We start from the raw sequence: 72,089 nt of genomic DNA, 5'->3' as shown, positions 1-72,089 counted from the left end.
GCCTTGATTCTCGGAAGACATTAAAAGATAAAGATCCGTTGAGGATGATGTCATAACAGTTTTTTGTGTTTTCAGAAGATGATGTCATGGTGGGTTACAGAAATTTTACAAAGATAGGAAGATGGATTACATATAAGTATTGAAGATTGACAAGGAACAAAGTTCAAAGTTAACCTGGGGCCTAATGTTGGGAATATAGCTACCAGGTAAGACCCACCCAGGAGGGGCCGGGTCAGCCCCAATGGCGGGTTACAAAAGAAGCCCAGTAACATTCAAGGCGATAGTTTATTAAGACTTATAGAAGGCCTAAAGCCTAGAGGCAGCTTAAGGCCCAATATTGTAAACCACCATTGTAAGGAAAGACTTGTAAAGAAAGGCATACAAAGAAGTCACCGAGCCGGACACGTTTTATGAACCGGCCGGGACTCTGTAGGCCGCCAGGTGTCAACCCGTGTATATAAGGGGACGACCCGGTAGCGGCTTAGGGCAAGAAACAAGAGATCGATAACCAAGCCGACAGATTAGCCTCTTGGTGATCGAAACCCCAGCAATTCCAACACAACTAGACGTAGGCTTTTACTTTCATCGTAAGGGGCTGAACCAGTATAAAACCTCTCATGTCCTTTGTCCCAATTAACCCCTTTAAGCTTCCTAGTTGCGATGGCCCTACGACTAAGTCCTTTTGCTAGGACATCCGCCGTGACAATTCCACGACAGGGACTATGACGGCGCAGGCCGTGGGTCTTCCGCCGAGTGAATTGCAAAAAACCATCACATTCTAACTTTAGTTCCGGAATTGCCGTCACATTTCTTACCCGGCCCAAAAATCTATCGGTTTTCTTACGAATTTTCTCAATAAGCACTTGTGATATATTTGGGCCATTTTAATCTGATTTTTGAGATGTCGGGTCCAACTTGTAATCGCTGACGTGGCCACAAAACCGAACTTTCAATACAAACGGCATTGACCATTAAGTTGGACATGTGACCCACCCGTCAGGGTTTGCCACCATATTTCTATTTGTGGCATTCCGTCAAACATCTTGCGAGTGGATGGCTGGAGGCTCTCGTCGGTGAACGGCGAGGACTGTGTTGTGGCCTAGGGATGGAGGCGAGGTGCTTTGTGTCGGCAACCAACGAGAGTGGCGATACGAGCTGCGAAGCCCAGTGCCGGACATGTTGCGACATGCGACGAACGGTGCTTTCACAATTAATGACAACAAGGATCAAGTGGCAACGGTAGGCAGCAGACGCTACGTCTACGTGATGGGCGGCGCTGCGACGCCCTGGTACACAGGCTATGGATGGTGACAAGCGGCAACCCGTGAGCAGCAACCGACGGTGGCGTGTGTTTGCCCGGGGAAGATGGCACGGACGAACGCAGGATGCTTGGGCGAACGGCGACACGCGGGGGTGCCGCCGCACCTCGCCAGGAACGGACACGGCACGCGGTGACTTATCGGCATGGATTTAATTTTTTCTCACGATGTTGACCGAGAGCGAGCCAAGAGATGATTCGGGGCGTGTTTGGTTGCCGTCGGCTATAGTACTTGTGTTGCATACCCTTCTCCACTCAGACTGACTCTGAAAAGCAGCCTTATATGCGACATATGTAAGTTGTTTGGTTGCCTGCATATGGACTTCCTGCATTAGTTGTTGGGGATCTTACTATCAGTTATGACCCGCCCAGGAGGGGCCAGGTCAGCCCCAATGGCGGGTTACACAAGAAGCCCAGTAAAAATTCTAGATTATAGTTTATTAAATCTTATAGAAGGCCCAAAGGCCTGAAGGCGGTTTAAGGCCTGATATTGTGAACCGCCGTATGTAAGGAAAGACTTGTAAAGAAAGGCATGTAAAGGAAGTCACCGAGCCGGACACGATTATGAGCCGGCCGGGACTCTGTAGGCCACCAGGCGTCAACCCATGTATATAACGGGACAACCCGGTGGCGGCTTAGGGCAAGAAACAACAAGTCGATAACCAAGCCGACGAGTTGAGCCTCTTGGTGATCGAAACCCCGGCAATACCAATCCCAACTAGACATAGGCTTTTACCTTCGTCGTAAGGGGCCGAACTAGTATAAAACCCTCTCGTGTTCTTTGTCCCGATTAACCCCTTTAAGCTTCCTAGTGCGATGGCCCTATGACTAAGTCCTTGCACTAGGACATCTGCCGTGACAATTCCATGACAGTTGGCACCCACTGTGGGGCCAGCACACGGTGGATTTGAGTTCTTGAAGGGTAACTTCGAAGGGCTCAAGGGATGCACTGTTGGCCGGATGACCAAGAGTTGTCGCGGCAAGCTCTACATCAACGACGAAGGCTGGGGACCGGAGGCCGGCTCAATTGAGTACGGATACCGGGTCCCCTTCGGCGGAATTCACATCTCATAGGCCGGATCGGTGAGTCAGGTCCTGAGCCGGACGTCCACACCGACCTCATCGAAACGGCTCCGCGCACGAGGACCGCCCGTGTTCAATCTGCCGTGAAGCGTGCCTTTGTAGGCTGCGTCCACGTCGGTGAATACTTTGAAGGATCGGTGGAGGGCGGTGAGACGGTCGTCTATTCTGATACTGCTTCATTAACGGGCAAGACGGACTCTTTGTACCAGCTGCAGGACGACATGCTTGGGGGTTGTTCCAATGGCAGCAGTATTCCGGACCCTCTTGAGCTGCCGAATTGGGCCGGAGTCTTCATGGCAGGGAAACAGCCCGGGCAGAACTCTACAGCAGCGGCGGCGACAGCTACCAGGTCGGCTGCGGCCAGGTCAGAAGACCCTGCGCACCCCCCGGCTCAGATCTTGATGGACCTCATGGATAAGCTGACGACTATGTTGACTGTCGTGGTAGAGCTGGCGGGTAAAGCCCAGCATGACACAGAGGTGGCACGCGTATGTGAAGAGATGGTGCAAGCTAAGGAAAATCTAGCCGCAGAGGAAGTCAGGATGGCAGCAGAGCGGGCAGCTTTGGACGTTCGTGCTCAACAGCTTCAAGTGGAGACCTTCCGGTTCTCGGTGGATCTGAACATGTCGAACGAGGTCATGAGGAGGAGGCATCAGAAAACCCAATCACGTCTACCTCTGACGCTCGATCCTAGGAATCTTTTTCACACACCCGGAGCCGGGGGAAGTAACCCGGCGGAGGCACCCTGGATTACAACACCCGGCGCACCGATCCAGCCGCGCGCCATGGACCCACCTCGTATAATTACCGCTCCGCCTCATTACGTCCCAACGCCGCCGGGTCACTTCTCCAACCCTTTGGAAAACCTCATCGCAGCATCAGCTCGTCTGGCGGCTCTTCCGATGGAAGGTGACTCACCGGCGGCAATTGAAACACGGAGGGTAAGAGAACTTCTTCAAACGGCTCTGGCGCAGCAGGATGCATACTCCTACAGTCGAGACATGATCCATTCAACTTCTCGCCCAAGCCGGAGCCCGAGTTACAGTAGGCATATGGAATCCGCAGATATGTCAAGCAATGCTCAACGCCGCAACCGGCCATACAGGTATGAGGCGGTGCGGGCTAGGGCCCTCAACTTGACGGATCAGGAAAGGATTCATCAAGAGGTGGAACGAGCAGCTCAAATGGCAGCGGATCAAGCGGCTCATCAAACTTTTCCGGCTTATCCAGCAACCTCGGTCGAGGCAGGAGTGGCCACAAGAACCGGAGGCGTTCCTTGCTTGGTGTCGGCCATACGTAATGAGCATTTGCCAAAGGACTTTAAGGGGCCTCGTAAGGTGCCTAATTACACAGCTGACTTACAGCCCGGGGCTTGGATTGAGAGTTATGAGATGGCTATCGAATTATTAGAGGTCAGCGATGCAGCAATGGCCAAGTATTTCACTATGATGTTAGATGGAACAGCTCATACTTGGTTGAAGGGATTGCCACCCAATTCTATCGGCTCATGGGCGAAGTTGAAGGCCCGGTTCATCCAGAACTTTAAAGACACATGTAAGTAGCCTATGTCGATTGTGGACCTGACCAATTGCAAGCAAGAGGATGGTGAATCCACAACCCATTGGGTGCGCCAGGTCAAGTAGATAATACATTCATCTGATAAGATGGATGCCAGCTAAGCAGTCTTGATGTTGGAGAAAAATTTCCGGTTTGAACCTCTGAAGCTGAAGCTGGGGCGGCTCAAGCGTGACTGTAATGACATGGGAACATTGATGGCGGCTCTTGTCAAGTATGCTAATTCTGACACTACCAAGGACCCGGTGTCTGACGAAGAAAAGGCAATGAAGGGAAAGAAGAATGGCAACGACAAGGGTCACTAGCATAACCCGACGAATCAAGGAGGTAATAAACGTAAGGCTGATGAGTTTGTTGCTAACACCAATACACAAGGCGGAAATCAACGGCACAAGGGCCAACAGCCCCCTCGGACGGGCGGGTCAGGTCCCACCCTTGAGCAATTATTGAATGAGCCTTGTCCAAAACACGATACCCAGGAGAAGCCAGCCACCCACCTGTGGAAAGATTGTACGATCATGAAGGCGTTTAAAAATTCAAACGCGTTTGATGGAGGTCACGGCCCAGGCGGCGGCTCAGGTGGAGGCGGTTTCCAAGGCCCGGGCGCCGGCTTAGGTGGAGGAGGACTCCACGGTCAGGGCCATCCTGGTAACCAAGGAGGGTATAATCCGCAACCCAGCCAAGGTAATCAGCAGCAGCAGTCTGGATATCAGAGCAATCTGAAGCAACTGAATAGTGGGCAATACCATGTATTCACCACTAGCTTATGTAAGAGAGACCAGAAACTTCACAAGAGGGCCGTCAATGCCGTTGAGCCAGCGGTTCCATGTTACTTACGTTGGTCAGAGCAGCCTATTATGTGGAGCAGAGAGGATCACCCACCCCGGGTTGATAATACGGGTCACTTGGCTTTGGTGGTGGCACCTCAGGTTGGAGGATACAAATTCACTAAAGTACTCGTGGATGGAGGCAGCAGCATCAACATCCTCTATTATGAGGCGTTCCGCCGGATGGGATTGACTGATAAGAGTCTTAAACAATCCAATACTATTTTTCACGATGTGGTTCCTGGCAAGTTGGCATACACAGTGAGTAAGATTGAACTGGAAGTAGCCTTTGGGGATGAGTATGACTCCAGAGTAGAAAAATTAACCTTTGAGGTGGTTAAGATCAAAAGCCCATATCATGATCTGTTTGGACGGCCGGCTTATGCCAAATTCATGGCTCGGCCGTGTTATGTGTATTTGCAGCTTAAGATGCTGGGTTATAAGGGCACCATCACAGTACATGGGAGCCGGGAATAGCCTTGGAGTGTGAAGAAGGTGATGCTGCCTATGCTGAATCTGTCTGTGCAACAGAGGAGTTAAAATTTTACAAAGATCATGTTGACCAGGAAGCCATGACATCATTAAAGAAACCAACAACATAACATGAGCCGGTGTTGAAGTTCAAATCAGCTGATGACACCAAGATGGTTGACTTTGTGCCTGGCGACTCAACCAAGCAGTTCATCATCAGTACTAACTTGGATCCAAAATAGGAAAGCGCGCTCATCGAGTTCATCCGTGAGAACCGAGACATCTTCGCATGGAAACCTTCAGACATGCCAGGTGTCCCGAGGGAACTCGCTGAGCACACTCTCAATATTGATCCAAAGTTTAAACCCGTCAGACAATTTCTCCGACGGTTCAATGAAGAAAGGCGGAAGGCCATTGGAGAAGAGGTGGCCCGGCTTTTGGCAGCTGGGTTCATTATAGAAGTCTTTCACCCAGAGTGGTTAGCCAACCCGGTGCTTGTACTAAAAAAGAATGGCACCTGGCGTATGTGTGTGGATTACACCGATCTAAACAAGGCTTGTCTGGCTGATCCTTTTGTCATCCCCCGTATTGATCAGATCATTGATGCTACGACGGGTTGCGCACGTTTGAGTTTCTTGGATGCTTATTTCGGTTATCATCAGATCAAGATGGCAGTCAAGGATCAGGAGAAGACAGCTTTTATCACTCTGTTTGGAGCTTTCTGCTATGTGTCTATGCCTTTTGGGCATAAGAGTGCCTAGGTGACTTACCAACGGTGTGTGCAGAATTGTCTTCATGATCAAATTGGGCGTAATGTTCATGCTTATGTGGATGATATAGTGGTAAAATCCAGGAAGGAAGAAACCTTGGTCACAGATCTGAAAGAGACTTTCGATAATCTCCGGGTCTACAAAATGATGCTTAACCCAGCCAAGTGTGTTTTTGGAGTCCCAGTCGGCAAGCTCTTGGGTTTTTTGGTGTCTAACCGAGGTATTGAGGCTAACTCGGAGAAAATCAAGGCAATTATCCCTGGTCAAACCAACATGCATCAATGACGTTCAACGACCGGCGGGCCGTGTTGCTGCTTTGAGTCGGTTCATAAGCCGGTTAGGGGAGAAGGCAATGCCTCTGTATCAGATGATGAAGAAAACAGATGATTTTGTTTGGAGTGATGCTGCAGACTCTGCTTTTGAAGATCTGAAGACACAGCTTGCTGAGCCGCCGGTCCTGGCTGCTCCAGTCGAGAAAGGGCCGATGCTGTTATACGTGGCCGCCAACTCACAAGCTGTTAGTGTGGCTATTGTGGTGGAGCGCAAGGCGGCTGGCAAGGAGCGTCCGATTCAACGACCGGTTTACTACATCAGTGAGGTGCTAATTGAATCCAAGCAACGATATCCACATTGGCAGAAGCTCGTATATGGGGTGTTCATGGCAAGCCAGAAGCTTAAGCATTATTTTCAAGGACATCCAATCACCGTGGTTAGCTCTGCTCCTTTGGGAGACATCATTCAAAACAGAGAAGCCACTGGGCGAATCGCCAAATGGGCAATTGAGCTTGGGTCTCATGGGTTGAAGTATGTGCCACGTACTACGATCAAATCTCAAGCACTGGTTGACTTCATTAATGACTGGACAGAGATGTAGATGTCAGAAGAGAAACCAAACAACACGTATTGGACTATTCATTTTGATGGGTCCAGACAGTTGGAAGACTCGGGGCTGGAGTTGTGTTAACCTCTCTGCGAGGTGACAAATTTTGTTATGTGTTAAGGTTGATGTTTCCTTGCACTAACAACGCAGCAGAGTATGAAGCCTTGCTCCATGGTCTTCGAGTGGCAAAAGAGATGAGTTTGCGCCGGGTCAGATGTCTTGGCGACTCAGATTTAATGGCTCAACAGGTATCAGGCAAGTGGGATTCCAAGGACCCTCTCATGGCGGCTTATCGCCGGGAGGTTGACACTGTTGCAGGGCATTTTAAGGGTTATCAGGTGGAGCACATTGACCGTCTAAAGAATGAAGCGGCTGATGCTTTAAGCCGGTTGGGGTCTCATCGTAAGCCGGTACCTCCTAACACCTTTTTGGATGTTTTGCATAACCCGTCTGTCAAGTTGCCCACAGAAGAAGATTTAGTTGTTCCTGACCCGGAGGCGTGGTTGGTGGCGGCTCTTCATGTCATCCCAGTTTGGACAGTGCCGTTCTTGGCTTTCATGACCCGGGGAGAGTTGCCAGCGGATGAGACCCTGGCTCGACAGATAACCCGGCGGTCTAAGTCAATGACGATTTCGGATGGAGAATTATACCAACGCAGTGTCTCCGGAGCGTTTCAGCGGTGTGTTTCCCCGAAGAAGGTCAAGAAATACTTCGTGAGATCCATGAAGGTGATTGTGGTCATCACGCCGGGTCAAAATCTCTGGTGGCCAAAGCTTTTCGTCACGGTTTTTAATGGTTGACGGCTCACGCTGATGCAGAGGATTTGGTCAGCAGATGTGATGGATGTCAAAAGTTTGCACGACGAGCGCATGTACCGGCTCAAGAGCTCCGGATGATTCCAATCACTTGGCCGTTTGCGGTCTGGGGGCTTGAAATGGTGGGACCTTTCAAAAGATCTAAGGATAAAAAGACACATCTCTTGGTGGCAGTTGATAAATTCACTAAGTGGGTTGAGGCGGAACCAATGAGTAAGTGTGACGCGGCCACGGCGGTTCAGTTCATGAAAAAGATGATCTTCCATTTTGGTTTCCCACACAGCATTATCACTGACAATGGCACTAATCAGGCCTCAATCTAACGGGCAGGCTGAGAGAGCAAATCAGGAAATCTTAAAAGGTCTCAAACCCCAGCTTATGGTTCCCTTACAGCGAACGCTGGGTTGTTGGGTAGAGGAATTACCCTCGGTGTTGTGGAGTATCAACACCACGCCTAACAGGTCTACAGGTTACACACCTTTCTTCATGGTTTATGGAGCAGAAGCAGTGTTGCCTAGTGACATCCGTCATGACTCGCCCTGTGTGGCGGTTTATGTTGAAGCTAATAATGAACAAGCCAGACAGGATGCACTTGACTTGTTAGATGAAGAAAGAGATTTAGCAGCGGCCCGATCAACAATTTATCGACAGGACCTGCACCGTTATCATAGCCGCCGGGTCAAATCCAGGACTTTTCAGGAAGGCGACTTAGTGCTCCGGCTCATCCAGGATCTGTCAGATGCACACAAGCTATCCCCACCTTGGGAAGGACCCTTTGTGGTCAGCAAGAACTTAAACAATGGGTCATATTACCTCATTGACGTTCGAGAACACAAAGATTCACGTAAGTCGGAGGAGGAGACCCGCCGGCCGTGGAACATTGCTCAACTTCGGCCATACTACACCTAAGCTACCGGCTCTCATCATGTACATACTTTAACATTGTATATATCATGATAAGTAATAAAGCAAGACCATCGGTCTCTTTTCTTTTCAGAGACTATGCATCTTTGTTATTTCTTATTCTCAAATAACTATTAAGGAGCTGATCATATCTGAATCAAGTCTAACCTTTTTTGGTCTGGCTTATGATCGTATTCGAATCTAGCTGCAATTATCATGGTCACTTGGGAGCTTCCTGTTCAAACATAGGTCGTATTCGAACCAAAGAGAACATAGCTGTCGTAACCCTCTTGATCGGCTCAAGGCCAAACTCACTAGGGGGCTTCTTGATCGTATCCGAATCATAGCTTAACCCCTTTTGGGTCCGACTTGGATCGTATTCGAATCAGGGTCGTTAAAAACCTCTCAACATCATTTGGGGGCTTCCTGTTCAAACATAGGTTGTATTCGAACCAAAGAGAACATAGCTATCGGTACCCTCTTGATCGGCGCAATGCCACAGCCACTGGGGGCTATATGGTCATATTCGAACCTTAGCTTAACCCCTTTGGTCCAGTTTACTGATCGTATTCGAATCAGAAGCCACCAACCTTTAAATATAAGGTTAAATCATACTTGTTAACTGTTATTTGTCTTTGAGTTTCTTGTTGCAAATAATTAGCATGATCTTTTTCGCCGGTTTGTCTATTTGACAACATGGCTACCAAGGTATCACTACTAGGGAAAGCCTTATACACAGAACATTAGTAGTAGCGCGGGCTAAAAACGCACGTTAGTGCTAATTAGCAGCAGCGCGGTGTTTTAAACCGCGCTACAGATACAGTTATAGCAATAGCGCGCCCGAGTACGAAAGCGCTACTACTAAAATTCCCATGGCTTAGCCGATAGGCTACACATAGTAGTAGCGATCTACGTAGAACCGCGCTACCGCTACTTGTTTTGTAGCAGCGCGTTTACGTACAAAGGCGCTATTATTAACGAAAATAAAATTAAATGGAAAGCAAATAAAAAAGAGAAGGAATAGCAGTAGCGCTTGTTAAGAAACGCCCTATAGCTACCGTAGCAGCAGCGCACTTCCTGGAACGCGCTACTGCTACTTTTAACTTAACTGCGCGGTTCGTTCTTCCCCCACGGCCACTTCCCCCAAATCCTACTCCTCCGCTGTCACCGCCCTGCATCGCCGTCGGCCGCCGCGCGCAACCCGTCGCTCTCCGCACACCCTCAACGCCGCCCCCGCCCCCGATCGCGACCTCGACGCCGCCCCCGACCCCGACCTCGACGCCCCCCTACATCGCCGCCCTCCGTCGTGCGCCCGCTGCCCCGACCCCGACCCCGACCCCGTCCCCGACCTCGACGCCGCGTGCCCCTCTCCCTAACTCCGCCGGCGCCAGTGGTGAGCACGCCCTCCTCCTCCTCCCCTACCTCTAGCTAGCTAGGGTTCTTAGGGTTAAATTTCAGAGTTCATCTAATTAGTTAGGGTTCATCAAATTAGATGCTAATTATGGCAGTAGTTGTTAAATAGAATTAGTTTTAGAGTTCATCGAATTAGTTAGGGTTAAATTTTAGAGTTCATCAAATTAGTTAGGGTTAAATTTTAGATTTCATCAAATTAGTTAGGGTTCATTAAATTTTAGAGTTCATCAAATTAGTTAGGGTTAAATTTTAGAGTTCATCAAATTAGTTAGGGTTCATTAAATTTTAGAGTTCATCTAACATGTTTTTTACTACTTTTAGTAAGTGTTTAATAGAATTAGTAAGAAAATTAATATAACTAGTTGAACTAGTTTATTTTTAGTAAAACTAGTTTATTTTTATTCATAGTAAGTGCTTAATTGAACTAGTTGAGTTAATACAACTATTATATTTTTAGTACAAAAATTAATAGAACTAGTTTACTTTTTTAGTTAAAGCAATTATTCCTGCATCGACGTCGACGATGCCTATCCCGCATCCTCGTCGTCGAGTTGGCGGAGGACACCTGCGTCACCAGATGGGTCATGTCCGGGTCTGGGCTCCGCTGGGGTGGTACTGGAAGGCGCTACCTACCGGGGGGCACAGGTTGGTGAGGAGTTAGTCCGTCGTTGACCCGAACCTTCTTTGGTGGCGGTCGCGTGGGCCAGTGACGGTCTAGAGGCTCGAGGACCCCGCAGAGGTGGTGCGTCACTGTGTCAGTGAGGAGGACGCGCATGTTCGTCGCTACTTGTTTGCGTTGGAGCACAGGTTCTCCAATACCTGGCAAGTTCTCCAGGGATCTCACTGGAGCTATGATCCTATGATGGTTCCTTCTCTGTGGGTGTCCACCGCCCGCGCCGATACCCGTCGTGCGTTAGGGTTTTAGTTGTATTAGTGATGTTATATGTATGATACTATTCGGGATGTATTAGTGATAATATCCGATGATGTACGGACGCATGAGATGATTTACTTTTGCTTATTGAATGCATGCTAATTTGAATACTTACTTATTTTATGATTTGGTTTTGCTTATTGAATGCTCATGTCAATATGAGTCCTATAAGATATTTTGAAGTGTATATCTTGTGTTGCTCAAATAGGATATGTGCTTGCCCAAGTGGCCGGTCATGTTTGCAGGTTACACCTCCGAGTGGCCTATGTTTTGCTGGAGTGTTGATTCATTTCCATTCCGGCAAATTTTAGGCACTCGATATGTCCTATTTTAGCAAAGGTCATGCCGCATTTTTCCGTGAATTTTGGCATGACTTGTGCCAGAATATGTAGGAAATATCGAGTGTCCCGGATTTGTGTGTTGAGTATCCTGGTAGTTGTTTTCGATCAATTTTCAATTAATGTTTCAACTATGAACATAGGAAATATCTGACGACGAAAAGGATTTCGGTATTTGCAAGTACTGCGAAGACGAGTGCGGCCTGTGCGACGAAATCTTCCTAGATGATGATAGGCGCTTCAGCATCAAGCTGGACGAGAACTTCGAAGTGGATACAGTAAGTCACAAAGGCAAGTCTTTTTTCGTAATTAAGCATGACATCTCCTTCATTTGCTTCAACTTATAATTTATTTATTTTTTACTATTCTACTAGCGTATCCCCTGCCATGCAAGAGTTTTTGTCTTGGATAAGATAGGTTTCAGTCGTACTATGGAGGTAAAGAAAGTTTACTTGAAGACCTATCATGGTTATATTTTCCACGCAAAATTATACAACAATGACGACTACGCCTATTTTGGATGCAAAACTTGGCGAGCACTATGCAAGACTTATGCATTTGAGCCTGATATGGTTATCACCTTTGATATTCGTCCGGAAGATGATATTGAAGGTAATACCGACATCTGGGTCGATGTGTAGACACCTCCAGTTATACCATTATGTGAGTTTCTTAACCATATTTATGTCTTTGATATTGTTTATTCAAAAATAGTTGACAACTAATTTCTATTGTCAGCTTATTTCCGTTCAAGCAAACATGACTATCGCTTGGTAGACAGGACCTACTACTGTCCCGGGGCTGAACTAAACTACGAGGAGCTAAGTCATTATGTTTCATGGCTTCAGGATCTTGATACTGTCAAGACAATTTTTCTTCCTGCACTTAGAAATGTTAGTACTGAAAACGTGCGACCAATAGTGTTTGTACTGAACTAAGGTCACATCTATTTAGGAAAGATGGTAAGATTTTTACTATTTGTCCTTAGTTCATCTTTTGCATACATTATTTTTTAAGCTAAACTTCATTGCTAAGTATGTTACTATACGATGTTCTTCAACAGGGACTCCCGATGAATGTTGTGCCTGATTGGATCGAGACTAAAGGTACCATGAATATTGTTAGCTTATGGCCAAGATATCCTACAATGCACTTTAGTGCATTCATGATTTCTAATAGCGAGGAATGCTTAATAGTGAAAGACTGGAGCAAAATTGTGAATGATCGCAGAGAAGTACTAGGGGGCAGCAATCAAAAGCGCAGCCCACGATTAGGAGACAGGTTCATCTGCATGCTCCAACTTGATGAAGGAGGAGTGCTATACATGTTTTATGTTATTTTACCTGCGAGAGAGCAGCATGAGTGATTAGCTAGCTAGAAATGAGTTTGAAGATGATGATGTGCTACACTATGACTATGATGATTAAATAGCTAGTGTTCGTGGTAATGACTATGATGATTATTATTAGCTAGTGTTGGTGGTGATTAGATAGCTATCGCAGCTAGTGTTGGTGGTGATTAGCTAGCTAGAATGAGTTTGAAGATGATGATGTGCTACACTATGACTATGGTGATTAAATAAATACTGTTGGTGGTAATGACTATGATGATGATTAAATAGCTTGTGCTGGCGGATTAGATTCAAGTGGAGGCAACATGTGGTGCACATCGAAAGTACTACTAGTCCAAACTAGATCAAGTTTGGATTAGTAGTATACTTTTGACATGCACCACATATTGCCTCCACTTGAACCTAATCCACCTTCATTTGACACACTGTTATGGACATAATGATATAAACCTCATAATTGGTATTGTACCAAAATTTGTATAATGTCATATAAATACACTAAAAATGAAAAAAAAGAGTACTAGTAGCGATGGATAAGAAACACGCTACAACTAGCTAGATTAGCAGCAGCGCGGGACAGAACAAGCGCTGCCACTATGTGTCTTAGCAGTAGCGCCTGTCGCACGCGCTACTGCTAAGTAATAGCTATAGCGCCTTATTGGTAGCGCGGCTGCCCGCGCTACTAGTGGGATTTAAACCCGCGCTACTACTAGGGTTTTCCCTAGTAGTGTATAACAATCATTGAAGTATTCAAAGGTATTGATTTCTCAGAAAGATTGAGTTATCGGCTTCATTACCCGGGTTACTCAAGCCAGTGGTCTAAGGATCAAAGGTACAAGTATGGCTATTATTTATATATAATTGCTTGCTGCATTAACTAAAGAGTTAGTTTCAGCCCTTGTCCTTTATTTATATCTGCTTTCTGTTTTTCTATTACGATAAACATATAGGATATAAGCCGGGTGTTTTAACCCGTTGGATTCTAAGCCGCCAGGCCAGTCTTTTCTTGTCTCTACAGGGTACAGATTTAAAGTGTTGTAGAAACGATCATCAAATATAATGCATATATTGCCATCAGGAAACACGGAGTCACATACAGTGTTTTATGCACGATGGCATAAGCAAGGCATTCAGTGTTTTCACAGCTAAACTATTACACAGCTTTTTATAAGCCAAATGAAGATGGTTATTATTCCTCCCTCGCTGGTTCACCACCCTCTGTTGGCTGGATGTTGGGTTTTGACCAGTCAAAACCATTCACGGCGACAAATTCTGCTTCATCATCGATCAGGCCTGTCGGGTCAACCTCCGGGGCAAATGTGTTTTCTCTTACAGGCGGGATAAAATCCGTCACCTTGTACGAGGGAGTCGCCATCTTCTTATTTTCAGCATCAAAACCTGGCTGGTATTTGTCAATATTGGTGTCGTCTCCAAGGGTAGTTGCCTGAGGTCGGACTCCGCGCACGCAGGCCATGAAGTCATCCTTCTCAAAAGGAGAACCATCTTCCTTCACGGTAGGATAGCCTCTGGCCACGTCCGCCGGGTCACCCAAGCCTTGGAGCGGCTTAGGGCAGTCAAAGCTCCGGCTCACGCGCAGGAGCGTTTCACTTCTTGAAACCTGGCAGGCAGGATTGACAGTTTCTTCAAGACGTCGCTAAGCCGGTTGGGTCCTTGATTGGCAGGAGAGATGGCGGCAAGAGCTTGCTGTGCGCCAATATACAGTTGTTCTACCAAAGTATACACTGCCTTCAGTTTAATCAAAGGGTCTTGGCTCAGATTTTTTGCCTCGAGGGCCTGCACATATTTTATACACAAAGTCAACTGGCGGCTTATACTCCGGATCAGCAAAAAGCACACAAAATTAAAGTCGGACGGCTTACCAAAGATGGCAGCCACCATTTGAGACACCCGGCCCTTTAAACCGTTCAGCTCTGTTGAAATCTCTTCAAGGGTTGTTTCGGCCTTCTCAGCACGTTGGGTCAGAAGCGTTTTTTCCTCTTCCCAAGTTTTCTTCTTGGCAGCGAAGCTGATCTTTAAATTTTCCATCTCAGAGAGACTTATTTGCAGTTTGGAGTTAGCAGATTTGATTTCTGCCTCCTCACTCGCTAACCGGGTCTTCACATCAGTCAAATGCGAGTTCAATTCAGATAAGGCATTCTGCAAAACATTCAGATGAGTCAAGATTTTGCTTCAAGTTCAAAAATCAAGATTCAAGTCTCAGGTACTTTACAAAAAACCACTTGACACTTGGGGGCTAATGTACGCCGAATCAAATTTTTATGACTCTAAAGACATACTTTAAGTCCCAAGTACCTTACAAAGTAACAACACTTGGCACTTGTGGGCTAATGTATGCAGTTCAGCAAGTTTCTCAAGGTTAAGCCGGAGTATTAAGTCCTTTGAATACGGTACCAAACAATTTAAAGTACCGGCTCATTTATGATCAAAAATGAACCGGCCCTTGGGGACTACAGGTGAAGCTTTGTTCTATTGAATTCAAGAAAAGTTTCAAAGGTAAAGGTCCCGACCTATATTTTAAAGTCTACAGATCATTCCGGTTCTCTCATAATCTGAAGACTTGGGGGCTGAAGGAATAAAGATAAGCCGAAAGAATGTACCTCGTATTTCAACTGCAGCTGTTTGACCATTTCAATCTCAGAGTCGTGACTGGAGTGTACATGGCTAAGATAGCCAGATAAAATATCATTGGCATTTAGATGGTCATAGTTGGCAACGTCAAAGCAAACTTTCTGCCTCTCCAATGCCTCTTGTTTCACAGTACACCGAGCCAGCACAGTTGGATTCCCCGGTTCCATAAAGCGGCTCCCGGTGATCTGAACGTCTTGTGCAGACGGTGATGGCGGGTTGGCTGAGCTTGATGGTCCAGTAGCAGAAGGGTTCATAGTGGTCTCATCAAACGACGGCTCAAGAGGATTTGCTTCTACATCAATAGGCGGGTCTGCTAGAGCGTCGGTTAATGGAGAAGGTGGCCTAGACGGGTCAGATGCAAGCACTGGCGGGTCTTCCACCGGTTTAGCTACCTTCGCTTTCTTGGATTTATCTTGGCCACTAAGAAAAATGTTGCAAGATCATCAGTATAAAGATACAATTTGAACAACCCAGAAATATGAGGATTTTTCATTACCCAGGGGCAGTCTTGAAGGCCGGAAATTGCGTCTGCGATGAGTCGCCAGAAGAGCGAGACACCTCCTGAAAGGATAAAATAGAGTTAAAAGTAATACAATAGGAAGGATCCATTAAAAAGAGTTCAAGACAGAAAGAAGTAAACCTCATTCAGACGCTTCTGAGGAGTTTGTTGAAGAACGACAGCCGGCTCATCTTCAGTCCAAGCTTGATGGCGTCTTTCATGTTGCTGCTTTTTCAAACGAAAGTTGGGATCCAAGTGAGCTAAAGGGTTAGAAAACCTTACTTTACGGATCACTCGTCGAACTTTTTGTCTTGGCAAGGGCTCTGAGTCGGAGGAAATGATAGTTACCTCTGCTTCCACAACCTGACTAGCCCCAGTGTCATCCTGGTAATGATCAGTGTTAATAAGATTGTTAAAAAATTGGCCAAGGGAATCAAGGGCTACCTCCAAGTCAGATGTATCATCAAGCGTCATCAAATCTTCAGCAGTGCTCTTTTTCTTCTTTTTCGACCTCTGGGTCGTTTTTTTGGCGTTTATGGCGGCAGCTTTCGCTTTCTTGGCAGACTCGTGGTCATACTTAACTTTCTAGAAGTCAGAGTTGGCCTGCAGACAGGTAAAAAACAAGATAAAGAGTCAGGCAAGTATTAAAACAATACGGCTGGGAAAATACAAAAGAGATAAATAATGACATCCTTACTTCTGGCACTGGGTTAAGCTGGCAGAAGGGGTTTAACCCGACGACACTGCAATCTTCGTATTTCCCGTTCACCAGAAGAGTTGACATTGAGACAATATCTTCTTCTATCAATTGAATGGGGCTGTGACGAAGAGAGTCATCCGGGCCTCCACCATACTCATACATCAGCTTTGACCGGCGGCTCAAAGGGATGACCAGCCATGAGATCCAGCAGCGGGTCAGATCAACTCCAGTTAACCCGTTCCCCAACAGAGCATTGATCCTTTTGATAGATGGTATCAGCCTCTTGCGTTCAGCGATGGTAAGCTTGTCAGGAAGCGCGAAGTTGGAGTCAAGACGATCGGGGCGATAACCCGGCAGTGGCTTCTTGTTTGCTGGGGAAGTGTCCTGGCAGTAGAACCAAGTCTGGTTCCAGTCCTTTGGGTGACTTGGTAAGACAATGAGGGGGAAGACGGCACCCTACCGGCGCTGAATTGATATGCCTCCAAGCTCTAAGCTAAGGCCGTTGGTGCACTCGTTCTGCCGGTTTAGATAAAAGTATTCTATAAACAACTCCACGGTCGGCTCTTGTTGAAGATATACCTCACAGAGCACTTGGAAGTTACAGATGTTAGATATGGAGGTGGGCCCGATATCTTGAGGGTGGAGCTTGAAAAAGTGGAGGACCTCTCTGAAGAACTTTGAGCTGGGCGGTGAGAAGCCACGGTTCATGTGGTCAGTAAAAACGATCACCTCACCGTCTCTTGGATTGGGCCGTTCTTCTTCCGTGTCAGGGGCACGGTAAGACATGACGGTTTTCGTTGGCAGAAATCCTATGGTGAAGAACTCTTTTAAACGTTCCTCAGTTATGGTTGAGGAAACCCAGTTACAGATGGTTGGTGTTTTGGACTGCATGATGTGCAAAGAACTGAAAAGAAAAGCAACATGCTGGTTCAGTTTAATGGTGAGATTGATAGTTAAGTGATGAAGATGCAAACAAGTAATGGCAGCTTAGTTAAGGGCTAATGACATATAAGGAAAATTAAGCCGGCATGATAAGCCGCCATGACTACAGATATTTGAAGAAGGCAAATTCAGCTAAGTATTGAGACAAACAAGTTTCCTACATTGCTTGGTATTATTCCAAATCAAATGGTTATTCAAAATAAAAACAATTCTAGAATAAAAAGTTCAGTGCAAAGGAGTCGGTAAGTTCTGAAGCAGCCTTTTAATCAGAGAAAGGGATCTGTGGATCAAGAAGAGGTACAAAAACACTACCGCGCGAGCATATATATAACTTTTTGGATCAGAAAAGGCTGGTGGTGGAAGAACTACGATGAACTATGATGAACTATGAAGAACACGCAGGAGCTTGGAAACCCTAAAATGAGGATCTGAGAAGTAAAAAGGGAGACACTTACGATTGTGGATCTCCTGCGGAGTTCGCCGCTGTTCTCTGGATCAGTTCGGGTTGATGCAGCGGCCAACGTCGACGGAGATAGAGGTGAAGCACGGTGGTGGCGAAGCTCGAGCAGCAGGGGGTTTGCGAGAGGAAGAAGACGGAGCGAAAGAGGAGAATGAGAAGGCCAAGGCGTGCCTATTTATAAGGAAAAGATGAGAATAGACGGGCGCGAAAATCAAGGGAGAGCCGAATAATGGTTATCCAGCTATATAGGCGCCTCAGTTCTCGGGAAACATTAAAGATAAAAGATCCGTTGGAAGATGACATCATGAAAGTTTTTTGTGTTTTCAAGAGATGACGTCACGGCGGGTTACAAGAAAATTTCAGCGAAGATAAGAAGATGGATTTTTGTCTAAGTATTGAAGATTGACAAAGAACGAAGTTCAAAGTCAACCTGGGGCCTAATGTTGGGGATATTACTATCAGTTATGACCCGCCCAGGAGGGGCCAGGTCAGCCCTAATGGCGGGTTACACAAGAATCCTAGTAAACATTCAAGATTATAGTTTATTAAATCTTATAGAAGGCCCAAAGGCCTGAAGGCGGTTTAAGGCCTGATATTGTGAACTGCCATATGTAAGGAAAGACTTGTAAAGAAAGGCATGTAAAGGAAGTCACCGAGCCGGACACGATTATGAGCCGGCCGGGACTCTGTAGGCCACCAGGCGTCAACCCATGTATATAAGGGGACGACTCGGTAGCGGCTTAGGGCAAGAAACAACAAGTCGATAACCAAGCCGGCGAGTTGAGCCTCTTGGTGATCGAAACCCCAACAATACCAATCCCAACTAGACGTAGGCTTTTGCCTTCATCGTAAGGGGCCGAACTAGTATAAAACCCTCTCGTGTCCTTTGTCCCGATTAACCCCTTTAAGCTTCCTAGTGCGATGGTGTCACGCCCTCGATGCGGCTATATCTCCCACGTGTCGAAGCACGACTTAGAGGCATAACCGCATTGAAAGCAATGTCGCAAGTGAGGTAATCTTCACACAACCCATGTAATACATAAGGGAAAGAGATACATAGTTGGCTTACAATTGCCACTTCACACAATACATGAATAAAACATTACATCATCCAAATACACTCAAGGTCCAGCTACGGAACCAAAATGAAAGAAGACTACCCCAAATGCTACATAGATCCCCGATCGACCCCAACTGGGATCCACTACTGATCAACTAGAACGAAACAACACAAAGGAAAAGATCTTCATCGAGCTCCTCCTTGAGCTTGGTTGCGTCACCTGCACGATATCATCGGCACCTGCAAGCTGGTTTTGGAAGTATCTATGAGTCACGTGGACTCAGCAATCTCACACCCTCGCGATCAAGACTATTTAAGCTTATAGGTAGGGTAAAAGGTATGAGGTGGAGCTGCAACAAGCGACTAGCATCTATGGTGGCAAACATACGCAAATCAGAGCAAGAAGAGAAGGCAAAGCACGGTCGAGAAACTATGATCAAGAAGTGACCCTAGAACAACCTACGTCAAGCATAACTCCAACACCGTGTTCACTTCCCGGACTCCGCCAAGAAGAGACCATCACGGTTACACACGCGGTTGATGTATTTTAATTAAAATTAACTTCAGGTTTTCTACAACCGGACATTAACAAATTCCCATCTGCCCATAACCGCGGGCACGGCTTTCAAAAGTTCAAAACCCTGCAGGGGTGTCCCAACTTAGCCCATCACAAGCTCTCACGGTCAACGAAGGATATTCCTTCTCCCAACACAATCCGATCAGGCTCGGCATCCCGGTTACAAGACATCCTCGACAATGGTAAAACAAGTCCAGCAAGACCACCCGTTGTGCCGACAAATCCCGATAGGAGCTCTACATATCTCGTTCTCAGGGCACACCGGATAAGCTAAGCGTACGGGAGCCAATGTAACCCAAGTTGCCAAGGGACGGCCCCGCACGGTGCTCTGGGTTGGACCAACACTTAGAGAAGCACTGGCCCGGGGGTTTAAATAAAGATGACCCTTGGGCTGGCCGTGTTGGAAATATGCCCTAGAGGCAATAATAAAAGCATTATTATTATATTTCCTTGTTCATGATAATTGTCTTTATTCATGCTACAATTGTGTTATCCGGAAATCGTAATACATGTGTGAATAATAGACACCAACATGTCCCTAGTAAGCCTCTAGTTGACTAGCTCGTTGATCAACTGATAGTCATGGTTTCCTGACTATGGACATTGGATGTCATTGAAAATCATGTCTTGAAAATCATGTTGTTAGACAACGGTGAACCTTCGAACTATGAAGAAGCGATGGCGGGCTCGGATTCCGACAAATGGCTAGAAGCCATGAAATCCGAGATAGGATCCATGTATGAAGACGAAGTATGGACTTTGACTGACTTGCCCGTTGTGCGGCGAGCCATAGAAAATAAATGGATCTTTAAGAAGAAGACAGACGCGGATGGTAATGTGACCATCTATAAAGCTCGGCTTGTCGCTAAGGGTTATCGACAAGTTCAAGGGGTTGACTACGATGAGACTTTCTCACCGGTAGCGAAGCTGAAGTCCGTCTGAATCATGTTAGCGATTGCCGCATTCTATGATTATGAAATATGGCAAATGGACGTCAAAACGGCATTCCTTAATGGTTTCCTTAAGGAAGAATTGTATATGATGCAGCTGGAAGGTTTTGTCGATCCTAAGAATGCTGACAAGGTGTGCAAGCTCCAACGCTCAATTTATGGGCTGGTGCAAGCATCTCGGAGTTGGAACATTCGCTTTAATGAGATGATCAAAGCGTTTGGGTTTACGCAGACTTATGGAGAAGCCTGTGTTTACAAGAAAGTGAGTGGGAGCTCTGTAGCATTTCTCATATTATATGTAGATGACATACTTTTGATGGGAAATAATATAGAACTCTTGGACAACATTAAGGCCTACTTGAATAAGAGTTTTTCAATGAAGGACCTTGGAGAAGCTGCTTATATATTAGGCATCAAGATCTACAGAGATAGATCAAGACGCCTCATAGGTCTTTCACAAAGCACATACCTTGATAAGATATTGAAGAAGTTCAATATGGATCAGTCTAAGAAGGGGTTCTTGCCTGTGTTGCAAGGTGTGAAATTGAGCTCAGCTCAATGTCCGACCACGGCAGAAGATATAGAAGAGATGAGTGTCATCCCCTATGCCTCAGCCATAGGTTCTATTATGTATGCCATGCTATGTACCAGACCTGATGTAAACCTTGCCGTGAGTTTGGTAGGAAGGTACCAAAGTAATCCCGGCAAGGAACACTGGACAGCGGTCAAGAATATCCTGAAGTACCTGAAAAGGACTAAGGAAATGCTTCTCGTTTATGGAGGTGACGAAGAGCTCATCGTAAAGGGTTACGTCGATGCTAGCTTCGACACAGATCTGGATGACTCTAAGTCACAAACCGAATACGTGTATATTTTGAATGGTGGGACAGTAAGCTGGTGCAGTTGCAAGCAGAGTGTCGTGGCGGGATCTACATGTGAAGCGGAGTACATGGCAGCCTCGGAGGCAGCACATGAAGCAATTTGGGTGAAGGAGTTCATCACCGACCTAGGAGTCATACCCAATGCGTCGGGGCCAATCAAGATCTTCTGTGACAACACTGGAGCTATTGCTCTTGCCAAGGAGCCCAGGTTTCACAAGAAGACAAGGCACATCAAGCGTCGCTTCAACTCCATTCGTGAAAATGTTCAAGATGGAGACATAGATATTTGTAAAGTACACACGGACCTGAATGTAGCAGATCCGTTGACTAAACCTCTCCCTAGAGCAAAACATGATCAACACCATAATTCCATGGGTGTTCGATTCATCACAATGTAACTAGATTATTGACTCTAGTGCAAGTGGGAGACTGTTGGAAATATGCCCTAGAGGCAATAATAAAAGCATTATTATTATATTTCCTTGTTCATGATAATTGTCTTTATTCATGCTACAATTGTGTTATCCGGAAATCGTAATACATGTGTGAATAATAGACACCAACATGTCCCTAGTAAGCCTCTAGTTGACTAGCTCGTTGATCAATAGATAGTCATGGTTTCCTGACTATGGCCATTGGATGTCATTGATAATGAGATCACATCATTAGGAGAATGATGTGATAGACAAGACCCAATCCTAAACATAGCACAAGATCGTATAGTTCGTTTGCTAGATTTTCCAATGTCAAGTATCCTTTCCTTAGACCATGAGATCGTGTAACTCCCAGATACCGTAGGAGTGCTTTGGGTGTACCAAATGTCACAACGTAATTGGGTGACTATAAAGGTATACTACGGGTATCTCCGGAAGTGTCTGTTGGGTTGACACGGATCAAGACTGGGATTTGTCACTCCGTATGACGGAGAGGTATCACTGGGCCCACTCGGTAATGCATCATCATAATGAGCTCAAAGTGACCAAGTGTCTGGTCACGGGATCATGCATTACGGTACGAGTAAAGTGACTTGCCGGTAACGAGATTGAACGAGGTATTGGGATACCGACGATCGAATCTCGGGCAAGTAGCATACCGATTGCCAAAGGGAATTGTATACGGGGTTGCTTGAATCCTCGACATCATGGTTCATCCGATGAGATCATCGAGGAGCATGTGGGAGCCAACATGGGTATCCAGATCCCGCTCTTGGTTATTGACCGGAGAGCAATCTCGGTCATGTCTACATGTCTCCAGAACCCGTAGGGTCTACACACTTAAGGTTCGGTGACGCTAGGGTTGTAGGGATATGTATATGCAGTAACCCGAATGTTGTTCGGAGTCCCGGATGAGATCCCGGACGTCACGAGGAGTTCCGGAATGGTCCGGAGGTAAAGAATTATATATAGGAAGTGCTATTTCGGCATCGGGACAAGTTTCGGGGTCACCGGTATTGTACCGGGACCACCGGAAGGGTCCCGGGGGTCCACCGGGTGGGGCCACCTGCCCCGGGGGGCCACATGGGCTGTAGGGGGTGCGCCTTGGCCTACATGGGCCAAGGGCACCAGCCCCAAGAGGCCCATGCGCCTAGGGTTCAAGAAGGGAAGAGTCCCAAAGGGGGAAGGCACCCCCTAGGTGCCTTGGGGGGGAGGGATTCCTCCCTTGGCCGCCGCCCCCCTAGGAGATTGGATCTCCTAGGGCCGGCGCCCCCCCTGGACTCCCTATATATAGTGGGGGAAGGAGGGCCTCTCATACCACATCTTTGGTGCCTTCCTCTCCCTCTCCAACACATCCTCCTCCTCCATAGTGCTTGGCGAAGCCCTGCCGGAGTACTGCAGCTCCATCAACACCACGTCGTCGTGCTGCTGCTGGAGCCATCTTCCTCAACCTCTCCTTCCCCTTGCTGGATCAAGAATAAGGAGACGTTACGCTGACCGTACGTGTGTTGAACGCGGAGGTGTCGTCCGTTCGGTGCTAGGATCTCCGGTGATTTGGATCACGTCGAGTACGCCTTCCTCATCCCCGTTCTTTGAACGCTTCCGCGCGTGATCTACAAAGGTATGTAGATGCAATCCGATCACTCGTTGCTAGATGAACTCCTAGATGGATCTTGGTGAAACCGTAGGAATTTTTTTTGTTTTCTGCAACGTTCCCCAACGGGCCGACCCAAGGGAAAGAAAAGGCTAGGTGGCAAATGGTAAAACCAATGTTGGGCCTTGCTGGAGGAGTTTTATTCAAGGCGAACTGTCAAGGGGTTCCCATTATAACCCAACCGTGTAAGGAACGCAAAATCCGGGAACATAACACCGATATGACGGAAACTAGGGCAGCAAGAGTGGAACAAAACACCAGGCATAAGGCCGAGCCTTCCACCCTTTACCAAGTATATAGATGCATTAATTAAATAAGAGATATTGTGATATCCCAACAATAATCATGTTCCAACAAGGAACAAACTCCAATCTTCACCTGCAACTAACAATGCTATAAGAGGGGCTGAGCAAAGCGGTAACATAGCCAAACAACGGTTTACTAGGACAAGGTGGGTTAGAGGCTTGGTTTAACAATATGGGAGGCATGAGAAGCAAGTGGTAGGTATCGCAGCATAGGCATAGCAAAAGAGCGAGCAACTACCAAGCAAAGATAGAAGTGATTTCGAGGGTATGGTCATCTTGCTTGAAATCCCGCAAGGAAGAAGAACGAGTCCATGAAGAACGAGACTATGATCAAGAAGTGACCCTAGAACAACCTGCGTCAAGCATAACTCCAACACCGTGTTCACTTCCCGGACTCCGCCGAGAAGAGACCATCACGGTTACACACGCGGTTGATGTATTTTAATTAAAATTAACTTCAGGTTTTCTACAACCGGACATTAACAAATTCCCATCTGCCCATAACCGCGAGCATGGCTTTCGAAAGTTCAAAACCCTGCAGGGGTGTCCCAACTTAGCCCATCATAAGCTCTCACGGTCAACGAAGGATATTCCTTCTCCCAAGACAATCCGATCAGGCTCGACATCCCGGTTACAAGACATCCTCGACAATGGTAAAACAAGTCCAGCAAGACCACCCGCTGTGCCGATAAATCCCGATAGGAGCTGCACATATCTCGTTCTCAGGTCACACCGGATAAGCTAAGCGTACGGGAGCCAACGTAACCCAAGTTGCCAAGGGACGGCCCTGCACGGTGCTCTGGGTTGGACCAACACTTAGAGAAGCACTGGCCCAGGGGTTTAAATAAAGATGGCCCTGGGGCTGGCCGACCCAAGGGAAAGAAAAGGCTAGGTGGCAAATGGTAAAACCAATGTTGGGCCTTGCTGGAGGAGTTTTATTCAAGGCGAACTGTCAAGGGGTTCCCATTATAACCCAACCGTGTAAGGAACGCAAAATCCGGGAACATAACACCGATATGACGGAAACTAGGGCGGCAAGAGTGGAACAAAACACCAGGCATAAGGCCGAGCCTTCCACCCTTTACCAAGTATATAGATGCATTAATTAAATAAGAGATATTGTGATATCCCAACAATAATCATGTTCCAACAAGGAACAAACTCCAATCTTCACCTGCAACTAACAACGTTATAAGAGGGGCTGAGCAAAGCGGTAACATAGCCAAACAACGGTTTACTAGGACAAGGTGGGTTAGAGGCTTGGTTTAACAATATGGGAGGCATGAGAAGCAAGTTGTAGGTATCGCAGCATAGGCATAGCAAAAGAGCGAGCAACTAGCAAGCAAAGATAGAAGTGATTTCGAGGGTATGGTCATCTTGCCTGAAATCCCGCAAGGAAGAAGAACGAGTCCATGAAGAAGATAGACGGACGTAGTCGAACGAATCCTCACAACACGACGTTATCGGAACCAACCCGAAGAAGCAACACCGGAAAGAAGCAACAATCATTGTAAACAACCCTCACATAAACATGGCATGATGCACAATCAAGTATGATGCATGTCCTGTATAATGAAGCATGGCATGGCAAAGTGCACAAACAACACTACAAGTTAAGTGGAGCTCAATATGCAACTCCGTTGCATATTGACGAAACACCACTACAAGGTATTTAGTTCGATCTCGATTATGTACCCAACAATATTAAATGTTGATTAACATGGGAAGGGGTGAAGCAAATGAAAACTACCTATCTAGGCAAGTTTAAATAAGGCCGGAAACAACGAACAACAATTCCGGTAAATCCCCATATGCATATTTTTGGTTTGGTACTGTTCTGCCCTAAACATAATTTTAGAGTTATTAAACATGCAAAGTAAGGCCACCATGTTAAACTAGGCATTTTTCCACCCCATTTACATATAAAGTTTGTTAGGTTTGGAGCTACGGTTATTTAGTTATGAAATAAAGCATTTTAGCATGGCATTTAAGCAAATTTACTCAAACAGCATTTTAAACATTTTAAACATGGATGAAAGTGGCATATTATTAAACTAGACAAAATTCTAAGCAACTTTCATATAAGGTTTGTTTTAAACCGATGCATGGTTGTGAAGTTATTATATGCATGAAGTGCAAGGGTTTTCCTGCAAAACTACAGTCTCATGTTTAATTGCTAAAATCGCAGACAAGGGAAAAAATACATTGGGTCGAATCTGAAGGCTGGCCCAACGAACAGAGGGAAAAGGCCAGGGGCTGCTTGCCCTGGGCCTTGGGCCATCGGAGGTGATGGGCTGGGGTGCACTAGGCCGGATCTGGCCATCGGCGCTGAGCGAGGTCAACGCAAGGCCCTCCAGGGCGATGGGGCGGCTTGGACGTGCTGGCCTGCAGTGGATCTGGGCCACGAGCAAGGATGCGGTCAACGAAGGCGTGCAGCTTTGCCGTGGTGGTCCGGTGATGTCGCAGGACAGCGGGGAAGGTCGGAGACGGTGGCGGGCGAAGGGGCAACCGGATCCGGTGGCGTCCGGCCCGTTTCCAGCAACGACGAGGCTGGCCAGCGATGGGACGACGAGGTGCGGCACTCCGGCGGCGGTGCCTGTCCACGGGCAGAGAGAGGTGAGAGATTCGGATGAGGGAGGAAGGGAGAAAAGAGAAGAAGCAGTAAGGGACGATGAGGTCCTGGCGGTGCCGCTAGTTGGCCGTCGGTGGAACGAGCTGCTGGCGATCCCCGCTGGCGATCCCCTCATGATCGAGCAGCGGAGGCTCTGGTCGGCTCGCGCGATGGGCAGAGGCGCGGTGGAGGCCGTGGACTGCGCGCGGTTGATGAGGCGGATCCCGAGATGAGATAAGGAGGCGGCAGGATGGATCTGAGGTCGAGAGGCTGCTGAAAACGAGGGAGGAAGGAGGCGCGGGTTGGCTCGGGATGGATCCCGATGAAGATGCGGCGGCGGGGTAAGGGACAAATGCCCTAGATTTTAGGGATTAGACAAGTGGGTCTATATATAAAGAAAAGAAGGGTTACATTTGGACCCTCCGATTAAATCAGACGGTCGAGAATAAAAGAAATAGATAGGGAGACAAATAAGAAAACGGAGATGTTTTGTAGGCGTTTGGGGATGGTCCGGACCCAACGGTGACAACTGTGCGGGTCGGGTTCGGGACAGCTTTCGGGCGCGCGCGCGAGGAGGGTCGCGGGCTGACGAGAGAGGTTAGGTAGGGCCTAGCGGTGTGTGGTAGTGGGCTGAGATGAGAGGAGAGGAGTGCAGCCCGGTAACTGTTTCCGGAGACCGAAAACGTCTGACATTTTGACCGACTATAATGTCGCTATAGTTATCCATTGGGGCATCAAACGGACTCCGAATGCGATGAAACTTGGCAGGCGGTCTACTGACAACAAAACAACACCGCACGCCAACTTTCAACCCATTCCGAGAACATTTTCCGGCCACTTACAAAATAATATCTCGGACATGCCGCGGGCGCGTGCAAGTGTGTCTGGGCTCAGAACGGACAACGGAGAGAACGAGGAGGCCGGGACGGATGCAAGTTTCGAAAACATGATGATGCAATGCACATGATGACATGGCAAGATGCAACACGCAAGCAAATGACAAGGCAACAACAGCGAATAACTGGAAGACACCTGACACATCGGTCTCGGGGCATTACAAGGCTCTACGACTAAGTCCTTGCTCTAGGACATCTGTCGTGACAATTCCATGACATTAGTGGATCAACTTTGGCACGTTGTTTGGTTGCCTGCATTGTCTCGGCGCATACAACTACACGTTGTTTGGTTGCCCGCATGGGGTATGATTAAGAGCTAGTACTTGCACTCAGCACACAGTGTTAAGAGCTAGCAGAGGAAGGGGGAGAAGAAATTTAGTGTGCGCCGGACCATGGCGACTGCGGTGGATAGTGGTCGTGGCACCGTATCCGACATGACGAGCATGGAGTCGTGGGCGAGCGACCCCGTCGGCGAACTAGTTGTGGTGCTCGCGCAAAGACAGTGAACAGAGGAGGAGAATGCAGTGCTCGCGCCATGGTATCATCCGTGTAGTAGAACGAGAGAGGAGGCCGGGATGATCGACGTCGAAAACGACTCCAGTGTAGTGGGACGAGAGAGAGGAGGCCGAGAGGAGGCCAAGATGTTCGACCCCATCGGCAGCGCGGCGAACTACAGTTTGCACGAAGATAGAGGACACAAAAAAGCAGTGTGCGCGCCATTGCAGTAGGAGGACGGCAGAGAATATGTTGAGATGAGCGACGCCAGAAACTACTCTAGTGTAGTAGGACACAGGCAAGGAGATCAAGGGGAAGGGCGTCGGCGTCGAGAGGGACGAATAGGAGGGTTCTGAGCAGAGGACATAGGAGCTCGACATGGCAGCGTGACTGCACTTGTTCAAGGAGAGATGAAGCTACGATCGTTGAAACTAAAAACTTACAACACGAATATTGTGCGGAACTGCGAGATTAGGCTGTTGGTCAAAAGAAATTTTAAATGATCGATCATGCGCGACGAGTCTAACAAAATTCGTCCAAAATAGCTTCAAACAGGAACACGAAATAAAGAACTTTCGGCTGGCAAAACTACGAACAGATCGCCTGAATGGAACCGTAGCATCGAGGTGCATCTTTTTCATGTAGAGCTTACCTCGAATCAAAGCACCGTTGCGTAGATAAGAGGGACAAGGAAGAGAGGAAGTTAGAAAGAAGATTAAAGGAGGTTCAAGAAAACCTCATGTAATCACCTCGCATCCCTCCAGTTTCCACTCGTGTAAGGGTCCGTTTGCACTCGGCTCGGCCTGGCTCTCTAAGAAACTGTTGATCTGAACGTTTCCAGCAAGCCAGGCATAGAGGTGTTTTAAGTTTCATATCATGCAGGCCTAACAATATATGCAGCCAATCAAACAGCCTGTTTTGTTTTAGTTGCGGGATGGCCCAATTTGACGACGGTCGCAGCGAGCGACGGATGTACCCAGGGCCGGCCTTGGGCCAGGGCAGCAGGGGCGACGGCCCGGGGCCCGGCCAAACTAGGGGCCCCGACCCAGCACATATAAAAGGATACAGCCATATAACATAGGCCCATTATTGATGCGAAACAAAAAGGCCAACGAGGCCCGTATATGATACGTCTAGGAGAAGCCCAAAAGCCTAATACACAACTCACGTGATTGCACGGCCGGCGGCGCCGGATCCTTAAAAAAACGTGATTGCGCGGTGCCGTCGCGGTTTGCTTGATTGCCTCTCCAATTTCTCTGATCCAATCTAGCAACCTATATGCATGTGTGATCAAGGCCCCGAGGCCCCATGGTGATTACTTTGTCTTTGCTTTTCCTGGAGAATGGAGCAGATCAGCACCGAGTTACTCCATCGCACTGGCTGCCGGCTTCTAGCACAGTAGGGCAAGGAACGGTAGAACAACCGAGGTATTTTTTGTGTGAATTATTTTAGTCCTCAATCTCAATCTGGAGTATTTTTTATTCCTGTATAAAAGCAACACTTGTTGGCCTTTATATATATAGCTGGAGATTGTTGCTGCTAATTTAATCCAGTCTCCAGCATTCAGGTGTCGCTCCTTTTTTTGACAAACATGTTGCCTGGAAAACACTTGTCTAGCTTTGAGAAGAAAGAAGTAAAGGAGCAGATAAATTACTATCATTAATCTTGACACTACCATTGATGATTTTTGAATAGAAAAATGCACAGAGTCGTTTCTCATGATTATTAAAGGGCATTTGTTTTTTGTTGTGCTCTGTAACTTATTGATATTTGATCTAGAACATAAAAGTACAACATTGTTACTAGATATCATCCACCTGATTTTTTTTATCATTGTTTATTATGGCTTTACAATATTTTTTCATATCAATGTATGGAATCTAAAAAGAAAACACTTCGACCACTGGGCCAATTTATTGAGTTCGCCCTAGGGCCTCCAAAACTTCAGGGCCGGCCCTGGATGTACCCACGCCTATTATTGTTTTCTTTCTCGCACAAGACACGAGCGAATAGTACTACGAGTCAATCTGTAGGCAGCAGTCAAGCTTGGTAGGAAGAGCGGCGGGCAAGTTGAGAGTAGCCCGCAAGTTTCGTGGCATTGTAAAGAAGCCCCTCTGTACGAGAACTAGGACACTTTGCTGTGCAACCAAAACGATCATCTCCATCGTTCCCGAGTTTGAGTTTCTACCAAAGCGCCAGTCAACGCCCTCCGCCGCCGCCGGGATGGGCGCCAAGGACAAGGCGCAGGCCCCGCCCCCCGCCGCCGTGCCGGACCAGGCGTACCTGGAGGCGGTGACGGGGAAGCGTGACCGCCTGTTCGAGCAGATACTGGACAGGCAGGCCCGCCGGCACGCCGAAAACGGCGGCAGTCCCATCAAGTCAGTTCTCGATCCCTCTGTTTTGAATGAGTGGCATACGATTATCACCCCTCCCCTCGCTACCGAAAGAGTATGGACTGGGGGCATATGCTCTCTGCCTAGCACTGTACAAATAACATGTTCAAGTCTAATATAAACTTTTGAATCATACCTCTGATTTGCTTGTTAAACATTCAAGCGCACGCACGAAGTTTGTGGCTCACCAATATGGCCTGCCATCGTTTAGCTCATTTTTCGCATTGCCGGCCGCCTCGTGCTAAGACGCAAGTCATTGGTTCGAATCTGATAGAATGCTTGTCTACTAGATTGATTCATTTATTTTTTCTTTGTTTTCGAAACTTTCTCAAATAACTACCTGTACTTACTGAACTAATCTAGAATCCCTTTTTCTAATCAATTCTTGTTTTATACTGTACATTTTAAATGAATTTCCCTAAAAGGTAGAGGATGATCCATGAATTAATCTAACCATCAACTAAAAAAACTCCTAGATGAAAACATAACAGAAAAGTCAGAAAGACTCTTTGCTTTGGATCTAGGAATCGCCAGCTTCACGTGGCTGCAATTAGTGTGCTTTCGTGAGTGATATTATTATTTTCACTACGATGCTTCAGGATTACTTTGCATGATGGCACGGTCCAGGAGGGGAAGAAGTGGATGTCGACCCCGATGGACATCGCCAAGGAGATATCAAGCGGGCTAGCAGCTCGCTGTTTGATAGCTCAAGTGAACGGAGGACTGTGGGACATGACAAGGCCGCTGGAAGACGACTGCCAACTGAACTTGCTAACCTTCGATAGCAAAGAAGGGCGGGACACTCTATGGCACTCGAGTGCCCACATTCTTGGAGAGGTGAGTTCAAAGCTTGTCCCTGTCAAAGTATCTTTTGATGAGCATAGCATGATAACAGATAGTTCATTTTCAATTCAAGTTTCTTCTAACCCAAGGTAATGAACATACGCAGGCTCTCGAGCGTGTGTACGGCTGCAAACTGTGCATCGGGCCTTGTACTACGAGAGGGGAAGGTTTCTACTATGACGCCTACTACGACAACAATGTCACGCTGAATGGCTCGCATTTCGGTCACATTGAAGACCGGGCTCGAAGAGCGGTCGCCGAAAAGCAGCCATTCCAACGTATTGAGGTCTCCAGGGATGAAGCCCTCGAGTTTTTCGCTGAGAATAAATTTAAGGTTGAAATCATCAATGAATTGCCTGAGCACAAGCCCATTACGTTATATAAATGTGGCCCTTTGGTTGACCTATGCCGTGGACCGCACATCCCGAATACTTCTTTCGTTAAAGCTTTTGCTTGCCTCAAGGTAATCCGGTCTTCTTTCTTTAGCAAAGTTCTCGTCTTGATGGGATTTAGTAGTATTTCAGATTTGAATTTACATGTAAATGTTTTATAGGCTTCGTCCTCATATTGGAGGGGAAAAGCAGACCGTGAGAGCCTGCAGAGAGTATATGGGATTTCTTTCCCTGATGCTAAACTTCTCAAGGTACATCATCATGTATTTTTCTCTAATTTCTACTGGGATCTTGATATGGAAAGTCAGATATGACATGTTACTATACACAGAATAAGTACCTCGAACTTATCAAACATGGTAACAAAAGCCGAAACTGATTCCAATACCACTGTAGGCAGTTATTTGATCTGGTTTTAGATGTCAACAGTGCAAGATAAGAGTGCAAGCTGAACTTGTTTCTTTGAATTGTAACTATACATTCCTAACGATCATGTTCATGCTCTCATTTTATGAAAACCTGTTGTGTTTTACATACACTTTTATTGCTTGATAATCTGCAGGAATATCAACGTATGATGGAGGAGGCTGCGAGGCGTGATCACAGGTTATTGGGGGAGTCCCAGAAACTCTTCTTTTTCGATTCGCTTAGGTACCTTGGCATTCTCGATTAGATTTGTCTTTCTTATACTACTATTTTTTCATTCCTTTTACATCTTTGGGTCATGGTCATGTGCTAGACCTTTGATTAGCTTCACCCCTGTGCAGCCCAGGAAGTTGCTTCTTCCTTCCACATGGTACAAAAATAGTTAACAAATTGAAGGCTTTTTTGCGACAACAATACAGGGACAGAGGCTACCAAGAGGTAAGTGTTCATTTGTTAGGTACTCCAAGTAGTGATCTAAAACGTCTTATATTACTTTACAGAGGGAGTAGTAACTAGCTTTTCAGATCATTGACAGTTACATCTGTTTCCTTTGCTTATGTTCCTTATGTATTTGTTAGGTTGAGAGTCCAAATGTTCTCAAGATGAAGCTTTGGGAAACATCTGGGCATAGTGCGAACTACAAGGAGAACATGTTTCTTTTTGAGGTAAGCACCTGGTATGAACACATTACCGCAGGTGTGCTCGATGGAAGGCGGTATCGGGTAATAGAAGGAACTGGAAGATGGATATCGGGTTTTCTTGCTTGCTTTATTCATCTGGCCAAGTCCCCTTTACAGGGAGAGGTGTCAAAACCAAAACCAGATCCTAACAATCTAGAAACTATCTCAATAAGAGGAAACTTCTTGAAATATTTGATAAGAGGCTTCAAATTAAACCACATTACTAACTGAAAGAACACAGGTGGATAAAATAGAAGCCACAACTTATCTCCAGCTCGACTTGCCACCATCAACTCTCTCGTGCACATGCACTACTACAGAACGGTTACTAGTAACGGGCCCGAAATGCCCATAGTGAAGAGCATGCCAACCCATCACTAGTAATCCGTCACTGGTACTTGCATACAAGTGACGGGCGGGCTTCAGCTATAAAGGTTTTTGCAGTAGAGACGCCCTGGTGGCCTCTTTTTCTGTAGTTCTGCGCCCACATAACGGCACATGCATGTACTCCGTAAAATGTTACTCCCTCCGATCCATATTAATTATCGCTGATTTAATAGAAATTTGTACTAAATCAGCGACAATTAATATGGATCGGAGGAAGTATAACATAATTGTAAGTATTGACAGGAGATTTGTTTTGCACAAGTCACAGAATATATCACCATCAAGTTAGAGACTGTTATGCAACTGTAACTTCTGTTGACTTATATGTGCGCGTATTTGTAGTATCTAAGGGTGCTTATTTGTTTTATTATTGTGCAGATCGATGGAGAGGAGTTTGGTCTTAAGCCAATGAATTGCCCTGGGCATTGCATAATATTTAAGCACGAGACTCGTTCTTACAAAGGTGAGCTCCTTCTCTAATTTTAATTATGCTGTATATTTACTCCTTCGTTATTAAACCTGAATTCCGGATTGAATATGCTACAGAGTTGCCACTGCGCATTGCTGATTTTGGAGTTCTTCACAGAAATGAGGCTAGTGGAGCACTTTCAGGCTTGACACGCGTTAGAAGATTCCAACAGGTAAGGCTTAATACTATCCCTTGAGTTACTAGTTTCAACAATTTTAATCGCCAGTTAGCGTCTTACAATTTTATTTCTTCCATTATTTAATTTTTTTATATCATTCCTGCAGGATGATGCCCATATTTTTTGCAGAGAGAGCCAAGTAAGTCTGGTAGACCTAGACCATGCATTTTTGTTAATATTCTACTCCCTCCATCACAAAACAAGGATCGCTCATTTATTACAAAGTTAGTACAAAGTTGTACTAAATCAGTGACACTTCTTTTGGGACGGAGGGAGTATTATTTAAGAAAGGGATTAAATTTCTTAGTGGAGATTGTACTCTGTGTGTGCCATTTCCAGCAAATTCCGGTTCTTTTGCATATTCCCCACATAAAGTGTTTGTTATGACTCTCTTTTTACAGTAGTTTCACTGTGGCTTGGATTTAGATTAGATGTTTCTCTCAGGTTGTATCACTGCCTACGTTTAAATAGAAGTTATTGCTTTGTTGCAGATCAAAGAGGAAGTTAAGAGTGTCTTGGAATTCATTAATTATGTCTACGGCATATTTGGATTTAACTACGAGTTGGAGTTATCAACGGTAATCATATAATCTTATCTATATTTTGGGAGCATCTACAAACTATTTGGAACTTTAGATCTCTATATATATATTCTAAACTTCAAAATGGTCGAGATACTAATTTATTTCTCCTGTATTATGTGTGTGGAATTCTTTTAATTAATTTTCTTGTTTGTGGAATTCTTATCTGCTATCATAGTTATGTATCTACTAGAACTTGGGCAACATGGCCTATCCTACTTCTACATGTACCTAGTTAATAAATTTACATATTTACAACATTTAAATCTAATAATTGTTGTCGATTACAGATTAATCGATAATCTTGACATCTTACATTTGTTTTTTCTAGAGACCAGAGAAGTATTTAGGTGATATTGAAACCTGGAACAAAGCAGAACAACAACTGGCAGAAGCCTTGGATGAGTTTGGGAAGCCATGGGAGGTAACTGGTCATTTTCCCTTAATGTCCGCATCACTCTATGCTGCCAGATGTTCAGCATCTAGTATTTCCAGTATAGGAAAAGGGGGACTTTTCACTAAATTATTCTATAATTTCTAATTATACTTGCATTCGACCACTGCCGTGATTTCATGCCCCCAAAATATTTTCTGTGATCACATTATTATGCTTTGGCTTGTCAATGCTGATTTCTTACTCAATTAAGTTATACTCTATGATGATCTACAGTGGTAGTAGAATAAAATTTAATGATGATATACTTTATACAAGCGATTGGCATCTGATGAGCATCAACATATTTCACTCTGGCATACATGTTGTTTTTAGTTTCACAGTTACTAATGTGAATATCTGCATATCTTTTAATTCATATTATGGTTGAAATTTCAATTTGTATCAGCACCTGTGTCTGCCTCACAATAATGTTCAAGTGCTATATCCCTATGCCAAGAAACTGCCTGGACCTGATTGCTTGTTGGATCTTCAATCAAGTTACTAATTTTAGATGTCGGTGTGCAGATTAATGAAGGAGATGGTGCTTTCTATGGCCCAAAAATTGATATCGGTGTGTTTGATGCCCTCAAAAGAAAATTTCAGTGTGCAACACTTCAGGTTCTATAGTTTTTATGTATGTTGGCATAAACTGTAGACAATATTCTCTTTTCTAACCTTTAATTAATGCCTGTTACAGCTGGATTTTGCGCTGCCTGTTCGCTTCAAGCTGACTTATGCAGCAGAGGAGGAAGCCAAGCTTGAGAGGCCTGTAATCATACATAGGGCAATACTAGGATCGGTTGAAAGGATGTTTGCCATTCTTTTGGAGCATTACTGTGGTAAATGGCCGTTATGGCTCAGCCCTCGTCAAGCCATTGTTTGCTCTATATCGTCCGATTCACTAGAATATGCAAAACAGGTAAATGGCCCTTGTGTGTTAGTTTGAATCTGTTGGTGACTGTTTTTCCATTCGGTATGTTTAGCAGTTTGTCAGTATCTTAGCTGGTTCTCGTGGTAATCAATCAACCAGAGTTTTTTTTCTTTCGAGTTAAATGACAATCCTCTTCTGATGCTCAGGTTCATGCTAAGATACATAACGCTGGATTTGATGTTGAAATCGACATGACTGATAAGAAAATCCAGAAGAAGGTAATTCTATCATGCCTTTTGGCACAAACTCTTTCTTTCTTTATTAGTAATTTTTAGTTACAATGTATTTCAGTATTTGAGTGGCAAGAAGGTAGTCTCAGTTATGTGGTGTAGTAGTTTTATTGTTGGATCTCATGGATTGTCCATTTCTTTTAGGCATTTATTTATAGTGCAGCTGCATGTTTTCTTCATATCTCTGGTAGTTTAAGTAAATACAGCTTGTGCAGATATCAAAACATAATAGTTCGTGTATCGTTATGGCCGGTTTCATTTTCAGGTATGCGTGGCACAGTTAGCCCAGTTCAACTATATTCTTGCCGTGGGCCCAACAGAGGTGGAATCTGAAATGGTTTGACTTCTTCACACCCACTGTTGTCGATAAAAGCATTAGTCATGCCTTGTATGAAATTCTGAATTATATATGTGGATGGATGGCTCGTACTATTGCAGGTCAGCGTCAGGTTGAGAGATAAGCCAGAATTCTTCCCGATGAGCGTCGATGATCTCATCTCTCTGTTTAGGGACGAAGTAGCGGCCTACAGATAGGGCTGTCAGTCAGACAAGCTCAAAGCTCGCGAGCCTTTGAACTATGAGGACCTTTTAATTATGATGAAGTTTTAGATCCTTGTTGTATTGTAGTGTGTCTTGAACGTCTGAGCCTTGACGTACTACATGACTTGAGGATCATTTCTGTGGTGTGCTCCCCTATGTCTATGTGTGCAGTGTGTGATGTTTGGTGCCAGTTCTGTCAAAAAAATTAAAAATGTTTGGTGCCAGTGTCACCTATAGGTTCAGGTTCAGTCAAGATGAGCTGCGGTGTTTCTACATCGTTTGCTCAACGAGATGAGCATGGGCCGGGCAATGTTTACTGTGTTGGCCTATGCACAGATGATTCGAGTATGAAAGAACAAATCGTGTCCTGTTTTTATACCAAGTCTATGAAAACTGGGCTACGTGCTTTGCTATGCTCGCTTGTCCTAGGCATCGTTTATAGCGCCCGCGTATGTATGCAGTATGCTGGTAGATGAGATAGGGGTTTTCACCTGAAATAGAAGGCAGCAGACGACGGCCGGCGTGCGGCGTGGCCTCGGCGTTGGGGAGCGGCGGCCGCTGACGGTGATTCCCTTTTACTTTTCTGGACTCGTGGCCGAGAGCGCCAGCGACAGACCGACGAGCTGCTGCCGCCGGTGCCCTCCGACCGCCCCCGCGCAGGTTTGTTGCTGCGTCAAGCCCGTCCGCCCCTCCCTCCTCTGTCTAAACGCACACAAGCTGTTCGGCGCAATGCCTCAGAAGACACATTTTCCTTTCTTCACTTTGTTGCTCTTTCAGATTCAGATAGATCGACCGACCGGAGCCATGCCTCTCCCCGCGAACCTTGTAATGGGGTCCGCCTTCGTCGCGCTCGGCGTCACGCTCCTCGCCGGCTTCCTCTACGTCGCCGTCTGGTCCAAGGCCCTCGCGCCGTCCGACAACTGGTTCTTGCTCGCCGTTCAGAACGACAGGTGCCATCAATGATATCTACTCACCTCACCTGGAGCACTAGTACTTCACTTTCGTTTTGAGATTGCCGCGTTATTGCTCCGCCTGATCTGTTCATTGTTTTCCAGGTATTACTGCTTGCTTGTGCCCCTGACGGTTCCTGTCATAATCGTGGCTGTGTACCTGCATTGGCTGAGCATGAAGATGTTCAAGCATGCGTGAGGAGTAGCCGTGCTAAACAAAATCCATGTTGATGAGAATCATCGTAGGCATCATGAGTTCATCACGGTTTATTTTTTTGCGGGGGATGAGTTCAACACACTTGAGATTGCAATATTTTTCTTTATATAAGACAAATTTCCTAGTGACTTTTTTCTTCTTTGGGGAAAACTACGGTGGATTTTTTTTACCGGAAAATGCACTTGATCATATTATAACTGAGGTGTGAGAGCATCTCTAGCCGATCCCTTATAATTTAACTCCGAAGAGCATCTCTAACCGATCTTGTATAATCCTTTCGTGGAGGATAATAGGTGGCTAATTGGACCCCTACTCGGCGCAACCACCACCGATGCCCACGATTCCTGTTGGGATGAAGAGGCAAGACCCTTTCGCCACCCCGCCGGCCATCGTCGTCAACGCATCGTTGTCAGAAACGACCACCAAGCCGCCGCCTGCATTAAAAAAAGTTTGGGCACCAAAAAATCTCCTTGGAGCCACCTCACCGGCAACTACCGCTGACAGCAAGGTCGCTGCATCTCCGGCGACGGCAGGCTGCCGTCCCGCTGCTCCAACCGTCGGTAAGCGGGCAAGGAAGCTGACGGCGGCCGCACCGGCGCTCGCCGAGGAGGTGGCGAATAAGAAGGACAAGAAGGTGGCTCCGGTGCCTCGTCCTCGTCCGGCGCCTCGGACCTCGTCTTCGACCACCCCTACGACCACTCCTCTGGCGTGTCCGTCCGCTGCTGCCGGCAATAAGGGCCGTGGCCACCAAGTGGTCGATGAAATGCCATCAAGGTAAAAAAAATGTCTTTTCATTTTAGTCGGTGCATTGTTTGGCATTTCTTACGACCATAGGGTGATGAATATTGTTGTTGTTGTTCTTGTCGTGGTGCGTAGATGAACACGGCTGAAATTATTGTTGTCTTTGGAGGAGTCGAATATGCTTGGGCTTGACAATCTCAACTATGACTCGATGTTCAATCATCAAGAGGGCGAAGTGGAGGCCGAGACCAAAGTGGAGGAGGCCAATGCCGAATTGGGTGAGGCCGAAGAGGTTGATGATCTCGTGGAGACACAATCAACCATGAAGCTCCAGAGTAAGGACGCACAACTATTCCCAAGATGATGATGTAGCTTTGTGTTACGCTTGGATGAACTTGGAACGGGTCAATCAAAGACCGGTTTTGGGGGAGGATCAATGTTCAAGAAAGCGGTAAGCGTAAGCGGAGCGGAAGGCCACAGCTTAGAGCAATAGCCGCTTAAGCGCTGCTTAACCGGGATTAAGCGTTTTTTTAAATTGACCAGAATTTGGCTGTTTTTGAATAATATGCACAAGAAGACAGGAAACATAGCACATAGGTAACTAAAAATCTGAAATAGCATATAAGGTTGAGGTTCAGTGGTTCACACACCACAACAAATAGCCAGATAACACATAAGGATAAGGTTCAGTGGTTCACACAGCAAGCATAAATGCATAATATTGTCTTAGAATGAGGCAATGAGCATATAGAAGATAAATGGCAGCAGCAGCACTCAAGCAGCAACAGCAGGATCAGTCTTCATCCACATAAGTGGGCTATTTTAGCTCCCGCCTGACTTTTGGACCGCCTTCTTCGCTTTTCTATCATTTAAGTGCGCGCAGCGGCCGCTCAGCCAGCCCTTAGCGCTTAACCGGTCGCTAAATCACGCTTTTTTCTGCTTAACGCTAAAAGTTGCGCCTAGGCCAGAAGCGAAGCGTTTAGCTGTCGCTCAACGCTTAAACACGCTTAAGCGGCGCCTAAAAACGCTTTCTTGAACATTGGGGAGGATTGCCGAGTACTACAACAACATTGTGGATGGTGGTGATGGTGGCTGTGTGGATGGGGGTGATGATGGAGGTGATCATGATTTCTTTGGTGAGGATGGTGTTTGAGGTCGTGTAGCATGCCTTCGGTTGGGCTCGATCCGCGACATAAAATGGAGCTTGTAGGTTAAATTCTTAGAGTTCTAAATAGTTTGAATGCTTGATATAGTCTCTAGACGCCCTTATGAGTAGTTGCTATCAACCTTATGAAGTTTTGTTGACAAAAAAATTTGTGACCCAAAAATTTCAAAAACTTGTACTCCCTCCGTCCGAAAATACTTGTCATCAAAATGAATAAAAGAGGATGTATCTAGATGTATTTTAGTTCTACATACATCCTTTTTTGTCCATTTTGATGACAAGTATTTTCGGACGGAGGGAGTACATGAATAAAATGTATCTCTTTGGAAGGAGTTCTTCGAGGAGGAGGTCCTCGGAGGCATCATCGAGCAGTAGCTTGATACGACAGTCTTATGTTGAGCCGAGTGCAAGCTCGACACGGGACGCCGATATCAAATCATGCCTATGGCCGTGTAACGAGTTCATGGCAAGTGCAGGTATCAAGGAAGAATTTGAGCAATATGTCCACAATGCCGAGCTCGCTCCCTTCATCGCAGGTGAGTGCATTCAACACCTCAACCTTATAGAGACTTTCACTAAGAAATTTAAATTTCATTCTCTTTGAGTCTAGAGCTTCATCTAACCTTTATAATAACTAGTTGACTCGTTGCGCCAAATGGCACAGAGACCCGCTAAAGCCATGTTTTCGATGAAAATAGTTTCATTTTGCAAGAACACATTCGATAACCATGCTATATTGAAAATATGTTTATCACACTGCGAGATCCAAGTTGAAAAAAAATTGTATAACCCGTTACGCCAAAAAAATATTTGTATAACATGACCCGTTGCATGGCAGTTAAAAATATTTGCATTTTTTAGTAACTGTGTTTGAGCAAATAAATACGGTAAGAACTTAATAAAAGTTTAATTGATTGTATGCTTAAGCTCACATAAAAGGCAATATGGCAACAACATAGTACAATTGTATCATGTGCAACAGCAGCAAAAATTAGTTAGCTAATAAATTGTTTGAAGGGAACCAACCATTTCAGAGTAGTTTATCCGACATCTCATTCTCAAATCAACGAAGTTTAGGGTGAAAATGCAATTGTTTTGATGCAACGACGGTAAGAGAAATGAGTAAACATCAAAGAAACAGAACATTTAAATTGGTTATTCCTTGGATGAAATCTATTGTTGTGTCACCCAGCCTAGTACCAATTCTTGTCGCAACAACAATCTCACCCAATCCTCCTTCAAGAGGATACACAAAGGATATCAGGACACCAAATTGTGCATGCTGTAACCAGGAACCTTAATTTAGCTTAGTTTCTTCTTTAAGACCCAGATGATCAACCTAATAAAACAGCATATCCAACAAATAAAATGACATTAGTCATGCATGCAAGACCAAACTGTCTGTCAGAAATCACAGTTAGAAGCATGCAATCCCAATTCACAAGGCGATAATCCCAGCAAATGATCAAAACATCCACAAGAAAAACAAAAATGATAGGCTGACAATTCAAAGACATGATGAAGAATATAATTTTTTTTAGAAGTAAAGCACCACAGGCACAACGAAAGGCAAGAGTACTAACTTATAAATAAGGCCATCTTTATACAACCTGGCAAAAGCTTAAATTACAGCTTTTGGCCTTTTCTCATCCATTGTAAAGCACTGACGCACAAGGCTGACATTAAGTTCACATTAGGAATTGGAACTATAGACAATACATTGTTTTCACTATTTTTCTTAACTAAGAAAATAAGAAGTTTATCTCATGGGTCCAATCAAGGGAGGCTCCAAGCCTATGTAATTGATTCAATACAGTACCACCATACTGATCTTTCCATTCTACGACCTGTACAGAAGATGTTAAGAGGATACACCAAGTGTGCAAAGAAATAAGCTCACTATGATTCATGCACCATCACACATGACAAATTGACACTGCCAATTATGAATTTTAAAAATATACAGGACTCTACATCGTTACAGCTTCTACCACACATTGCCTACAGTGCAAACAAAAGAAAAGACAAGCATGCGTTATTTCAACTGGTGTAAGCAAGGCACTTAGCAGCATCATGGCAGCTCTAGTTATCAGAACAAGGCTAAAGTGTAGCTTAAAATCATTAGTTAACTCTACTTCTATTTCGGTTGCTGAAAATCACAATAGTAAACTTGTTCCTAACTCTTTTTGTGATTAGTAGTCATGTGCATGACTAAACCATATCTTTTGTTATTGTTGTGCGTCTGCATACATAACATGTTAAACTTAGAATAGTCGCGCCCTAACATGTTATTCCGGTAAAAAAATAATTGCATATGAAATTGGCGATACACATACAAGATCTATGAGCACTATAGTGGAAGCATGATACTCTATATACAGGGAAAATAGAGAATTGAACCGCTTTCCACACAAAGCGACATGATGGATCTGGGCTTCCCCATGGGCGCTCATGTGTGGGCAACATCTGTACTGTTTAATATGTTTCGCCACTAAATTATGGTCTCGTTGATTGAACTGCAGAACACAAATTTTCAAAATATGCATAATTATTACTTTTCGCTTTCTTTAATATGAATAACAAGAACTAAAGGACATATTCATGTCATGAAAAGTGAGGAAAGAACACTCAGAACCCTTTTCACCTTTCTTTTTCACAATCCTTCTTGTGCACTCATCTTGACACGGCCAATTATCATCCTTTGGATATATTTAAATAGAAAAATGTTTTGATTTCATTCCTTGATCCTCCACTCTGTCTTGTCAAGCCACAAGAATTATTCGGAACACAAGATTGTAAATTAAATATGTAAAAAAATAAGAGCACAGAATTAGGATATAGAAATAGCGCGACTCTGATTTCCTTCGTTTGCTGCCCCTCTGCTTCGCTTCAGGTCTCCACCCCCGTGTTGTGATACTACTCTTGCATTCCAATCTAACATTCAGGAATCAGCTAATATAAACTCATTGCTCTTTGTACAATAGAGAAGTAACAGGGGAAAGAAGAAAAACTGGGAATTCACTTGCCCACTGAAGTGTGTAAAGCCCAACTCTGAATTTTTGGTTGTACCGCACATCATCATCCATCTCAGATAGTAAGAGCATATCCTTTAGCAATAAAACATCTGCTTAATTTTGACCTGGAGGTAAGAAGATGGACAAGGCACCTCCAAATCATCTAAATCGAAACCTTTCGGTCTTTGCTTTCACCATGTCTGAGTACCTGCATGGTGTGAGCAGATCATTCAATCAGTACAAAAAAGGAATAATGTTCTAAAATAAGTACACAACAAGGAATAAAGTAGTTCCATCAGTTATCTTGAAACTAAACATACCGTGCGTATAAATCCACCGGATGGTCAATTTTCTCACACCCATTCTCAACAAATCTTGTACATACCAAAAAAAAGTGTCCAATAGGGAGCATATTCAAAAAACCTACAGCTCCTTGAAAGAATGCCCTTCTCCACAGTAACCAAGCAAGCTCATGAATTTTTTGTGATTTAATATAAACAAATATGTGATGTGGAAGTAAAACCATTGGAATATGAAGTGAATAATGTGCATCTACTCAAGTTGTAGGTAATTCTGCGTGCGGTTACTACGTCATCCTTGGTGGGGAGGGCAAGTTGGAGGAGGCTCTCGGATCTCGAGAGGCTTGACATCAGCGGCAATAGTCTGCACAACACGAAAATAAAGATTAAACCTTGGTAACAGAAACAATAGGGGACCTGAAATTATGGACTGAACAAAAAGAGATAAGTTGGGGAGAAATTTAGGTCGCCAGACTGATGAGCTCTTGCATATGCATGATATATATTACAAATGTGATACCTTTGTGCTGCCTTTAGTTTTGAACCACTCGGAGACCATTATGATCCCTCTAGCAAACATGTTAACAAAACTATATGGGCAATGCATTTCGAACCATTGACCAAAGCATCCATGCACTCGGAACTAAAAGCATCTAATTGTTCTGTTCTAAACTATTTTAAAGTCTGCACTTTGTACAGCTGCAACTTGGTGTCATGAACTGAATTAGTGCATTACTTACACAACAGATATCAGATTAAGTAGAAGTCGATAGAAATTAGCAGAAGTGGGCAACAAAAATCAGCAGCCCATCACCTTGCAATATAGAACATACTTTCGCCGACCATCATAGATCATACCGCTAAACAACAAGGCGCATCGGCCGTCCACTTGAATTATTATTCTACAACAAAACAAAAGCACCCATAGAGCACCAATTAGAAGGGATCCTGCACACCAGTAAATGGTCTATATGGCAACAACAACAAAAACCATTTAGCCATTCATCAGACAGATGGTGTGCATTAGGTTGGGCCTGCTTACATGGTACAGAGGCATTTAGGCTACACAAATCTTGTAGATATGTGTGTGCAGAGAGAGACATCACAAATGCATAGATGTGTGTGTAGAAAAAGAGATCAGGAGCGAAGGGGAAGCTCACCATGGGGTCTCCGCAAAATCTGCCTGTCATGCCAAGGAAGAGGCATGGAAAAGAAGGTGTGGTGGAGGCATAGGCGCTGCCGCCGCTCACGGCAAAACAGAGGCGAGCCTGGCCTCCTCCCTGGCTGGGCGGCGGCGCCGCCTCCAGGAGGGCCGACCTACTCCTTCACCTAGTCGCCCACCTCCTCTTCCCCTGCCCCTTCACCCCACCACCGGGCTCGCCTAACCCGTGCTTGATCTGGAACCAGCGGTCGATGCGGCCGCATTGACAACGAAGAGAAGGAAGACGACGTAGAGGGGCTAGTGTGGTGGAGGAGGAATAGCAGGCGGAGGCCGTGGCGACGCGAGGAGGGGGTGGAGGAGAGGCGGCGACGGGGCTCCAGGGCGGAGGCCGTGGTGAGGCGAGGAGGGGGGTGGAGGAGGGGAGCGGGAGGCTGTGGGGATCGAGGGAAAACAGGGCTAGGGTTTGTGTGACGGCTGGTGCGGGAGTGGGACGAGGCGGATTGGCTGCGGAAGCGTGGAGCGGATTGGTCAAAACCGTCTGCACGCGGCCACGACTGACCCAGCCAACCAGAGCACGAGACCAGCCCATTCGTCATTGGCCAACCAGAACTAACAGTAGGTGAAAATCAGGTTTGACTGCTGTGAAGATTGAACGGCTCTAACACACCAGAAAGGCAGATCGAACGGTCAGCAAAGACCCAATCAGAGGAGCCTCCTGGATGCGAGTTGGCTAGTCTTTATATAGTTTTAAATTATTATACCATTCCTCTAGAAGTGTTTTGTGTTGCATGTAAGATTCCATATTGGGGTTCGCTAGAGGAACCACTGAAATCTGAGTATGAGTCATTTTTTACTAGTCTTTGTTACGGTGAGGATAGAGGAGTGGCACAAGGTAGAATAAAAAGTATTCATTTTCCATAAATTCATTACTTTGCACTATTTAATGGCAAATGCATCATGGGCAAGCAAGATTGCAGCATACTATGTGCCCCTAACTTGAGCCTCATACACACTGCTTTGACAGAAATTAAATTTTATTATTTTGGAGAGATCGGTGCATGAAGATTGCAACACAACGTTGTTAGTGATCACTTTTATGGTGGGATGTATGCCTCCCGTGTAGCTAAGGAGCTGGGTGTTTCACCTTGGCCTAATGATCCCATTCTACCTACTCAGTACTTAGGGTGTGTTTGGTTTGAGAATGAAGTGGAATGGAATGTCATGGTTTCATTCCACTAGCACGGGTCGGTTCCGTCCTTGTGTTTGGTAGGAGCAATTTTAAAAAATGGAACCGTTACATGTTGGTGTTTGGTTCGAGAGATAGAATGGAGTGGAATTGTTCATCTCACTTGATTAGATAGATTCACACTGAATCAGATTTTGATAGAAAACTAATGAATGCTAGTGAACACTTATTATATCATTAAGAGGTACATATAGACGCTGCAATACAGGTACACAAGATCAAAGAACGAGAATCTATCATAATTAGAGAGCATAAAAGATCATATGACGCACCACACACACACACCAACAAAAGATCAGTTCAGGCACCACTGCTAGAAACAACTATCTGTCGATAGTGATGGTCTGCACCATGATGGCTGAGTTCACGAGGCTGCACTTCGAGCGCCTTCAGAAATAATAGATTGTGAAGAGGCAAAGGAAGGAGGAGCCGCCGGCAGCAGGTGAGGCCGGGAGGCCGCCGCCGGCCAGTCACGAGCCGCTGCTCCACTCCTCCTTAGCCGCTGCCCGCAGCAAGCAGCTACGGTCGCTCAGATGTGTCCACGACAGGACGGCCGCTCCTCATTCTTTGCCTGGATGTGTGCGCCACGGGATGGCCGACTGTGAGGAAGAAAGACGAGCGAGAGGGGAGGCGACGGGGAGGTGAGGGACAGCCGGCGCTGGGTCGGGGGAGTGTGGCGGCGCTGAGATTTGGAGGGCGCGTGCGAGTCGGGGAGGGGGAAGAGACGCAGGTTCCGTTCGTTCCTTATGGTCCGGTCGATTTGGAGGTATGGCTTGGTTCCGCATATACAGATAATATTCGTTCGGTGGGATCCGGTTGATTCTGTTCCAGCGATGTACCGAACGCCGGAACGAGGCCCAGGTACGGGTCGGACCCATGCCATTCCACTTGATGATTGAAACTAAACACACCCTTAGACTTTGAGGCCATGAAGCGCCATAAGTTCCTTAAGGGCACAACCACTAATTATACTTACAACTTGAGGTTCAATAAAAATCCCATTGTGCATGTTACTTAGCATGCGCCTACTCTCTTTGATTATCACAGTAAAAGAAGATATTATGTTCTTGAGAGCGAGCCCCGTGAGTACAACACGACGGTCAAGCCCCTCGAGAAGGCCCCCGCCTCGCGAGGCAAACTACATCAGGGCCTCCTGAGGAGTGGCCTCCCGCAGCCGCCTCCCGAGGGGCGAACATCTCTATAGAGAGGGATCGAATCCTGAGCCCTCACGAGGCAACTCACCCTTGTACTAGTTCATACTCATCTTCCTCGCGAGGCAATCCACCATAAAGCAGGAGTACACTACTGGAGTCAGGATTTTTGCCGTCAGCCAGCTCTTTGTCGTCTGCTAGCTGACGGTAAAGAAGGTCTTTGCCATCGGCTTAAAGAAAACTGACGGCAAAAAAGAGCTGACGACAAAGATAATGTTTGCCGTCAGCTAGCTCTTTGCCGTCTGCTAGCAGTCGGCATAGTAACTTTGTCATCTGCTAGCAGACAGCAAAGAGGGACGGTGGCCCACTAACGAGAAGCACCTAACGGCCACTTTCTTTGCCGTCGGCTAGTGGACGGCTGACGGTGTCCTGGACTAGGGGGTACTCACCACGTCGTCTCCCGACCAGCTGGATCGGGCCGAGGACTCCCATGACGGTTCACTTATGGGCCACTTCGGGCAGCCCATGCCGCATACAAGGAGGATTCCACAAGACTTGGCGCCCAAGACAAGGACTCCTCTAAACCCCAGGCCTTTGGTGTGTTATATAAACCGAGGCCAGGCTAGTCAATAGAACATCTCATATTCATTGCTACGATCTCGTGGTAGATACCTATACTGTGTACTACACCCATATCTGTTGGGGAACGCAGTAATTTCAAAAAAAAATCCTATGCACATGCAAGATCTATCATGGTGATGCATAGCAACGAGAGGGGAAGAGTGTTGTCCATGTACCCTCGTAGACCGTAAGCGGAAGCCTTATGACAACGCGGTTGATGTAGTCATACGTCTTCACGATCGACCGATCCTAGTACCGAAAGTACGACACCTCCGCGATCTGCACACGTTCAGCTCGGTGACGTCCCACGAACTCACGATCCAGCAGAGTGTCGAGGAAGAGCTTCGTCAGCACGACGGCGTGATGACGGTGATGATGATGCTACTGGAACAGGGCTTCGCCTAAGCACCGCTACGATATGACCCAGGTGGATTGTGGTGGAGGGGGGCACCGCACACGGCTGGAAACAATCAACTTGTGTGTCTGTGAGGTGCCCCCTGGCCACGTATATAAATGATGGAGGGAGGAGGAGGCCGGCCCTCATAGGGCGCGCCCAAAGTGTGGAGTCCTACTAGGACTCCCTAGTTCTAGTAGGATTCCACCTCCCACATGGAATAGGAAAAAGGGAAGTGAGAAGGAGAAGGAAGGAAGGGAGCGCCCCCTTTCCCTAGTCCAACTCGGACCAGTCCATGGGGAAGGGGCGCGGCCACCCTTGAGGCCTTTCTCTCCTTTCCCGTATGACCCATTAAGGCCCAATACGAATTCATGTAACTCTCTGGTACTTCGAAAAATACCTGAATCACTCGGAACCTTTCCGATGTCCGAATATAGCCTTCCAATATATCGATCTTTATGTCTCGACCATTTCGAGACTCCTCGTCATGTCCCCGATCTCATCCAGGACTCCGAACAAACTTCGGTCATCAAATCACATAACTCATAATACAAATCATCACAGAACATTAAGCATGCGGACCCTACGGGTTCGAGAACTATGTAGACATGACCGAGGCTCATCTCCAGTCAATAACCAATAGCGGAACCTGGATGCTCATATTGGTTCCTACATATTCTACGAAGATCTTTATCGGTCAAACCGCATAATGATATACGTTGTTCCCTTTGTCATTGGTATGTTACTTGCCCGAGATTCGATCGTCAGTATCTCAATACCTAGTTCAATCTCGTTACCGGCAAGTCTCTTTACTCGTTCCGTAGGATAGCGAATGATCGATTCACCATTGATAGCATTAACCCTAAAAGGAGGGATATTGTGATAATAGCGGCAGATCAAACAAGAACTTGATGAAAAGATAGAAAAAAATTATGAAAAATCTGAAGCCCACCTTAATCCATTTTGTTGAGGATATTGCACTTATTCCGGCCCTATATTTACATAGCCAAGAAAGGCTCTGGCGAACATGCGTGACTGGCGGAGCGCCTATCGCCCTGGCACGGCACTCTAAAATGCATGTTGGGTTGGGCCAGCAAGAAGACTTCGACTAGGGAGACGAAGAATGGAATTGAAGAAGGCAGCATAGTCTAAGATAACAGAATGGAACACCAACCAACAAGTAAGTGGTGGATTTGGATGGAGTCTCGCAGAAGAAGAGTACGCGCGCTAGCGCGCCCCAAGACGTCAGTCCTTTTTCTGCTTGCTGGCCAAGGTCAGTTTAATGAATCCCCCTTCCAAACACCAACCCAATCTCCATTCCTTGATGAGAAATGAGCAAGACCATATGTTTCTCAAAAATATAGCCCCTATATAAACCTAGCCCTTACTACCCGAACTTCTTACCTTCAAATAGTACTAACTGCCCGAACCCGCTTGCTTATCTTCTACGATCTAATTAAGTTAAGCAGTGGTTATTTTTTAAGTGACTAGAACTTCTATCAACTACTATTCTAGCACCCAGCTGTGCCATGTGTTTATTCTATTCTATTCTATTCTATTCTTCAGGTATTCCTTTGAATAACTCATCTTTTTAGGTAAGACAATTTGAAGATCTTCTTAGTCAGCCTATCTATATTCTTATCCTCTAGTGCGGATCCAATCAGATTTTATAAAGCCAAGGCCTGACATCCATTGTGGGGATCATTTTTTATCGGGAGACATGGCCTGGTGGTTTCTGATCGAGATTCCTAATCAATAGGGCGAAGAGCTCTTCGCATGATCTGGTCCTACCTTTTGTCTATGCTATTTTTTTGTCCCTTCTCAGCTGCTGTCCTTACTCTGAATAAATTGGAACACATTTATTCCGTTTGTTCCCGCCCTTCGCTTCAGGCCATAGTGCTTCTGAATTATTTCTATACCCCTTCGATGATGCAGCCTCTGACTCTCGTGGGTAAACTCCTACTTGATTAGTTATAACTTCTCTGTCTCAACTCGTGGACCTATCTATCTTCTTCTTTTTAAGAGATAGGGGTTTGCTATTCTCACGGATTGCTCATATTCCATTGAATAGTTTTTGCCTTGTTTCAGCCCTTCCTTCATCTGAACCTTCCAAGTACTAATCTATCTTTATGGGGAAGACCCTTCATCTGACCTCCGGGCTACCCTGTCAATTGTAAAAAGTAGTTGAGTCGTGTCTCACGGGAGCAAAAAGAGTGAAATGAGGACGTAAGCCCCCTAGGTCTTCGTCTTCCTTCTAAACTAATTGCTTTTGCTTGACTCTTCCAATAAAAAAGTATACTGAGTGGTTGAAGGAAAGCGAAAAGGAATGGCTTTTTCATGTACCAGATCCGGTGAGCTAGACATCAAGCAAAAATGGACATACAATCAAAGAGTAAGGAGCAGTTATTTGCAATGATGGGTGGATTGGTCAGAGCTGCAAGGAGAGACTCGGTTATGGCGCGATAAAGAGCTTGCTTCAATGCTCGGATTCAGGTAGAAAGTAAGAGCAGTAGCATATTCATAGGAGAGCTTTGTACTTGAAATTAGTAGTCCCGGTAGTTGGAAAAAAGCTCTGAATACAGATTCAAAGCATCAAGATAGGTAGTCCTATCATTAGTTGGCCAGTCATAGCAATTTAAGTAGAAAGCTTGCTTCGGGATCAGATCATTCAACTAAAGCTGTCAGGCCGGGTAGGCTTTGAGGAACATTGGGGGTTCCTTATGTTGTGACTGAGCAGATATGTCTATTGTTCCCGGCAAAAACAGATTTGCAAGGAGTTTGCCAAAGGCTTTCTCATTTGGAAAAAAACAATTTCAAGTATATTTCCCTTCTCCATTCTCTGCTCGGATGGTTTCCGCTTGTGTGAATTTCATTGCTGTGGGTCCCGTGTGTGCTCGAATAAGATTGTTTTAGGATTCTATTTAGTTGAATTTCTTGACTCCGTGGTGCTGGTTATCGAGTTTATGGCGCCGCCGACCATCCAAAAAGTCAAAGATGGCGTCGACATTTACTTATTATGCTCTCTTCTAATAGTGGTCCCTTGGTATTCAGGTTATAAAATCCTGATAGGAAAGTCGACTGTTATACCTTGTTTTTGTAATGGCCTATCTTCTTTAAAAAGCCGAAAGATAAGGATTTGCAAAACTTTTGTGTTCCTTTTTCTTTGAAAAGAAAACCTTACCATTTTTGGGCCGCGGTTACCATTTCCATTTCCTGAACCTAAACCTAACTAATACTTAGTTGTTTCCATTTCCTCATCTGGTGATAGATCCTCATCTTCTTCTGGCTCAAATCCCTTTTTCATATCCAAGGCAGGCTTTAGGTACGCTTTAGTTTGAAATCATTAAAGATATGCTCGACCTCATTTATGTCCATGGTATCATCGTATGTACCTTCTACTATCAACCAGATGAGATAGGGCTTTGAAAGGTCAGAGTCAGTCTCCTCTTTTTCTTTTAGGTCGTTTAGCAGTTCCCCAACCAGCTTTCTCCCCGAGAAAGCCTTCCTGAGATCAAAGAAAAAGGTTTGAAGGTTGATCTCTGGGATCAGTGATAGTTCGGAACCAGCAAAGGGAGGCTGTAAAGCCATAGTGCTAACGCACGCCCTATAGTTTTGAAGCTAAAAAGACAGCAGCGAGCTCCGCGTCGAAAAGAGAAGCGAGCCGCGCTAGCGCGCTACTCTTCCTTTATGAGCGAGACTCTATCCAGATCTACTGATCTAAGAACTCCACGAGCGAACTGAGTGATCCATGAGGCGCTTATCGGCAAGGCTTGGAAAAGCCTTAAGTTTAGGCTCCCTTCCTTCACTGAACTGATTCACCCGGGTCCAAACCTACTGAGCTAGCTAATTTTTCCTTTACGAGATCTCGGCTCTTCGGAATGATTGGAGAGAGCCCCGCCTCCTCTTGGTTGGTGCCGGGCCCGAGAGTGATGGGACTACTTCCTTAAAGAGCCTTTCGTTCGGGCCGGCAGGAGGGGCCCTGATCTATCAATTGAGGGAGCAAAAAACAGGCTTTGCTCCCCCTTTCTTAAATGAAGAAAGAAAGAAGGGTCGAAGTTTAGACCGCTCACAGTAGTTCTACCCATAGAAAAGATCATGAAAGAGGCGATCATAATGGTACCCTAATCCATTTACGATCCCGAGTTTCCAGACACATCGCACTTTTGCTCGGGTCGAGGCTGCCACTCGGCCCTCGGACGGATCAAAGAAGAGTGGGGAACCTCTCGCTGGTTTTTGGAATTCGACATCAGGAAGTGTTTTCACACCATCGACCGACATCGATTCATCTCAATCTTGAAGGAAGAGATCGACGATTCCAAGTTCTTTTACCCCACTCAGAAAAAGTTTTCCACCGGACGACTCGTAGGGGGTGAGAAGGGACCTGACTCCATCCCAAACAGTGTACTACTATCGGCCCTACCAGGCAATATCTACCTACAGAAGCTCGATTAGGAGATAGGGAGGATCCGGCAGAAGCATGAAATTCCTCTTGTAGTGAAAATAAGATCGGTTCCATTAAGAATAGGTCGTCGTATTGATGACCTAGAAAAGTATGGAAAAGAAGCAAGCTTCAACGCTCCCCAAGACAACAGAGCCCTCATAGTGGGGAGGGTAAAGAGCATCCAACCCAAAGCGACCTTTCATTCCCTTGTTTCATCGTGGCACCCCCCCACAAGCACCCCCAGGCAAAGGGGAGACCAGAAAACGCCTTTCGTTTCCCCCCTTCAGCGGCCCTAGCCGCCTTCCTTAACAAGCCCTCGAGCCTCCTTTGCGCCGCCTTCCTCATAGAAGCCGCTGGGTTGACCCCGAAGGCCGAATTCAATGGTAGAGAAGGCTTTAATAAGAATTTGGCCATGAGAGACCTTCTTAAGTATTGCAAAAGAAGGGGCTTGCTGATAGAGCTGGGTGGGGAGGCGATACTAGTTATCAGGTCAGAGAGAGGCCTGGCCCGTAAGCTGGCCCCCTTTAAAAGCCATTCCTTATTAATAAGGATTTGTTACGCGCGATATGCCGATGACTTACTACTGGGAATCGTGGGTGCCGTATTTCTTCTCATAGAAATACAAAAACGTATCACCCACTTCCTACAATCCGGTCTGAACCTTTGGGTAGGCTCCGCAGGATCAACAACCATAGTTGCACGGAGTACGGTAGAATTCCCCGGTACGGTCATTCGGGAAGTCCCCCCGAGGACGACTCCCATACAATTCTTGCGAGAGCTGGAGAAGCGTCTACGGGTAAAGCACCGTATCCATATAACGGCCTGCCACCTACGCTCCGCCATCCATTCCAAGTTTAGGGACCTAGGTTATAGTATCCCTATCAAAGAGCTGACGAAGGGGATGAGCGGAAGAGGTCGTCTACTGGACGCGGTTCAACTAGCGGAGACTCTTGGAAAAGATGGACTAAAAAGTCCCCAAGTTAGCTTATTATGGGGGACCGTCAAGCACAACCGGCAAAGATCGAGGGGGGTCTCGTTGTTGCATAGCTCAGGTCAGAGCAAGGTGCCATCAGGCGTTCAACAGGCAGTCTCACGATCGGTCATGAGTGTCCTGAAGAAGAAATTGTATACTCCCTTTGGTCGGAAGGCGGTGGGGGAAGGAAGGGGACACTGGGCGGGATCTTTCAGCAGCGAATTCCCCATACAGATAGAGGCGCCTATCAAAAAGATACTCCGAAGGCTTCGGGATCGAGGTCTCATTAGCCGAAGAAGACCCAGGCCAATCCACGTGGCCTCTTTGACCAACGTCAGCGACAGAGACATAGTAAATTGGTCCACGGGCATCGCGATAAGTCATCTGTCCTACTACAGGTGCTGCGACAACCTTTACCAAGTCCGAACGATTGTCAACTACCAGATCCACTGGTCTGCTATATTCACCCTAGCCCACAAGCACAAATCTTCGGCGCAGAATATAATCCTAAAGTACCCCAAAGACTCAAATATAGTCAATCAAGAAGGTGTTAAGACCCTTGCTGAGTTCCCAAACAGCATAGAGCTTGGGAAGCTCGGACTCGGTCAAGATCCGAACAATGACGGAGCACTCAACTACATGTTTAATAAGTAATTGTCTTTTTCTATTTGGATTTTAGCGAACTGCGTTTACATGAGATTAGTTGAGTAGGCTTGCCTTATCTGCTATAAGATAGCTAGTTGTGGGGCTTTCAAAAAAAAGGTTGAAGGCTTCGCTATCGCTCATTGTGTTGGGGAACGTAGTAATTTCAAAAAAAATTCCTACACACACGCAAGATCATGGTGATGCATAGCAATGAGAGGGGAGAGTGTTGTCTACGTACCCTCATAGACTGAAAGCGGAAGCGTTAGCACAACGCGGTTGATGTAGTCGTACGTCTTCACGGCCCGACCGATCAAGCACCGAAACTACGACACCTCCGAGTTCCAGCACATGTTCAGCTCGATGACGATCCCCGGACTCCGATCCAGCAGAATGTCGGGGAAGAGTTCCGTCAGCACGACGGCGTGGTGACGATCTTGATGTTCTACCGTCGCAGGGCTTCGCCTAAGCAGCACTACAATATTATCGAGGATTATGGTGGAAGGGGGCACCGCACATGGCTAAGAGATCAATGATCATTTGTTGTGTCTTTGGGGTGCCCCCCTGCACCCGTATATAAAGGAGCAAGGGAGGAGGAGGCCGGCCCTAGAAGGGGGCGTGCCAAGTGTGGAGTCCTACTAGGACTCTCTAGTCCTAGTAGGATTCCACCTCCCATATGGAATAGGAAAAGAGGAAGGGAAAAGGAGAAGGAAGGAAGGGGGTGCCCCCCTTCCGTAGTCCAATTCGGACCAGACCAAGGGGAGGGGTGCGGCCACCCTTGAGGCCCTTTTTCTTCTTTCCCGTATGGCCCAATAAGGCCCAATACGTATTCCCGTAACTCTCCGGTACTCCGAAAAATACCCGAATCACTCGGAACCTTTCCAATGTCCGAATATAGTCGTCCAATATATCGATCTTTACGTCTCGACCATTTCGAGACTCCTCGTCATGTCCCCAATCTCATCCGGGACTCCGAACTCCTTCAGTACATCAAAACTCGTAAACTCATAATATAACTGTCATCGAAACCTTAAGCGTGCGGACCCTACGGGTTCGAGAACAATGTAGACATGACCAAGACACGTGTCCGGTCAATAACCAATAGCGGAACCTGGATGCTCATATTGGCTCCCACATATTCTACGAAGATCTTTATCGGTCAGACCGCATAACAACATACGTTGTTCCCTTTGTCATCGGTATGTTACTTGCCCGAGATTCGATCGTCGGTATCTCAATACCTAGTTCAATCTCATTACCGGCAAGTCTCTTTACTCGTTCCATAATACATCATCCTGCAACTAACTCATTAGTTGCAATGCTTGCAAGGCTTAAGTGATGTGCATTACCGAGAGGGCCCAGAGATACCTCTCCGACAATCGGAGTGACAAATCCTAATCTCGAAATACGCCAACCCAACAAGTACCTTCGGAGACACCTGTAGAGCACCTTTATAATCACCCAGTTATGTTGTGACGTTTGGTGGCACACAAAGTGTTCCTCCGGTAAACGGGAGTTGCATAATCTCATAGTCATAGGAACATGTATAAGTCATGAAGAAAGCAATAGCAACAAACTAAACGATCAAGTGCTATGCTAACGGAATGGGTCAAGTCAATCACATCATTCTCCTAATGATGTGATCCCGTTAATTAAATGACAACTCATGTCTATGGTTAGGAAACATAACCATCTTTGATCAACGAGCTAGTCAAGTAGAGGCATACTAGTGACACTCTGTTCGTCTATGTACATGTATTATGATTCCGGTTAATACAATTCTAACATGAATAATAAACATTTATCATGATATAAGGAAATAAATAATAACTTTATTATTGCCTCTAGGGCATATTTCCTTCAGTCTCCCACTTGCACTAGAGTCAATAATCTAGTTCACATCGCCATGTGATTTAACATCAATAGTTCACATCACCATGTGATTAACACCCATAGTTCACATCGACATGTGACCAACACCCAAAGGGTTTACCAAAGTCAATAATCTAGTTCACATCGCTATGTGATTAACACCCAAAGAGTACTGAGGTGTGATCATGTTTTGCTTGTGAGAGAAGTTTAGTCAACGGGTCTGCCACATTCAGATCCATAAGTATTTTGCAAATTTCTATGTCAACAATGCTCTGCATGGAGCTATTCTAGCTAATTGCTCCCACTTTCAATATGTATCTAGATTGAGACTTAGAGTCATCTGGATCAGTGTCAAAACTTTCATCAACGTAACCCTTTACGACGAACCTTTTGTCACCTCCATAATCGAGAAACATATCCTTATTCCACTAAGGATAATTTTGACCAATGTCCAGTGATCTACTCCTAGATCACTATTGTACTCCCTTGCCAAACTTAGGGCAGGGTATACAATAGGTCTGGTACACAACATGGCATACTTTATAGAACCTATGGCTAAGGCATAGGGAATGACTTTCATTCTCTCTCTATCTTCTGTCGTGGTCGGATTTTGAGTCTTACTCAACTTCACACCTTGTAACACAAGCAAGAACTTCTTCTTTGACTATTCCATTTTGAACTATTTCAAAATCTTGTCAAGGTATGTACTCATTGAAAAACCTATCAAGCATCTTGATCTATCTCTATAGATCTTGATGCTCAATATGTAAGCAGCTTCACCGAGGTCTTTCTTTGAAAAAATCCTTTCAAATATTCCTTTATGCTTTGCAGAATAATTCTACATTATCTTTGATCAACAATATGTCTTTCACATATACTTATCAGAAATGCTGTAGTGCTCCCACTCACTTTCTTGTAAATACAGGTTTCACCGCAAGTCTGTATAAAACTATATGCTTTGATCAACTTGTCAAAGCGTATATTCCAACTCTGAGATGCTTGCACCAGTTCATAGATGGATCGCTGGAGCTTGCATATTTTGTTAGTACCTTTAGGATTGACAAAACCTTCCGGTTGCATCATATACAACTCTTCTTTAATAAATCCATTAAGGAATGCAGTTTTGTTTATCCATTTGCCAGATTTCATAAAATGCGGCAATTGCTAACATGATTCGGATAGACTTAAGCATAAATACGAATGATAAACTCTCATCGTAGTCAACACCTTGAACTTGTCGAAAAACTTTTTGCGACAATTCTAGCTTTGTAGATAGTAACACTACTATCAGCGTTCGTCTTCCTCTTGAAGATCCATTTAATCTCAATGGCTCACCGATCATTGGGCAAGTCAATCAAAGTCCATACTTTGTTCTCATACATGGATCTCATCTCAGATTTCATGGCCTCAAGCCATTTCGCAAAATCTGGGCTCATCATCGCTTCCTCATAGTTCGTAGGCTCGTCATGGTCAAGTAACATGACCTCCAGAACAGGATTACCGTACCACTCTGGTGCGGATCTCACTCTGGTTTACCTATGAGGTTCGGTAGTAACTTGATCTGAAGTTACATGATCATCATCATTAGCTTCCTCACTAATCGGTGTAGTAGTCACAGGAACAGATTTCTGTGATGAACTACTTTCCAATAAGCGAGTAGGTACAGTTACCTCATCAAGTTCTACTTTCCTCCCACTCACTTCTTTCGAGAGAAACTCCTTCTCTAGAAAGGATCCATTCTCAGCAATGAATAACTTGCCTTTGGATCTGTGATAGAAGGTGTACCCAACATTTTCTTTTGGGTATCCTATGAAGATTTACTTCTCCGATTTGGGTTCGAGCTTATCATGTTGAAACTTTTTCACATAAGCATTGCAGTCCCAAATTTTAAGAAACAACAGCTTAAGTTTCTCGCCAACCCACAGTTCATATGGTGTCATCTCAATAGTTTTAGATGGTGCCCTTTTTAACGTGAATGTTGCTGTCTCTAATGCATAACCCCAAAACGATAGTGGTAGATCGGTAAGAGACATCATAGATTGCACTATATCTAATAAAGTACGGTTATGACGTTCGGACACACCATTACACTGTGGTGTTCCAGGTGGCATGAGTAGTGAAACTATTTCACATTGTTTTAACTGAAGGCCAAACTCGTAACTCAAATATTTTACTTCTGCGATCGTATCGTAGAAATTTTTATTTTTGTTACGATGATTCTCCACATCACTCTAAAATTCGTTGAACTTTTCAAATATTTCAGACTTGTGTTTCATCAAGTAGATATACTCATATCTGCTCAAATCATCTGTGAAGATCAGAAAATAATGATACCTGCCACGAGCCTCAATATTCATCGGACCACATACATTAGTATGTATGACTTCCAACAAATCTGTTGCTCGCTCCATTGTTCCGGAGAACGGAGTCTTAGTCATCTTGCCCATGAGGCATGGTTCGCAAGCATCAACTGATTCATAATCAAGTGATTCCAAAAGCCCATCAACATGGATTTTCTTCATGCGCTTTACACCAATATGACCTAAACGGCAGTGCCACAAATAAATTGCACCATCATTATTAACTTTGCATCTTTTGGTTTCAATATTATGAATATGTGTATCACTACGATCGAGATCCAACAAACCATTTTCATTGGGTGTGTAACCATATAAGGTTTTATTCATGTAAACAGAACAACAATTTATTCTCTTACTTAAATGAATAACCGTATTGCAATAAACATGATTAAATCATATTCATGCTCAACGCAAACACCAAATAACACTTATTTAGGTTCAACACTAATCCCAAAAGTATAGGGAGTGTGCGATGATGATCATATCAATCTTGGAACCACTTCCAACACACATCATCACTTCACCCTTAACTAGTCTATGTTCATTCTGCAACTCCCGTTTCGAGTTACTACTCTTAGCAACTGAAGCAGTATCAAATACCGAGGGGTTGCTACGAACACTAGTAAAATACACATCAATAATCTGTATATCAAATATACCTTTGTTCACTTTGCCATCCTTCTTATCCGCCAAATACTTGGGGCAGTTCCACTTCCAGTGACCAGTCCCTTTGCAGTAGAAGCACTTAGTCTTAGGCTTAGGACCAGACTTGGGCTTCTTCACTTGAGCAGCAACTTGCTTGCCGTTCTTCTTGAAGTTCCCCTTCTTCCCTTTGCCCTTTTCTTGAAACTAGTGGTCTTGTCTACCATCAACACTTGATATTTTTCTTGATTTCTACCTTCGTCGATTTCAACATTACGAAGAGCTTGGGAATCATTTCCGTTATCCCTTGCATACCATAGTTCATCACGAAGTTCTACTAACTTGGTGATGGTGACTAGAGAATTATGTCAATCACTATTTTATCTAGAAGATTAACTCCCACTTGATTCAAGCGATTGTAGTACCAGACAATCTGAGCACATGCTCACTGCTTGAGCTATTCCCCTCCATCTTTTAGCTATAGAACTTGTTGGAGACTTCATATCTCTCAACTCGGTTATTTGCTTGAAATATTAACTTCAACTCCTGGAACATCTCATATAGTCCATGACGTTCAAAACGTCTTTGAAGTCCTGATTCTAAGCCGTTTAAGCATGGTGCACTAAACTATCAAGTAGTCATCATATTGAGCTAGCCAAATGTTCATAACATCTGCATCTGCTCCTGCAATAGGTTTGTCACCTAGCGGTGCATCAAAGACATAATTGTTCTGTGTAGCAATGAGGATAAACCTCAGATCACGGATCCAATCCGCATCATTGCTACTAACATCTTTCAACTTAGTTTTCTCTAGGAACATATCAAAAATAAAACAGGGGAGCTAAACACGAGCTATTGATCTACAACATACATATGCTAATACTACCAGGACTAAGTTCATGATAAATTAAAGTTCAATTAATCATATTACTTAAGAACTCCCACTTAGATAGACATCTCTCTAATCCTCTAAGTGATCACGTGATCCAAATCAACTAAACCATGTTCGATCATCATGTGAGATGGAGTAGTTTCAATGGTGAACATCACTATGTTGATCATATCTACTATATGATTCACGCTCGACCTTTCGGTCTCCGTGTTCCGAGGCCATATCTGTTATATGCTAGGCTCGTCAAGTTTAACCTGAGTATTCCGCGTGTGCAACTGTTTTGCACCCGTTGTATTTGAACGTAGAGCCTATCACACCCGATCATCACGTGGTGTCTCAGCACGAAGAACTTTCGCAATGGTGCATACTCAGGGAGAACACTTATACTTTGATAATTTAGTGAGGGATCATCTTATAATGCTACCATCAATCAAAGCAAGATAAGATGCATAAAAGATAAACATCACATGCAATCAATATAAGTGATATGATATGGCCATCATCATCTTGTACTTGTGATCTCCATCTCCGAAGTACCGTCATGATCACCATCATCACCGGCGCGACACCTTGATCTCCATCGTAGCATCGTTGTCGTCTCGCCAATCTTATGCTTCCACGACTATCGCTACCGCTTAGTGATAAAGTAAAGCATTACAACGCGATTGCATTGCATACAATAGAGCGACAACCATATGGCTCCTGCTAGTTGCCGATAACTCAGTTACAAAACATGATCATCTCATACAATAAAATTTAGCATCATGTCTTGACCATATCACATCACAACATGCCCTGCAAAAACAAGTTAGACGTCCTCTACTTTGTTGTTGCAAGTTTTACGTGGCTGCTACGGGCTTAGCAAGAACCGTTCTTACCTACGCATCAAAACCACAATGATAGTTTGTCAAGTTGGTGCTGTTTTAACCTTCGCAAGGACCGGGCGTAGCCACACTTGGTTCAACTAAAGTTGGAGAAACTGACACCCGCCAGCCACCTGTGTGCAAAGCACGTCAGTAGAACCAGTCTCGCGTAAGCGTACGTGTAATGTCGGTCCGGGCCGCTTCATCCAACAATACCGCCGAACCAAATTATGACATGCTGGTAAGCAATATGACTTATATCGCCCACAACTCACTTGTGTTCTACTCGTGCATAACATCAACGCATAAAACCTAGGCTCGGATGCCACTGTTGGGGAACATAGTAATTTCAAAAAAATTCCTACGCACATGAAAGATCATGGTGATGCATAGCAACGCGAGGGGAGAGTGTTGTCTACGTACCCTTGTAGACCGAAAGCGGAAGCGTTAGCACAACGCGGTTGATGTAGTCGTACGTCTTCACGGCCCGACCGATCAAGCACCAAAACTACGACACCTCCGAGTTCTAGCACACATTCAGCTCGATGACGATCCCCGGACTCCGATCCAGCAGAATGTCGGGGAAGAGTTCCGTCAGCACGACGGCGTGGTGACGATCTTGATGTTCTACCGTCACAGGGCTTCGCCTAAGCACCGCTACAATATTATCGAGGATTATGGTGGAAGGGGGCACCGCACACGGCTAAGAGATCAATGATCAATTGTTGTGTCTTTGGGGTGCCGCCCTGCACCCGTATATAAAAGGAGCAAGGGAGGAGGAGGCCAGCCCTAGGAGGGGGCGCGCCAAGTGTGGAGTCCTACTAGGACTCCCTAGTCCTAGTAGGATTCCACCTCCCATATGGAATAGGAAAGAGGAAGGGAAAAGGAGAAGGAAGGAAGGGGGCACCCCCCTTCCCTAGTCCAATTCGGACCAGACCAAGGGGAGGGGTGCGGCCACCCTTGAGGCCCTTTTCCTTCTTTCCCGTATGGCCCAATAAGGCCCAATACATATTCCTATAACTCTCCAGTACTCCTAAAAATACCCGAATCACTCGGAACCTTTCCAATGTCCGAATATAGTCGTCCAATATATCAATCTTTATGTCTCGACCATTTCGAGACTCCTCGTCATGTCCCCGATCTCATCCAGGACTCCGAACTCCTTCGGTACATCAAAACTCATAAACTCATAATATAACTGTCATCGAAACCTTAAGCGTGCGGACCCTACGGGTTTGAGAACAATGTAGACATGACCGAGACACGTCTCCGGTCAATAACCAATAGCGGAACCTGGATGCTCATATTGGCTCCCACATATTCTACGAAGATCTTTATCGGTCAGACCGCATAACAACATACGTTATTCCCGTTGTCATCGGTATGTTACTTGCCCGAGATTCGATCGTCGGTATCTCAATACCTAGTTCAATCTCGTTACCGGCAAGTCTCTTTACTCGTTCCGTAATACATCATCCTGCAACTAACTCATTAGTTGCAATGCTTGCAAGGCTTAAGTGATGTGCATTACCGAGAGGGCCCAGAGATACCTCTCCGACAATCGGAGTGACAAATCCTAATCTCGAAATACGCCAACCCAACAAGTACCTTCGGAGACACCTGTAGAGCACCTTTATAATCACCCAGTTATGTTGTGACGTTTGGTGGCACACAAAGTGTTCCTCCGATAAACGGGAGTTGCATAATCTCATAGTCATAGGAACATATATAAGTCATGAAGAAAGCAATAGCAACAAACTAAACGATCAAGTGCTATGCTAACGGAATGGGTCAAGTCAATCACATCATTCTCCTAATGATGTGATCCCGTTAATCAAATGACAACTCATGTCTATGGTTAGGAAACATAACCATCTTTGATCAACGAGCTAGTCAAGTAGAGGCATACTAGTGACACTCTGTTTGTCTATGTATTCACACATGTATTATGATTCCGGTTAATACAATTCTAGCATGAATAATAAACATTTATCATGATATAAAGAAATAAATAATAAACTTTATTATTGCCTCTAGGGCATATTTCCTTCACATGGCTTGTATTTTAGTCGTAGTCTTGTAGTCGGCCCTCCATGCCTCTTTAGTCTTTCTAATCCTGAGGCCTTTTTCCTTCATTCATTTTGCGGTAGCTTACGCGTCAGAAAAATAGAACCTTTCCGGCCTGGAAGATCGCTGCTTCGCTTCTGGCGACTAGCTTCTGCCCACAATGGCTAAAGCTACCTTGAATCAATCAATGAATGAATGATTCGTAACCCCCATGGGTTCGAGGACCCGTTGGTCAAAGGAAAAGGGGGGTCCAGATTCCAGGACGGAGCCGTACGAGGCGAGAGTCTCACATACGGTTCCTTTGAGAAGGGTGTGATACCACCACCTATCAGGCCCGACGAGCGGTCCACGGAGCTGCATCCCTACTCACCCGGTCTATGCACATCGCTCTTTCCAGGAGGTTGGCTGCCTATCCTAGATCTTCCTGTTTCCAAGAAGATCCCTTGTTCGATCTGGTTTAGTATCAAGGTTCTTCTTTTTCTGTTTCTATATATATGGGTCCGTGCAGCATTTCCACGATATCGTTATGATCAATTAATGGGACTTGGCCGGAAAGTGTTCTTGCCTCTATCATTAGCTCGGGTAGTCCCCATTTTAGGTGTTTCAGTCACCTTTCGATGGCTCCCTTAATGTATGTGCTAGGAAGTTTCTTCTGAAGGGGGCTACTCCCCGAAAATGCCCCGCCCCTTGTTTGTTTGTTTGTCGTTGGGGATTCATTGCTCGTTCTGCGGTTATAAGTAACGTAGCTAGCCTAATTTCTAGAATAGGGCTGCGGGCAGGAGGGCTTTGTTTGTGCAATCTTGCTTGCAACACCCTCTCCTCTGGCGAACCTGCGATCACCGCCTCTAACTGAATGCTCAACTGAGGTCGTGTACAACAACCTTAACCGCACAAGCCTGGGCCGGGCCTACCCCCATCCCTAGAGGAGCCGTATGAGGCGGAAGCTCCACGTATGGTTTTGAAGCCGAGCCTTTCCAGCAATGGGGCCTAGGGACTGATATGATGATTGGTTTAGGTAGGGCGGCCGGCCTACTATGGGAACCTGTAGGGATTAGTGCTGAGACCGCGATCCACAAACTGACGCATGTGACTCACCCTTGACTTGAGAATGGAAGAAGGGAAACATAGCATGTCACAAGAGCGAGGCGAGGGGGCTCCGCCCTATAGCGAGAGGGACGCCTCGTGAGCCGGGCTTTGGAGATGAGGCCTTTTGGCGAAGCCAAGTCAATTTCGGGCCACCAAACCCTGCAACTGAGGAAAAGGCCCTATGGAGTAAAGGGAAGCGTGTATGTTGTCACACTCCCCGCCCTCCAAAGGTGCCTAGAGGACGGGCCAGAAGCAGCAGAGTGACGCCCCAGGAGCGGATTCCCCATGAGCAGGGGGACAGGAGACGGCCATCTCGAGGCACATCACGACCTACAGGCAACACCGGCGAGATCCAGGAAGGTAACCCGATGGGGAGTCAGAGGATCCATAGTACCCGCAGCCTCCCGGACTTCATATTCATCATTTTCTAAAGAAAGGGTAAGGGATCTCTTTTCTGCAACAGAAAAAATAAGCTCCGCTGATTTGACTCGGCACAACCTAATGATACATCCAATACCAATGATCTGTGCCTACCGATACGATACTCCTCCCAAAAATTGACTATATAAAGATCTAGTGTCAATAAAAAGGTTAATGACAGAGAAGAGTCAATCTCCTTTACTCCTCCCGACACCTCAAGATGAGAAAATCCCTTCATCTAGGCGGGCGCCCATGCCTACTCAGGGAGCAACTTCTACCATGGCTAACACATTATCTCCCACAAAGACCAACGACCCATCCCGAAGAGAAGTTGACTGACGGGGATGTCTCGAGAAGAAATTCCAGAATTGGTAGCCTCCCAAATCAAACATACATTGACAGGGGTTGCCAACAAAAAGAGAGGAAAGGGGCCCTAGTGAATTTGATATGGTACCATACCCAAGGAAGGGGTATACTATACTGTGCCAAAATGCAAAATGTTGAATGGGGTAGGGAACCCTGAACAACACCTCACCCTTTTCAAAGCTACATGCAGGAATACCGGGGGCAATGAAGCCCTTCTTCTCCTATTCTATACTAAATAAACAATCTAATTCTAGGAAGAGTTTCGAATACTATAACTTAAAGGAAGGGCGGTTAGAACAAAGCAAGGGATGACACTTTCAATGCGTGAAATCCGTTTCGAGTTAGAATGCGAAACTTCTTGCTGCAGCCGTTTTATTCGCTGCTTGCTACTTTCTAAAATGGAAGATAAGATGAATGAATGAATAGATTGCATTTTTTTTCTTGTTCAATCTATAGTCTAGATTCCATTCCCTCGATTCACTCTCATTTAAATGATGGGATTGGGCCATACCAACCTTCACTTGGTCTTAATAAAATATTGCTTCATATCTTCAAGGATTGGGAGGATGTGGCGTAAAAAGGAAGGAAAAAGGAATTCGAAATCCGTCCCTTCCCACAGAATCATCGGGCTTGACTTTCCTTACTTTCCCAACCCCGCTACTGTAAAAAGAACTCTTTTGTTTTGAGACTAGCTAGTCGCTATGGTTTGCGGGAAAACTCTTCTCTCTCTGGTCTCACTTCGAGTCCTTCTAGAAGTAAATAAAGGAAATGCTTATTCAACTACGGCATTGTTGGACAACCGACCGGATTCAAGCTCTAGCCCCTCAACTCGGACGGACTTGTGGAAATCCTCGAAAAGAAGTATTGCTCAACTCACCTATCTATAACATAGAAATGTTGCATCCAACCCTGGAATGAGAGGTAAAGAATAGGCTACCATACGAGATGAGACGACTTCATTCTTGGCTTTCATCTCTACACTTAAGAAAGATAAGGGATTGGATTTCATACCTTTTATTTAGAGCTCCGTCATTCCGACTGGAAAATGTGACCTTCCACCATATGTAAACCAAACCTCTTTGCTTTCTGGCTTTTCCTTCCAATAAACATCAGGGTGCGAATCTGAGTAGTTCCTTGCTCAAGACCACGAAGCAAGAGCGAAGCAGAACCGGTTTTCAATTCATCGAAACTCTTGAAAAGTTCCTTTGCTTTTACAGCGAAAGCACCTGCCAACAAATTGGAACCATAATCCCCTCCATCTGCCTCGCTCTCTATCTGGTAGTATATGCTCTGATCGAGGCCCTATTCTTATTATGATGATTCGGATATTGAATTGCCTTTGACTGATTCATCTTACCATTTTACTAGAGTTTTTTTCCAGTAAGTTTAACATGAGTGGAATTGGTGTACTTGACCAGTAGTGAACTCTCAGTTGTGTTCGATAGTCGGTTACGAGTTCCCATATCTTACACAACCTTACCTTTTCTTACTATGGACCAAATTGCGGAGGAAAGCAGAATCACTATTTTTCGTAGAACTCACTTTTGCTACTGGAGAGTACCTTCCACCAGGTCAGAGCCATGGATCCAAAGCCTACTAGTTAGCTTTGAAGGTTTAGGCTTGAGAGAAATCTTGAACAGAACACCGCACTCCCTCCTATCAACTTATTCAGATTTGCTTATTTCTTTCTCTTTCGTTTTTGTAGATATAGGCTTTGGCAGATTCTCTCAAGGCTCGAGTGAAGTGACAAGCACATATTACCGGAAGCTAGTGGTCCCGCCCGGCCAGCTCAGCAGCTTTAGAGCTCCTTGATTGGTACGAGGTAGTGATAGCAAGAGGCAACTCTCAATTGTTGTAATATAGAGACCTCTTTCAATGATTATAGATCCAAATGATCGTTATTGATAGGAAACTGCCAGTAGCCCTTGACTTTGACTTGAAGAATTGAATCCGCCTTCTTCTTCTTATTCTTCTGAAAGTCTCCCAGGCGTGGTATCATCGGATCCACAAGGTCAATTTGTATCCATTTGTTTGGAAACCGGAAATGCCAACTACTCACTTCTTGTTGAGGATTAAGGTGCCATGGGTGATAGCGCCAGCCATTCCCTCATTGAAAAGAAAGCGCCAACCCTGCTACTAAAGCTAAGGCCAACCGCAGCCCAGTGAAATGAAATGCGTATGAAAAATAACATAGATTAATCTTGATGCGATCGATGCAGACACACTTCTTTTTCTTACAGGCTACAGTCAGAAACAACAATTTCGCAAATCACCTTAAGAGTGCCATACGAAAAAACAAAAGCAACTACGGGTATAGACCAATTTCCTGCCCCGGAAGAGGCTCAGCCTACCCAACCCTGCTCTTTGCCTGCTTACCGAGCTCTCCTCATACCGAGTATCTAGGCATTTCTTCTCACAGACCGGTTGGGAGAAAGTTGGCATTCTTTAATATGTCACTGGGGACCCGTACTTACTTGATGGAATGGATGGGATGATGAGTTTCAGTTCAGCCAGTAGTGGAGGTTTCCTCAGCCTAGTCGCGTAAGAGCCCCCTTCTTTTTCTAGTTAGTTGAAAGAAACGCAATGGGGAAGGTTGGCTTACCAGTTAATTGGTCTGTATCATATCTTGCTATGGTGGGACATCCTCTTCAGTTTAGGTATCCGGGCTGGCTGTTAGCTTTAGTCGTTCAACACTCTTCCTTCATTCCCATTCAACAAGGAGAAGTGTCTAATCAAAATCATCGGTTGAGCCTCACGTATATTATATGATGTCATCCTAGAATTGATCTAGCGTTTAAGGTCGATCAAGTTCAAACAATTCGGCTCTGCAAGATCAATCAGATATCAAGTAAGAGATAGGAGCTTCCTATTAGTTATAGACTGCTTCTATGACAAGTGGATCCCTTTAGGTTTAGTTGTTAATTGTACTATTCTCTTCAATAATTAGGTCTTCCGTATTCCTATTGGGGTCAGTGGTCTTCACCACTCACTGAGTCTGGATTCGTTTCATGGGTATTTGATGAGTGATCATCAATCTCTTCCATTGCTCCTATGTGCTGCTATACATACAAGGTACATGGGCCATGGGGCCTAACACACACTATACATCCCAGCCCAATACTCAACACTCCCCTGGCTAAAGATATCTAACATGCCTATCTTGTTACAACTTGCTAAACCCTCACAAGGACCTACTCGTTTAGTAAAACAATCAGCTACCTATTCACTATACTTAATGTTACCCCCTTCTTCGACGGAACAATCTCAATCCGAAGGAAGTATCGAAGAGGTCCAAGATCCTTTAGCTCAATCGCTTCTCCCAGTCTTGCCTTCAAACATTTGATTTCTTCAACATCGTCTCCAATAATCACAATATCATCCACATACACCGCCAAAATGGTGATATGGATTCGTCTATGCCGGTATTGTATGATCTCCATTACACTGAGAGTAGCCTATACCACAAACAACTCTCCTAAACCTGTCCACACCCGTGGCGACTGTTCCAAGCCATACAAAGATTTCTTGAGCCTGCACACCTTCCCATCAGTCTGTTTGTTCCAAAACTTGGAGGAATGTCCATATGGATCTCTTCTTGTAAATAACCACCATGAAGAAAAGCATTCTTCACATCTAGCTAATGTAAAGGCCACCCAAAGTAAGTTGACTGCGCATGAGATTAAGGTTCTCACCATGTCCATCTTCGCCACTAGTGCTTTGGTCTCATCATAGTCTATCTCCCATCTTCCTATAACCTTTTGCAATTAGCCTTGCCTTCTATCTATCCACCTTACCCTCTGGAGTCTGTTTTACGGTGAACACCCATTTGCATCCAACTACTCTTTTTCCTGCTGGGAGTGGAAGAAGATCCCACGTCTTGTTCTTCTGAAGTGCGCCGAGCTCCTCCTTCATTGCGTCTTTCTTTCCACCGGGGATCCAGCTTTGTAGCCTTCCAATCCTTTGGAATAGACACTGATTGTAGAGATGCAATGAATGCTTTGTGTGCGGGTGAGACAAGAGTCTGAAACTCAATTTGCAATGTCATGCTCATAGCCATATCGGACCGGAGGCTTTCTAGCATTAGTCCTAGTCTCTCTGCATAGTGCAAGCGGCAATTCCAAAGAAGTATTACCACCTGTCTCATTTTAACCTCCATCTTGCTCTTGTGGCTCCTCCTCGACTACCTCAGGTTGCTCTTGTGGTTCTTTATCCAAGACCACTAGCGGTACAAGAAGAAGGGGTCCCGGCTTGGGGGCGGGGGTATCTTACTTCTTTTCCTCTGCGTTCGTGACAAGCTAGTAGGCACTCTTGTGTGGGTTGGCTCATTCCCCTGGAAAACGAATATTAAGAAGATAGATACCATTCCGTCGATACTAGATTCATTCTTTCTGCTCAAAAAGAACAAAGCCTCTATTGTGGGAAAAGTCTTTGAAACCCGAAGTTCTAAAATAGAAAATGGAATGAAGAAGGGGTGTGACCTTATGGCCAACTATAATATAGCTCCTAAAGGATGATTGTTTATGGTATATTACCATAATTGGAGAATTTGACCTGGTGCTGACTTGCTGTTGTTCTGAGAAGGGGACCTTGCAAAGCTTGACATTTTTTTATATTTATCGATCCAATCTGTCTACAGATAGGCGCCTGCTGTGGCAGCAATTAATTAATCTCCACCTTAGCATACAAGGACCATGGCTCGCAGCGGGTAGTTACAGTGGTTTTGAGGAGACCCGCTCAAGGTCGTTGGTTCGGAGCTATTCCGAGATCTCAAGGAGCGCCAAGCTCAATATGTGCAAGAAGAAAGAAAGGCTTCCACCTATGACTGCAGCTACTGGTACTTTATCTCTGTCGCTTTCAACTCCCACTCCTTATCCCTTTGGTTTCTAGAGGAAGTGAGAAAGAATAATATATCTTGTGTAACTAATCTTTCTTATCGAAAGGTTATAGTTCGTAGATCATTTCTATAAGGACTATTTGAGCCATATCCGGTGCTTTGGACCTCTTTTAGCTGCTAGGTATCTACTGGGTTCAATCCCCACTTCCGCTTGAAATGAGTAAGTCAATCCTCTTGCTCGGCTGTGATACGAATACTATTCATATGCAGACCCGGATCCAAGATATGAGGCATAGACAGATAAGAATGGCTTCTGAGTTGCATTCATTGCACTCTGGAATGTGGGGCTCCTTGGCTGATGTGATGGAGCGGTATCAGCAGATACTTGCAAAGATCAAATCAAGCAGAAGAAACAAGGAAGTTAACTCAGCGCCATCGGCCACCTTAACACGAACAGCTTGGGACAGAGGTGTAATGCCTGATAGAGAATCAACAGTAGAATGCATTTTGCATGCATTTTTCATCGAGTGAAACTACTTGAATAAACTGGAAGTTTTAAACCAAGTACTCTTGAAATCGCTACCCCCTGGGATGGAAAAAGAGGCTCAGGTTTTAGCCCTCCGTTTTATCCCGGAAGTTGTTGTTCGTCTTTCGATATGAGAGGATGGCGAGTGTCCGCAATGACTTATCGACTTAGCCAATTGGTTACAGATTCTAGACTGATCGATCAAATCACATCATCTCGAGCAAAGAGCTAAGAGCAGAGAAGCGACATCGCTTCGACACTCCTTCCTCTTTTCATTATGAAACCAATATCAAGCAAGATATGAAGAAGAGGGCGGCTCCCTGGATTGAACACATAAAGTAGTGCCAAGATCTCCTCTATGCGAGAGAGAAGTTCTCAGAAATGATGGAGCTGTTGGTTTCGGTCATTGTATGCTTGGTTGCTAAACCGCACCCTTTACGGCGTCTTTAGGAAGAATTCATTCTGGTCCCAAAACTTATAAGAGATCTCGGTAGTGAATATGCAATGCTGAATTCCAATAAGTTGGTACTTCGCACAAGGAAGAAGCTCATGTTAAAGATAGTTTCATCCAGACCGAACCCTACCTTAGCGTCTCATCCCCACCCACCAAGTCTTTATCCACGGTGAAAGGAGTGGTTTAATTCGATGCAAGGTGCAAACAAGCTTTTCCAAAGATGGAGTCCTTTTAGAAATACATGTGCCAGAAGAAAGCAGATTCTTTTTCTATCATAAAATGAATCTGCTTTCTGATGGCCATTTCGGTTCGTTGTGGGACCACGGCTTGCAAAGAAGGCATTTAGCGCAAAGAACTTCTTCCACTTTTGGGGATTCCACTAATTGATAGAAGGAAGTGGATGCGGCAGGATTGGCCCCAATTGAATCACTAGTAGAAGAGATCCACGTGCAGAGACTGTTAGGGAGATGCAGATGGAGGGATGTTTGGATTGCTGCTAAAAGGGCTTACGACAAATAGACTGTTGGAATGGATTTAAGTGAAAGGGAATCCGGCAACTTATATAGCGCTAGTGAGAGGCCTCCTAGTCTATTTCGATGGATGTATCCTAATCCTTCTTTTTTTATGGGTTCAGGAATGCCATGCCAATAACAGATAGAGCAGCTAATGGTTAAGCCAGAGGCAGCAGGTCTCATTCCAGACTCCACTTAGAATACCCGGCTCTTTTTCTAGACTCCACTAGGAAGACCTTGCTCTTTCATAGATATGGGGATCAGACATGGCTATCGCTTCGACAGCTTCTTCGAATGAAAAGACACCGCCCGATGGATGGAGTTGGAGGGACACGGAATCCTTCCTAAGATGTGCCTAGAGAGAACAATCCTTTCAGAATCTTGTACGTCTAAGTGATCAACTACTTGTGCCTATGAAAAGCTAGAAATCAGTAAAAGGAATGATCTACAGATAGAGGGTTCAAACCATATAGCAGCACTCATCCCGCCCTGACCCGAGTCCCCTAGCCTCTACTGAGAGGGCCTAGAGATACCTCTCCGATACTCGGAGTGACAAATCCTAATCTTGATTTATGCCAACTCAACAAACACCATCAGAGACACCTGTAGAGCATCTTTATAATCACCCAGTTACGTTGTGACGTTTGATAGCTCACAAGGTGTTCCTCCGGTATTCGGGAGTTGCATAATCTCATAGTCTGAGGAACATGTATAAGTCATGAAGAAAGCAGTAGCAATGAAACTGTAACAATCACCGTGCTAAGCTAATGGATGGGTCAAGTCAATCACATCATTCTCTAATGATGTGATCCCGCTTATCAAATGACAACTCTTTGTCCATGGCTACAAAACTTAACCATCTTTGATTAATGAGCTATTCAAGTAGAGGCATACCAGTGACACTCTGTTTGTTTATGTATTCACACATGTACTAAGTTTCCGATTAATACAGTTATAGCATGAATAATAAACATTTATCATGATATAAGGAAATATAGATAACAACTGTATTATTGCCTCTAGGGCATATTTCCTTCAGTCTCCCACTTGCACTAGAGTCAATAATCTAGTTCACACCGTCACGTGATTTAACACGAATAGTTCACATCTTTATGTGATTAGTTCACATCTCCATGTGACTAACACCCAAAGGGTTTACTAGGGTCGATAATCTAGTTCAATCGCTATGTGATTAACACCCGAAGAGTGATCATGTTTTGCTTGTGAGAGAAATTTAGTCAACGGGTCTGCCACATTCAGAGCCGTATGTATTTTGCAAATTTTCTATGTCTACAATGCTTTGCACGGAGCTACTCTAGCTAACTGCTCCCACTTTTAATATGTATCTAGATCGAGACTTAGAGTCATCCAGATCGGTGTCAAAGCTTGCATCGATGTAACTCTTTACGACGAACTCTTTGTCACCTCCATAACCGAGAAATATTTCCTTATCCCACTAAGGATATTTTTGACCGCTGTCCAATGATCCACTCCTAGATCACTATTGTACCCTCTTGCCGATCTTATGGTGAGGTACACAATAGTTCTGGCACATAGCATAGCATATTTTATAGAACCTATGACTGAGGCATAGGGAATGACTTTTCATTCTCTTTCTATTTTCTGCCGCGGTTGGGTTTTGAGTCTTTACTCAACTTCACACCTTGCAAAACAGGCAAGAACTCCTTCTTTGACTGTTCTATTTTGAACTACTTCAAAATCTTGTCAAGGTATGCACTCATTGAAAATATATCAAGCGTCTTGATCTATCTCTATAGATCTTGATGGTCAATATGTAAGTAGCTTCACTGAGTTCTTTCTTTGAAAAACTCCTTTCAAACACTCCTTTATGCTTTCCAGAAAATTCTACATTATTTCCGATCAACAATATGTCATTCACAT

At 45.2% G+C, this 72,089-nt stretch overlaps 2 protein-coding genes and 1 long non-coding RNA gene across 4 annotated transcripts; 2 read left to right on the top strand and 1 right to left on the bottom strand.

Annotated features, from left to right (window-relative positions):
- Positions 1 to 29,886: 29,886 nt before the first annotated feature.
- On the top strand, positions 29,887 to 36,628 carry LOC119277105 (threonine--tRNA ligase, mitochondrial 1-like). Its single transcript, XM_037558331.1, has 17 exons — positions 29,887 to 30,169; positions 30,784 to 31,021; positions 31,134 to 31,490; positions 31,581 to 31,670; positions 31,982 to 32,070; positions 32,187 to 32,283; positions 32,424 to 32,510; positions 33,291 to 33,375; positions 33,459 to 33,553; positions 33,666 to 33,698; positions 34,051 to 34,137; positions 34,472 to 34,564; positions 35,102 to 35,194; positions 35,274 to 35,495; positions 35,654 to 35,725; positions 36,003 to 36,074; positions 36,176 to 36,628. Exons 1-17 carry the CDS (start codon positions 30,015 to 30,017, stop codon positions 36,269 to 36,271), a joined length of 2,061 nt encoding a protein of 686 aa, XP_037414228.1. The 5' UTR covers positions 29,887 to 30,014; the 3' UTR covers positions 36,272 to 36,628.
- A 133-nt stretch (positions 36,629 to 36,761) lies between these two features.
- LOC119277116 lies at positions 36,762 to 37,701 on the top strand. The gene is made up of 3 exons (XM_037558341.1): positions 36,762 to 36,937; positions 37,055 to 37,227; positions 37,333 to 37,701. Exons 2-3 carry the CDS (start codon positions 37,082 to 37,084, stop codon positions 37,424 to 37,426), a joined length of 240 nt encoding a protein of 79 aa, XP_037414238.1. The 5' UTR covers positions 36,762 to 36,937; positions 37,055 to 37,081; the 3' UTR covers positions 37,427 to 37,701.
- A 3,213-nt stretch (positions 37,702 to 40,914) lies between these two features.
- LOC119277096 lies at positions 40,915 to 44,311 on the bottom strand. 2 transcript variants are annotated; one of them, XR_005136940.1, is made up of 6 exons: positions 43,824 to 44,311; positions 43,478 to 43,565; positions 42,685 to 43,027; positions 42,373 to 42,572; positions 41,995 to 42,284; positions 40,915 to 41,866 (listed from the first exon to the last, which is right to left on the bottom strand). It is a non-coding gene; the product is annotated as an uncharacterized LOC119277096 (long non-coding RNA). The 2 variants fall into 2 exon arrangements; XR_005136939.1 differs by having other exon boundaries at positions 41,995 to 42,572.
- Positions 44,312 to 72,089: the final 27,778 nt, after the last annotated feature.

This window comes from Triticum dicoccoides, chromosome 1A, assembly GCF_002162155.2.
Source record: "Triticum dicoccoides isolate Atlit2015 ecotype Zavitan chromosome 1A, WEW_v2.0, whole genome shotgun sequence".
In the NCBI taxonomy this organism is placed as follows: domain Eukaryota; kingdom Viridiplantae; phylum Streptophyta; class Magnoliopsida; order Poales; family Poaceae; genus Triticum; species Triticum dicoccoides.
Note: the sequence above shows the minus strand (reverse complement) of the source record. Positions and strands in the feature narration are given on the sequence as shown.

Bases quoted from the DNA above. Each gene is read 5' to 3' on its own strand.
- LOC119277105 (XM_037558331.1), top strand. From the start codon at position 30,015: ATGGGCGCCAAGGACAAGGCGCAGGCCCCGCCCCCCGCCGCCGTGCCG. The intron at 32,511-33,290 runs GTAAGCACCTGG...ATTATTGTGCAG, and splicing joins AGAACATGTTTCTTTTTGAG to ATCGATGGAGAGGAGTTTGG. The intron at 35,726-36,002 runs GTAATTCTATCA...TTTCATTTTCAG, and splicing joins ATAAGAAAATCCAGAAGAAG to GTATGCGTGGCACAGTTAGC.
- LOC119277116 (XM_037558341.1), top strand. From the start codon at position 37,082: ATGCCTCTCCCCGCGAACCTTGTAATGGGGTCCGCCTTCGTCGCGCTC. The intron at 37,228-37,332 runs GTGCCATCAATG...ATTGTTTTCCAG, and splicing joins CTCGCCGTTCAGAACGACAG to GTATTACTGCTTGCTTGTGC.